General features: G+C 35.8%; 1 protein-coding gene across 2 annotated transcripts; it reads right to left on the bottom strand.

Annotated features, from left to right (window-relative positions):
* Positions 1-32,445: 32,445 nt before the first annotated feature.
* Positions 32,446-64,478, bottom strand: LOC117335936 (ATP-dependent RNA helicase DHX29-like). Of its 2 annotated transcripts, none has more exons than XM_033896219.1 (29): positions 64,308-64,478; positions 61,989-62,059; positions 61,679-61,792; positions 60,526-60,655; positions 60,074-60,240; positions 59,194-59,301; positions 58,216-58,342; positions 56,621-56,911; positions 56,066-56,222; positions 55,176-55,299; positions 54,156-54,257; positions 53,053-53,184; positions 52,449-52,763; positions 51,607-51,876; positions 51,137-51,313; positions 50,836-50,925; positions 48,955-49,050; positions 48,517-48,606; positions 48,108-48,247; positions 47,615-47,788; positions 47,184-47,312; positions 46,748-46,823; positions 46,198-46,419; positions 45,137-45,273; positions 44,284-44,374; positions 42,263-42,619; positions 41,769-41,900; positions 40,633-40,729; positions 32,446-32,550 (listed from the first exon to the last, which is right to left on the bottom strand). In XM_033896219.1, exons 1-29 carry the CDS (start codon positions 64,390-64,392, stop codon positions 32,492-32,494), a joined length of 4,260 nt encoding a protein of 1,419 aa, XP_033752110.1. In that variant the 5' UTR covers positions 64,393-64,478; the 3' UTR covers positions 32,446-32,491. The 2 variants fall into 2 exon arrangements, with proteins under 2 accessions (XP_033752110.1, XP_033752111.1); XM_033896220.1 differs by having other exon boundaries at positions 60,077-60,240.
* Positions 64,479-72,089: the final 7,611 nt, after the last annotated feature.

Genomic DNA, 72,089 nt, shown 5'->3' with positions numbered 1-72,089 from the left:
CCACTAACATCACTGACTACACACTCCAGTGTTTATCTACCACTAACATCACTGACTACACACTCCAGTGTTTATCTACCACTAACATCACTGACTACACACTCCAGTGTTTATCTACCACTAACATCACTGACTACACACTCCAGTGTATATCTACCACTAACATCACTGACTACACACTCCAGTGAATATCTACCACTAACATCACTGACTACACACTCCAGTGTTTATCTACCACTAACATCATTGACTACACACTCCAGTGTATATCTACCACTAACATCACTGACTACACACTCCAGTGTTTATCTACCACTAACATCACTGACTACACACTCCAGTGTATATCTACCACTAACATCACTGACTACACACTCCAGTGAATATATACCACTGACATCACTTACTACACACTCCAATGTTGATCTACTACTAACATCACTGACTACACACACTCCAGTGTATATCTACCACTAACATCACTGACTACACACTCCAGTGTATATCTACCACTAACATCACTGACTACACACTCCAGTGAATATCTACCACTAACATCACTGACTACACACTCCAGTGAATATCTACCACTAACATCACTGACTACACACTCCAGTGTTTATCTACCACTAACATCACTGACTACACACTCCAGTGTATATCTACCACTAACATCACTGACTACACACTCCAGTGTATATCTACCACTAACATCACTGACTACACACTCCAGTGTTTATCTACCACTAACATCACTGACTACACACTCCAGTGAATATCTACCACTAACATCACTGACTACACACTCTAGTGTATATCTACCACTGACATCACTGACTACACACTCCAGTGTATATCTACCACTAACATCACTGACTACACACTCCAGTGTTTATCTACCACTAACATCACTGACTACACACTCCAGTGTTTATCTACCACTAACATCACTGACTACACACTCCAGTGTTTATCTACCACTAACATCACTGACTACACACTCCAGTGAATATCTACCACTAACATCACTGACCACACACTCCAGTGTTTATCTACCACTAACATCACTGACTACACACACTCCAGTGTTTATCTACCACTAACATCACTGACTACACACTCCAGTGTATATCTACCACTAACATCATTGACTACACACTCTAGTGTATATCTACCACTAACATCACTGACTACACACTCCAGTGTTTATCTACCACTAACATCACTGACTACACACTCCTGTGTATATCTACCACTAACATCACTGACTTCACACTCCAGTGTTTATCTACCACTAACATCACTGACTACACACTCCAGTGTTTATCTACCACTAACATCACTGACTACACACTCCAATGTTTATCTACCACTAACATCACTGACTGCACACTCCAGTGTTTATCTACCACTAACATCACTGACTACACACTCCAGTGAATATCTACCACTAACATCACTGACTACACACTCCAGTGTTTATCTACCACTGACATCACTGACTACACACTCCAGTGAATATCTACCACTAACATCACTGACTACACACTCCAGTGTTTATCTACCACTAACATCACTGACTACACACTCCAGTGTATATCTACCACTAACATCACTGACTACACACTCCAGTGTATATCTACCACTAACATCACTGACTACACACTCCAGTGAATATCTACCTACAGTGATACATTTACCTCAGAACTACTAACATCACTGACTACACACTCCAGTGTATATCTACCACTAACATCACTGACTACACACTCCAGTGTATATCTACCACTAACATCACTGACTACACACTCCAGTGTTTATCTACCACTAACATCACTGACTACACACTCCAGTGTATATCTACCACTAACATCACTGACTACACACTCCAGTGTTTATCTACCACTAACATCACTGACTACACACTCCAGTGTATATCTACCACTAACATCACTGACTACACACTCCAGTGTTTATCTATCACTGACATCACTGACTACACACTCCAGTGTATATCTACCACTAACATCACTGACTACACACTCCAATGTTTATCTACCACTAACATCACTGACTACACACTGCAGTGTTTATCTACCACTAACATCACTGACTACACACTCCAGTGTTTATCTACCACTAACATCACTGACTACACACTCCAGTGTATATCTACCACTAACATCACTGACTACACACTCCAGTGTTTATCTACCACTAACATCACTGACTACACACTCCAGTGTTTATCTACCACTGACATCACTGACTACACACTCTAGTGTATATCTACCACTGACATCACTGACTACACACACTCCAGTGTTTATCTACCACTAACATCACTGACTACACACTCCAGTGTATATCTACCACTAACATCACTGACTACACACTCCAGTGTATATCTACCACTAACATCACTGACTACACACTCCAGTGTATATCTACCACTAACATCACTGACTACACACTCCAGTGTATATCTACCACTAACATCACTGACTACACACTCCAGTGAATATCTACCACTAACATCACTGACTACACACTCCAGTGTTTATCTACCACTAACATCACTGACTACACACTCCAGTGTATATCTACCACTAACATCACTGACTACATACTCCAGTGTATATTTACCACTAACATCACTGACTACACACTCCAGTGTTTATCTACCACTAACATCACTGACTACACACTCCAGTGTATATCTACCACTAACATCACTGACTACACACTCCAGTGTTTATCTACCACTAACATCACTGACTACACACTCCAGTGAATATCTACCTACAGTGATAAATTTACCTCAGAACTACTAACATCACTGACTACACACTCCAGTGTTTATCTACCACTAACATCACTGACTACACACTCCAGTGTATATATACCTACAGTGATACATTTACCTCAGAACTACTAACATCACTGACTACACACTCCAGTGAATATATACCACTAACATCACTGACTACACACTCCAGTGAATATATACCACTAACATCACTGACTACACACTCCAGTGAATATATACCACTAACATCACTGACTACACACACTCCAGTGAATATCTACCACTAACATCACTGACTACACACTCTAGTGTATATCTACCACTAACATCACCGACTACACACTCCAGTGAATATATACCACTAACATCACTGACTACACACTCCAGTGTTTATCTACCACTAACATCACTGACTACACACACTCCAGTGAATATATACCACTAACATCACTGACTACACACTCCAGTGTTTATCTACCACTAACATCACTGACTACACACACTCCAGTGAATATATACCACTAACATCACTGACTACACACTCCAGTGTTTATCTACCACTAACATCACTGACTACACACTCCAGTGAATATCTACCACTAACATCACTGACTACACACTCCAGTGTATATCTACCACTAACATCACTGACTACACACTCCAGTGTTTATCTACCACTAACATCACTGACTTCACACTCCAGTGTATATCTACCACTAACATCACTGACTACACACTCCAGTGTTTATCTACCACTAACATCACTGACTACACACTCTAGTGTATATCTACCTACAATGATACATTTACCTCGGAACCACTGACATCACTGACTACACACTCCAGTGTATATCTACCACTAACATCACTGACTACACACTCCAGTGTTTATCTACCACTAACATCACTGACTACACACTCCAGTGTTTATCTACCACTAACATCACTGACTACACACTCCAGTGTTTATCTACCACTAACATCACTGACTACACACTCCAGTGTATATCTACCACTAACATCACTGACTACACACTCCAGTGAATATCTACCACTAACATCACTGACTACACACTCCAGTGTTTATCTACCACTAACATCATTGACTACACACTCCAGTGTATATCTACCACTAACATCACTGACTACACACTCCAGTGTTTATCTACCACTAACATCACTGACTACACACTCCAGTGTATATCTACCACTAACATCACTGACTACACACTCCAGTGAATATATACCACTGACATCACTGACTACACACTCCAATGTTGATCTACTACTAACATCACTGACTACACACACTCCAGTGTATATCTACCACTAACATCACTGACTACACACTCCAGTGTATATCTACCACTAACATCACTGACCACACACTCCAGTGTTTATCTACCACTAACATCACTGACTACACACACTCCAGTGTTTATCTACCACTAACATCACTGACTACACACTCCAGTGTATATCTACCACTAACATCATTGACTACACACTCTAGTGTATATCTACCACTAACATCACTGACTACACACTCCAGTGTTTATCTACCACTAACATCACTGACTACACACTCCTGTGTATATCTACCACTAACATCACTGACTTCACACTCCAGTGTTTATCTACCACTAACATCACTGACCACACACTCTAGTGTTTATCTACCACTAACATCACTGACTACACACTCCAGTGTTTATCTACCACTAACATCACTGACTACACACTCCAATGTTTATCTACCACTAACATCACTGACTACACACTCCAGTGTTTATCTACCACTAACATCACTGACTACACACTCCAGTGAATATCTACCACTAACATCACTGACTACACACTCCAGTGTTTATCTACCACTGACATCACTGACTACACACTCCAGTGAATATCTACCACTAACATCACTGACTACACACTCCAGTGTTTATCTACCACTAACATCACTGACTACACACTCCAGTGTATATCTACCACTAACATCACTGACTACACACTCCAGTGTATATCTACCACTAACATCACTGACTACACACTCCAGTGAATATCTACCTACAGTGATACATTTACCTCAGAACTACTAACATCACTGACTACACACTCCAGTGTATATCTACCACTAACATCACTGACTACACACTCCAGTGTATATCTACCACTAACATCACTGACTACACACTCCAGTGTTTATCTACCACTAACATCACTGACTACACACTCCAGTGTATATCTACCACTAACATCACTGACTACACACTCCAGTGTTTATCTACCACTAACATCACTGACTACACACTCCAGTGTATATCTACCACTAACATCACTGACTACACACTCTAGTGTATATCTACCACTAACATCACTGACTACACACTCCAGTGTATATCTACCACTAACATTACTCACTACACACTCCAGTGTATATCTACCACTAACATCACTGACTACACACTCCAGTGTATATCTACCACTAACATTACTCACTACACACTCCAGTGTTTATCTACCACTAACATCACTGACTACACACTCCAGTGTTTATCTACCACTAACATCACTGACTACACACTCTAGTGTATATCTACCACTAACATCACTGACTACACACTCCAGTGTTTATCTACCACTAACATCACTGACTACACACTCCAGTGTATATCTACCACTAACATCACTGACTACACACTCCTGTGTATATCTACCACTAACATCACTGACTACACACTCCTGTGCATATCTACCTACCTCAGACCTACTTACAATATCCTTTTAAAAACCATTTGTTCATTTATACATAAACTACATACACAAACCAGCCGCTACAGTAAAGTGAGCTATAAACATCTGTTAAAAAATATTAAGTTCAATACTCACAGTGATCGTTTATCTTGCATATACAGTCTACATTCAAATGAAACTAAAAGTCATAATTGATCGCATATATCCAGTATCTACTCAAATAACTGGTGATGCTTGTCCTATATATACAGTGTATAATTAAATAACTGGTGATGTTAGCTTGTCCTATAGATACAGTGTATAATTAAATAACTGGTGATGTTAGCTTGTCCTATAGATACAGTGTATAATTAAATAACTGGTGATGTTATTTGGTCCAATAGATACAATATATATAATTAAATACCAGGTGATGTTAGTTGGTCATATAGATAAGACCTCACCTCTGATAATTAAACCAATGAAACACCTCTTCTTCGTTAATTAAACCAATGAAACACCTTCTTTCTGAAAATTAAGGGGAATGTGTACAATGAATCCTAGTAACTTTAATATTCGAGTAAGCAAGATTGATCATCTTTCTATTCAAATTTGCCCATAGTAAGCATAAAATTGAAAGGCGTATCGGACATATGTATATATCCATCACTTTGCCCATTTATCACAAATAAGAAACTAGTTAACGATTACTAGAATACTGGAGAGAATTACTGAAACGTGACTCTCTATACTGACTAAAGAGTAATATATCATAATTTATTTCGACCGCAGAAATAATTAATGTATTCATGTTATGTTACTGCAATACGTAAAGTTTCATCAAGTTGTTTAGAGCAGCCTAAAATAGCAACACACATATAGAACGGTACTATGGTGGGAACTACTGATGCGATAATGGATGTGTAATGTTCATTATACAGAGCCCCACTCGATTTGCACTCTTCTCCTTCCAGAATATATCTTCCGGTTACTCGATTTGTAGCTCTTCTGCTTCTGGAAGATCTTCTACTTCTTCCGTCTCGAAGCTAGAAGATTTATCTTCCAAGATGGCGGCAACCATGTTTTAAGTGTGCGAGTGATGAGTTTCACTAGAGAAGGATTTATGACACATACATCCACATGTTTGTGTCATAGTGTTTGAGAAAACTTAAAAACTTGTTTGTTTTGGGTTATATCTACCGGTTTACTCGATTTACATTTAACGGAATACGATCTTCTTAGAAGGCTTCTCTTCTGAGAAGAGTGCAAATCGAGTGGGGCTCAGCTTCCAAAAAGCGGAAGAGATCAATTTTAACGAATTTCATTTCTTAGAGCGTAATTTTCCATAAGCAAAGCGTTTATTGTTAGATAATAATTTGAACATACATGGAGTCTCAATGCTATGGTAATTTGACCTCTCTTTATGTAGAAATGTACCAGCATTAATGATCATCTGTAGAAAGAATGTTACTATGGTTATTCATCATGAAACATAGACACCTGTTATTGTATAGATCGCAGGAGCTTTCACTAGGTATGTTTGTTCTTTGTATTATTGATTATCATAGCTCCTGCTATTTTATTAACAAAGGCATTTAAGTATAATATAAGTTGATATTTTTAGTTAAGGTTTGTGTCACTAGCTTCCAGAATCATCAATGCGGTTTAATCATTTGCGTTGGCAGATATGCATAAGCTGCACACTGATTGGCTGAAAACATTCTTCTCAGTCCTAAGATGAAACGATTTTCGACTGCGTCATATTGACTTGGGTATTTCAGCGAATATGTATTCTCTTCATTCTAGAGCACATCCTACAAACTAACTTGAAATATATTATTTTTCAAAAAGCGACACTTTGCCGAACCTATATCTCATTCTTATTAATAGCGCTTTATTATTATTTTGTATTGCGTGTTAGTCCCCTACCGGGTGTAAACAGAGGGTAGGGAGACTATAATTTTCCTCGCCGTCCGTCCGTTCGTGCGGACACCAAAGTTTCTCCGCACTCTAGCGTCTGCGTTCGTTGAGGAATTTTGATAACACTTCACACAATTACAAAGGACCATGCCTTTCGGACACGTTTCAGTTTCACTGTTGTTAGGTCAAGGTCAAGGTCAAGGCAATGATTACTATTAAAAAAACTTTTCAGCGTTCACAGCAGCTCAATTCTTTAGGGGCTTTTCATTATTTTAGGATCATAATATGTATTAATGTCACAGTTGTTGGGGTCGAGGTTACTTTTACTATTTTCTAAATATCCAATATCAGCACTCTAGCGGCGTCTTTCCTTGAGGGATTTTATCAAAGTTTAGGCACTTTAAGACTATGATATCTTTAACCATTTGGAGCTTCAGGAGTGTACGATCAATTTTTTGCATAACTACATTAAAATAAGTCACATGCTAATTGCATACTTGTCATTTTCCCAAAGTAACATCAAAGGACAAAATTTAAAAAATCATTACAGTTTAATAACCAGCGGGGCTGTAGGAAACACATATTGTATTAGCAATACTAAGTATGTTGGTTTTTCATGGTTTTTATGACTATTGTTATAACAGTCAAGTTACGTTGGTAATTTAGATATTAGAAATGATATCTTTTCAGATATTTGTCATCAACGTTAACTTCTCACTAATTGACGATAGATACATCCCGTGGGAATAAACCGATAGCCTTCATATCATTGTCCGAGTATAACGGATCAATACCACTCAGTATAACGGAGATGAACAGTGTGCTAAGTTGAGTAACACTTCAAGTGTGCACGGCAAATAAGCAAATGAGTGATAGTTAATTTGTATTGATATTTTAGAAAGTTAATTGTTCAGCAAAGCAGATGTCGGCTGCATGTATATTCTTTTGAACAATTGAAAGCTGATATAAACGACATTTGTTTCATCATAACGCTTCAAACATCCTCTACCAATTAAATATATATTTTCTAAACATTGCCATCTAAAGACAGAATCAAAATACACTATATTCAAACTATACAAAAAAAAATGCATTTACAAATGGATTTCTCACACGAAGTGTGTATTTGGTAACGTGTCAGGCTTGTCCTTCCTGTATAATACATTGAGGTCAGCCGCTATATTAAATGCAAATAAGTCTTGTTTTTTCGGCGTTAAACGTCCTCTCGCAACAACAGCCCCTCTTGCGCAGACAATGATATATTTTTGCTAAGCTAGTGTGACACGTTGTTTTAATTTATGTTCGACGTCATAAGGTCATTGGAAAATATCTACATTTAGCGAAATTAAGTTAAATGTCTTCCAAACTATTTCCTATTGTGACGATGTGATTTAGACTTGATATGACCTGATGGCAGGTCTCGTCGATGACGCTTATCATTCGATTAGTTTCTATGTCCTCTTGTAAACAATAAACTGTCCTCGTTTTATTGATTTACAGTTAGTTGTGTTTACATGTTGGCATCCCCGTTTTTCATTATGATTTTCCTTTATACCTTTAGTTTAAATGAGATGGCCTTTCAAATTCTGTCTTACATTTATTTTAAATGTTCCTGCGATTTTCAATTTCGAAATTAATGCAATTTTGCAATTATATATAATTTAACTACACTCATAATAACACCGTAAATAAATGCCATGGAAACAGGAAATTCTCTCAACTTGACATGACTGTCTTTGACCTTATATGTCATGCTTACTGAAATACAGAAATACGTATACATATTTGATGTAAGGTACAAGTGTATTTGTTCAATGGCTGGGTCCGTTGTTTATAGACTAAGTTTATTGTTTATAAGGCGGGTTCCTTGTTTATAGGTCAAGTTTTTTGTTTATTTAGTGGGTTTTTTTTATATAGTGGGTCCGTTGTTTATTGACTAAGTTTATTGTATATATAGTGTGTTTATATAGTGGGTTCGTTGTTAATTGTTGTTTACGTAGTGGGTTGTGTATATAGTGGGTTGTTTATATATTTGGCTCGTTGTTTTTTTATTAAGTTTGTTTATATAGTAGGTTGTGTATATAGTGGGTTGTTTATATAGTGGGTTGTTTATATATTTGGATCGTTGTTTATTGATTACGTTTGTTTATATAGTAGGTTGTGTATATAGTGGGTTGTTTATATAGTGGGTTGTTTATATAGTGGGCTGTTTATATAGTAGGTTGTGTATATAGTGGGTTGTGTATATAGTGGGTTGTTTATATAGTGGGCTGTTTATATAGTGCCGGTCTGCATTATTATACGTCGGTGTTGCATATTTGCATATAGTTGGTTGTTTATATATTGGGTTGCTTATATAGTGGGCTGTTTATATAGTGGGTTGTTTGTATAGTAGCTTGTGTATATAGTGGGTTGTTTATATAGTAGGTTGTGTATATAGTGGGATATTTATATAGTAGGTTGTGTATATAGTGGGTTGTTTATATAGTGGGTTGTTTATATAGTGGGTTGTTTATATAGTAGGTTGTGTATATAGTGGGTTGTGTATATAGTGGTTGTTATAGGTGGGCTGTTTTATAGTGGGTTGTGTATATAGTAGGTTGTGTATATAGTGGGTTGTTTATATAGTAGGTTGTGTATATAGTGGGTTGTTTATATAGTGGGTTGTGTATATAGTGGGTTGTTTATATAGTGGGTTGTTTATATAGTAGGTTGTGTATATAGTAGGTTGTGTATATAGTGGGTTGTTTATATAGTAGGTTGTGTATATAGTGGGTTGTTTATATAGTAGGTTGCGTATATAGTGGGTTGTTTATATAGTGGGTTGTTTATTGTGTATATAGTGGGTTGTTTATATAGTAGGTTGTGTATATAGTGGGTTGTTTATATAGTGGGTTGTTTATATAGTAGGTTGTTTATATAGTGGGTTGTTTATATAGTGGGTTGTTTATATAGTGGGTTGTGTATATAGTGGGTTGTTTATATAGTGGGTTGTGTATATAGTGGGTTGTTTATATAGTGGGTTGTTTATATAGTGGGTTGTGTATATAGTGGGTTGTTTATATAGTGGGTTGTTTATATAGTGGGTTGTTTATATAGTGGGTTGTGTATATAGTGGGTTGTGTATATAGTGGGTTGTTTATATAGTGGGTTGTGTATATAGTAGGTTGTTTATATAGTGGGTTGTTTATATAGTGGGTTGTGTATATAGTGGGTTGTTTATATAGTAGGTTGTGTATATAGTGGGTTGTTTATATAGCAGGTTGTTTATATAGTGGGTTGTGTATATAGTAGGTTGTGTATATAGTGGGTTGTTTATAGTGGGGTTTTTATATAGTGGGTTGTTTATATAGTAGGTTGTTTATATAGTGGGTTGTTTATATTGGTTGTTATGGGTTTATTATAGGGTTTTGTGTGTTTTATAGTGGTGTTTTATATAGTGGGGTTGTGTATATAGTGGTTGTTATATAGTAGGTTGTTATATAGTGGGTGTGTTATATGGTGGTTGTGTTATATAGTGGGATGTGTTATAGTGGTGTTTTATATGTGTGTTGTTGTTTATATAGGGGTTGTTTATATAGTGGGTTGTTTATATAGTGGGTTGTTTATTGTGTATATAGTGGGTTGTGTATATAGTGGTTGTTATATAGTGGGTGTTATATAGTGGTTGTTTATATAGTGGGTTGTGTATATAGTGGGTTGTTTATATAGTGGGTTGTTTATATAGTGGTTGTGTATATAGTGGGTTGTTTATATAGTAGGTTGTTTATATAGTGGGTTGTTTATATAGTGGGTTGTTTATTGTGTATATAGTGGGTTGTTTATATAGTGGTTGTTTATATAGTGGGTTGTTATATAGTGGGTTGTTTATATAGTAGGTTGTGTATATAGTGGGTTGTGTATATAGTAGGTTGTGTATATAGTGGGTTGTTTATATAGTGGTTGTGTATATAGTGGGTTGTTTATATAGTGGGTTGTTTATATAGTGGGTTGTTTATATAGTGGGTTGTTTATATAGTGGGTTGTTTATATAGTGGGTTGTTTGTATAGTGGGTTGTTATATAGTGGGTTGTTTTATAAGTTTGTTGGTTATATAGTAGGGTGTGTATATAGTGGGTTTTGTTTTATATAGTAGGGTCGTTTATATAGTGGCGTTGTTTTTTATATAGTGGGTTGTTCTATAGTGAGGTGGGTATCATAGTAGGTTGTGTGTTATATAGTGGGTTGTTTTATATCGTAGGTTGTGTATATAGTGGGTTTGTTTATATAGTAGGTTGTGTATATAGTAGGGTGTTCTATAGTGGGTTGTGTATATAGTGGTGTTTGTTTATATATTGAGGTTGTTAATATAGTGGGTTGTTTATCTAGTGGGTTGTGTACTTATAGTAGGTTGTGTTATATATGTAGGTTGTTGTATATAGTAGGTTGTTTACTATCGTGGGTTGTGTATATAGGTAGGTTGGTTATATTAGATAGGGTTTGTTATATAGTGGGTTGTGTATTAGTAGTGGGTTGTAAATTAGGTTGTATATAGTGGGTTTGTTGATCTAGTGGTATGTGTTATCTAGTAGGTTGTTTCTATATGTAAGTTTGTTTTGTATATAGTGGGTTGTTTATATAGTGGGTTGTTTATATAGTAGGTTGTTTATATAGTGGGTTGTTTATATAGTGGGTTGTGTATATAGTGGGTTGTTTATATCGTGGGTTGTGTATATAGTGGGTTGTTTATATGTTAGTGGTTGTTATATAGTGGGTTGTGTATAGTAGTTGTTGTTATATGTGGGTTGTTTATATAGTGGGTTGTTTATATAGTGGGTTGTTTATATAGTGGGTTGTTTATATAGTGGGTTGTGTATATAGTGGGTTGTTTATATAGTGGTTGTTGTATATAGTGGGTTGTTTATATAGTGGGTTGTTATAAGTGTTGTATATAGTGGTTGTTTATATAGTGGTTGTTTTGTATATAGTGGTTGTTTATATAGTGGTTTTTATATGGGTTGTGTATATAGTGGGTTTTTATATAGTGGTGTTGTTTATTAGTGTTTTGTTATATATGAGGTTGTTATTATCGTGGTGTTGTTATAAGTGGTTTGTATATAGTTTGTTGTTATATAGTGGTTGTGTATATAGTAGTTGTTTATATATGGGTTTTTATATAGTGGTTGTTGTAATATATGTTTGATATAGTAGGTTGTTAATGTGGGTTGTTATATAGTGGTGTTGTGATATAGTGCGGTTATCATATGGTTGTGTATTTAACTGGGTTGTTATATAGTGGTTTAATAACGTTGTTATATAGTTTGTGTTTATACTAGTAGTTTTATAAATGATTATTATAAGTGGTTTTATATATTTGTTTTATAGTGTGTTAAGCTTTTTATAAGTGGATTATTAAAGTAGTGTTAACATTTTTTTTAATAGCATTGTTATCATAGTTGATACAAGTGTTAAGTTATGTGATGTTTTCATAAACAGTATTGATGTTTATAAGTCTGATGTTAGATTAATATGTTTAAATTGTATATGTAATTTTATAGATAGAAAGTGGTATTATTTTTTATGTTTAAATTGCATGTTGATAAGTTTTTATAATTATGACTGATAAAGATAGTTTGTTGTTTATATTGTTGGCTCGTTGTTTATAGGCCTAGTTGTTTATAAAGTGAGTGTATTATTTGATGAAATTATTGTTAGACTTGAGATCAGATTTATTCCTAACATCATTTGAGATAGCAGTTGCTCCTAACTCAGATTTCAGATATGTTTAGTTTTAGTTACAACGAGTGTCGTCCATGACCAAATTACTAACGAGTTAATAACACAACTATTTGTTCTCGGTATAAGTCTATTCGTAATCATGAAATGCAGAAATTCGGATTATTGTCAGCATAGGGGATCCCCAGAAAAACACTTTTTTCATAAACTGTTTTCTCGATGTGTTATCTAGACTTTTAACATCCCATGTTATATATAAAGATGCTTGTTATGATATTGATACATTTTTATCAGATAATGAAAAAGATGTGGTACAATGTCGAACTTCTTAATTAATACATTGTAATCTTCCATTTGACACCGAGTCAATGATAGGTTCACACATCTGTATTTTGGTCAACAATAGAGCATTGTTATGATGTCGGCAATGTAAATATATCAGGTATCACAGAGAGCCTCGGGACCAGCCTATCATGCAATGTACCATAAAAGCAAAAAAATTATATGATAATCAATGCAGATGGTCAATAATCTAATCATTTAATATTAGAAGAAAACATAATTTGAATAAAAAGATACAGGATGGAATAAATTGTCTGTTATAGGACGAAGGTTCTGCTGACTAAAAAAAAATGTTTAAGTGAGCATAAAATACACAGTTTACAAATTATTCCTGTACTTAGGTGATAATTGTCTCCTCAATACACGTTTCATATAAGGTATGACGTGTTTTATTTAATCTTTCTTTTTTAGTTTGTTTGGTAGGTTTATTAAAGGACCGACTTGTTTCACATTTGAGTGTACATTTTCCCTCGAGATCCTTCATCACTAGATGCATTATGAATGCTATGGACTATTGACTGCAATACATTATTCCAAAACATGTGAACACTAGGAAATAAAAACGAATACAAGCTTGTGATGTGAGGAGTTTAAAACTACTATATAATGGATGTCAGTAACTGGAGCTACGGTCGTAAGATATAATTAATAATGCAACACCCACTAATGCTATTTGTGTCTGGTGGGGCGATAAGTGGTATGTTATAAGTACCCTATGGCCGAGTTAGATAAAGAAAGAGCTACTAATTACCCTGAATGTACCTTAGAGGATGGGGAAAAACTACATCTAATCGTGTACATTCAAACGTAAAAAAAAATAAAATAAAAGTTGACAACCTCTATTCTATTTACTCGCACAGACAAAATAATAAACCATTTTGTCAGGATGGACGTAACACGGTAACGTTTTATACAAATCAAAATATATTACAATGAACAGATATAGCGGTACTACCAACGCGATATCTATAAATATATTTCGAATCATTTCCTAGTCTAGCAATATTTTGATAGCGCCAGATATGTTTACTTGAATACGTATGAAAAGAAATAGTAGACAATGGATGCTTGTATTATCAAGAGTGTTTGAATTTGTGATATGGAAAAACTGATGTAGAAAAAAGGAACGAATGAATTGTCAAAATGTGTCATGTGTATGTTTTTTGAAAGCTGAATAAAAATATAAGTTATAAAAAAAACATTGATAGCGCATTTTTTCAGCTCTATGTAACTTGGGTCTACAGAGCAAATTACTAGCGATATGATTTTTAAGTATATAGGTATTTTTCCTCAGAAATAGCTGTTGTAGTTAACTAAGAAATCATTACAACGGCACAGGGTATAAACAAGCATAAATCGATACACATTCGTATAGATAGAGACTAATACATCATGATTCATTCTCTACAATGAAAGTTTCCTTCTAGATAATAGGTATACAAATGTATATATAAATATATAACATTACATAATATAAATAATATTAGATAATATACCAAGACCTCCACATTGATAATACTGGAAAAACAGAAAAAAGGGTACAGCGAAGACACTGTAATCCTGGTTGAGAAAAGAAGATCTCGAATCCTTAGCCATTGTATAAGTAAAACAAAACCAAATAAAATAACTTACCGACGTGATGGCATACCAAACCATTCGTGAAAATATCACTTCCAACATAAATGTTTGTTATGAAACTCGCATGAAATGTATTTTTACTTCATATGTCGCTGTAGGTGTTTTAACCCTCTGCCTAATTATCAGTCGCACTGGGGTCTGTATTATACAGCAAAGAGGGTTACGAAGGGTTTCCCAACCAGTAGTTAATCAAAGAAGTCACTTATATGCCATACTAACTATCAATCGTAATTTATTTTCAATTATAATTTTATATTTCTTTCCAAAATTATATATTTTGTGAAAATCTACTTACGAAATTGTTTTCAATAAAACCTTTCAGTAGTCCCTTACTGCCCTCGCTATCCTGCAATGTGTTGTGTGTATATTTGTTAATCAGACCTGGATTGTTTCAACGGTGTGACAGGCTTATACTATAGAAATAGGTTCACCACGCCACAGGTCACTGGAATCATGCATTGTTTTACGCAAACAATACATGAATCAAACCCAGTCGACCCCTGGAGATTATCGAGTCGTCGTCATTGTATATATACGGGATAAAGACGGGATCCCTCCCTATATCTTACTACTTTTGGGGACACGAATGTATTACACAGGCACGGCACTCGACGCCACTGGAAATGTTCGTCTGGATTTTCTGTAATTCATTTTATTATGTAATATTCGTTAATATTTATGTTAAATTGATGTTAGATATGACACAAATATAATTAATCTTGAATCATGAAAAGTAGAGACAATTGACTTGTATTTCACGAAATAAATTTGTCTATTTCTGCTATTGTTTAGCATATCGTCAGCAGGCTTTTATACAATACAATTTTTTTTCATTTACCATTAATAAATTCCAATGAACCATTTTCCTCTTTCTTACAAATCCATAAATACACAACCTTGTGGATCGTCAAACCCTCCGTTTGTTGAAGAAATGATAAAAATGCAGAGGGTATTCTTGAAACAGTATTTGAATGCTTTTTTTTTTAAATAAATACATAGTAAGCTTTGATTTCACTAGGCGTATGTTTGTGCTATTAACATTCTGCCAGAAAAAAAACTTATACTTTGTCCGATCCGTTTTATTTTTCTGTTTTTTTTTTTCTCTTACAACATCAACGTGTAGGATTATATAGGGATGGCTACCTAACGATACATCAACATCTAGGACCCTATGAGGATGGCTGTCTAATGATACATCAACATCTAGGACCATATTAGGATGGCTGTCTAACGATACATCAACATCTAGGACTCTATGAGGATGGCTGTCTAACGATACATCAACATCTAGGACTCTATGAGGATGGCTGTCTAACGATACATCAACATCTAGGACTCCTATGAGGATGGCTGTCTAACGATACATCAACATCTAGGATCCTATGAGGATGGCTGTCTAACGATACATCAACATCTAGGATCCTATGAGGATGGCTGTCTAACGATACATCAACATCTAGGACTCTATGAGGATGGCTGTCTAACGATACATCAACATCTAGGACTCTATGAGGATGGCTGTCTAACGATACATCAACATCTAGGACCCTATGAGGATGGCTGTCTAACGATACATCAACATCTAGGACTCTATGAGGATGGCTGTCTAACGATACATCAACATCTAGGACTCCTATGAGGATGGCTGTCTAACGATACATCAACATCTAGGACTCCTATGAGGATGGCTGTCTAACGATACATCAACATCTAGGACCCTATGAGATGGCTGTACCTAACGATACATCAACATCTAGGACCCTCCTATGAGGATGGCTTGTCTAACGATACATCAACATCTAGGACCTCTATTAGGGATGGCTGTCTAACGATACCATCAACATTCAAGGACTCTATTGAGGATGGTCTTTGTCTAACGCTACACTAACATCTAGGACTCTATGAGGATGTCTGTCTAACGATACATCAACATCTAGGACCTCTATGAGGATGGATGTCTAACGATTACATCCACATCTAGGCTCCCTATGAGGATGGCTTGTCTAACGATACATCAACATCTAGGACCTCTATGAGGATGGCTGTTTCTAACGATACATCAACATCTAGGACCTCTATGAGGATGGCTTTTCTAACGATACATCCACATCTCGGAACCCTCTGAGGATGTCTGCCACGATACATAACATCTAGGACTCTATGAGATGGGCTGTTCTAACGATACACACCACATCTAGGATCCCTATGAGGATGGCTGTCTACGATTACCTCAACATCTAGGACCCTATGAGGATGGCTGTCTAACGATACATCAACATCTAGGACTCTATGAGGATGGCTGTCTAACGATACATCAACATCTAGGACCCTATGAGGATGGCTGTCTAACGATACATCAACATCTAGGACTCTATGAGGATGGCTGTCTAACGATACATCAACATCTAGGACTCCTATGAGGATGGCTGTCTAACGATACATCAACATCTAGGACTCTATGAGGATGGCTGTCTAACGATACATCAACATCTAGGACCTATGAGGATGGCTGTCTAACGATACATCAACATCTAGGACTCCTATGAGGATGGCTGTCTAACGATACATCAACATCTAGGATCCTATGAGGATGGCTGTCTAACGATACATCAACATCTAGGACCCTATGAGGATGGCTGTCTAACGATACATCAACATCTAGGACTCTATGAGGATGGCTGTCTAACGATACATCAACATCTAGGACTCTATGAGGATGGCTGTCTAACGATACATCAACATCTAGGACTCTATGAGGATGGCTGTCTAACGATACATCAACATCTAGGACTCTATGAGGATGGCTGTCTAACGATACATCAACATCTAGGACCCTATGAGGATGGCTGTCTAACGATACATCAACATCTAGGATCCTATGAGGATGGCTGTCTAACGATACATCAACATCTAGGACTCTATGAGGATGGCTGTCTAACGATACATCAACATCTAGGACTCTATGAGGATGGCTGTCTAACGATACACCAACATCTAGGACCCTATGAGGATGGCTGTCTAACGATACATCAACATCTAGGACCCTATGAGGATGTCTGTCTAACGATACATCAACATCTAGGACTCTATGAGGATGGCTGTCTAACGATACACCAACATCTAGGACCCTATGAGGATGGCTGTCTAACGATACATCAACATCTAGGACCCTATGAGGATGTCTGTCTAACGATACATCAACATCTAGGACTCTATGAGGATGGCTGTCTAACGATACACCAACATCTAGGATCCTATGAGGATGGCTGTCTAACGATACATCAACATCTAGGACCCTATGAGGATGGCTGTCTAATGATACATCAACATCTAGGACCATATTAGGATGGCTGCCTAATGATACATCAACATCTAGGACTCTATGAGGATGGCTGTCTAACGATACATCAACATCTAGGACTCTATGAGGATGGCTGTCTAACGATACATCAACATCTAGGACCCTATGAGGATGGCTGTCTAACGATACACCAACATCTAGGATCCTATGAGGATGGCTGTCTAACGATACATCAACATCTAGGACTCTATGAGGATGGCTGTCTAACGATACATCAACATCTAGGACTCTATGAGGATGGCTGTCTAACGATACACCAACATCTAGGACCCTATGAGGATGGCTGTCTAACGATACATCAACATCTAGGACCCTATGAGGATGTCTGTCTAACGATACATCAACATCTAGGACTCTATGAGGATGGCTGTCTAATGATACACCAACATCTAGGATCCTATGAGGATGGCTGTCTAACGATACATCAACATCTAGGACCATATGAGGATGGCTGTCTAATGATACATCAACATCTAGGACCATATTAGGATGGCTGCCTAATGATACATCAACATCTAGGACTCTATGAGGATGGCTGTCTAACGATACATCAACATCTAGGACTCTATGAGGATGGCTGTCTAACGATACATCAACATCTAGGACCCTATGAGGATGTCTGTCTAACGATACATCAACATCTAGGACTCTATGAGGATGGCTACCTAACGATACATCAACATCTAGGACTCTATGAGGATGGCTGTCTAACGATACATCAACATCTAGGACCCTATGAGGATGGCTGTCTAACGATACATCAACATCTAGGACCCTATGAGGATGGCTGTCTAACGATACATCAACATCTAGGACTCTATGAGGATGGCTACCTAACGATACATCAACATCTAGGACTCTATGAGGATGGCTGTCTAACGATACATCAACATCTAGGACCCTATGAGGATGGCTGTCTAACGATACATCAACATCTAGGACTATATGAGGATGGCTGTCTAACGATACATCAACATCTAGGATCCTATGAGGATGGCTGTCTAACGATACATCAACATCTAGGACTCTATGAGGATGGCTGTCTAACGATACATCAACATCTAGGACTCTATGAGGATGGCTGTCTAACGATACATCAACATCTAGGACCCTATGAGGATGGCTGTCTAACGATACATCAACATCTAGGACCCTATGAGGATGTCTGTCTAACGATACATCAACATCTAGGATCCTATGAGGATGTCTGTCTAACGATACATCAACATCTAGGACCCTATGAGGATGGCTGTCTAACGATACATCAACATCTAGGACCCTATGAGGATGGCTGTCTAACGATACATCAACATCTAGGATCCTATGAGGATGTCTGTCTAACGATACATCAACATCTAGGACCCTATGAGGATGGCTGTCTAACGATACATCAACATCTAGGACTCTATTAGGATGGCTGTCTAACGATACATCAACATCTAGGATCCTATGAGGATGGCTGTCTAACGATACATCAACATCTAGGACCCTATGAGGATGGCTGTCTAACGATACATCAACATCTAGGACCCTATGAGGATGGCTGTCTAACGATACATCAACATCTAGGACCCTATGTGGATGGCTGTCTAACGATACATCAACATCTAGGACCCTATGAGGATGGCTGTCTAACGATACATCAACATCTAGGATCCTATGAGGATGTCTGTCTAACGATACATCAACATCTAGGACCCTATGAGGATGGCTGTCTAACGATACATCAACATCTAGGACCCTATGAGGATGGCTGTCTAACGATACATCAACATCTAGGATCCTATGAGGATGTCTGTCTAACGATACATCAACATCTAGGACTCTATGAGGATGGCTGTCTAACGATACATCAACATCTAGGACCCTATGAGGATGGCTGTCTAACGATACAAGTATGTAGGAAACAGACAGTAGAGAAAGCTCCAATCAAATCATTAAAACACCACACAATACGGGACATCAATAAAGCTGAAATTAAAAAAAAACTAACAATATATAATTATATTATACAATGTACAAATATTGTAATCTTTGTATGCGCTTTAAACAATGATCTCGTGAAGATCTGTATCACCGTATTGTGTGGTCGGGCAGTGGCGTCTGTAAAGAACCAACTAAGTTGAACTGGTCAATGTAATGGTGTAACATGAAACCTCTATAACCAAACCACAACACCTACATATGTGTTGTGACTACCATATCCCGTGTTTTCTATGTTTAGTTAGGTGCATTTAAACCCAGTAAATTCCGGAAACAAGGCTGACCTCGTGTTTGTAAAGGACAGTTACATCTTTCGCCCTCATGTTGACATGATTTAAGTCATGTCGAATTCTGTGCAATTTAGACATTTCCATCTTAGATCAGATTAAAAGTACACCAGATAGGGCGGACGTCTATCATTGATTTTGAAGCACACTGCCTTTTTATTGTAGGCCACATCGTGTTTGTACTAGACGTTCTCACACCATGTCCGTTATTAAACGGAAAAAGTGTGATCTCATATTAATCTATAGATGTGTATTAATGGATTGATACAAGGTAATAAACAGTAAGTTGATTAATAAAATAGATATATTTTCAAGATAGAAAAATGAAATTCTTTATCTATAGAGAATTAAGCAAGGGCATTGGAAATGTTAAACTTCGTGGCCAATAACGCGAATGCGTGTATATTACCTCATTCCGGCTATAGCCGAACCCAGGACACATATCGGGCGTGTCGGTAAAGAATGGTTTTAAATAATCACACGTGAAACCTTAAGATCTGTTGCGTTACGGCACCAGTCTTGTCTGACAAGATGAAACCAGAAAAGTATTTACAAGAATAAAATCGTTACCACAATATCTAATTAAGTACAGAACTTTGTGATATAATGTTGATTGAATATGTGTTAAATTTTGTATATTTTGACAACGCTTCACAACTGCAGCTGCACAGGGAAACCATATTGCATTGTTTCAATTAATCTATCAATAGTAAGAGCGAATAAACTATTAATTTATTTTTAACTGTTCATTTTATATCTAAAAGAATGAGAAATATTCATTATGATCATTCCATCTCTATAGGCCAATCGATAGAAATGATCAACCAAATTAAAATGGACCAGCAATATCAGAATTTCTTCTTCAGGGATAGTACAAAGGACACAAAACGAATTGAGAGTTCGCTACAATACAGTCAGAATGAATTAGACCTTTGTCCTTCTAGGACTCGTCAGTGAAGGTATGGACATCATACAGCTGTTTTGTCCTTCTAGGACTCGTCAGTGAAGATATGGACATCATACAGCTGTTTTGTCATTCTAGGACTCGTCAGTGAAGATATGGACATCATAGAGCTGTTTTGTCATTCTAGGACTCGTCAGTGAAGATATAGAGGATATCTAACAGTGTCTTCAGTAATACCAAATATATTTCACGAGTGGGGCTAATATTTTGATATTTTTCACGAGTGCAAAATATTAGCCCCACTCGTGAAATATATTTGGTATTACTGAAGACACTGTTAGATATTCTGTTTATTACATTTTCTATCAACGAAAAACCTACCCCGTATGCTAACTAGGCCTACAGCGAAAGTTTGCATACGTTTACCCCTGTCCAGGTGCTGACATATATGTCGGGCTTTCTGATTGGTCAATTATTTTGGTATTTTCTAATCATTAATTTGATTGGTCAAATCAGCAAAAGTGATATTTTTCAATAGTGAAAAATATCACTTTTATAGAATGAATAATTTTTGATATTTCACTGGTAAAAATGTAATAAATGGACATCATACAGCTGTTTTGTCATTCTAGGACTCGTCAGTGAAGATATGGACATCATACAGCTGTTTTGTCATTCTAGGACTCGTCAGTGAAGATATGGACATCATACAGCTGTTTTGTCCTTCTAGGACTCGTCAGTGAAGATATGGACATCATACAGATGTTTTGTATTAGTAGGACTCGTCAGTGAAGATATGGACATCATACAGCTGTTTTGTATGAACATCATACAGCTGATTTGTCCTTCTAGGACTCGTCAGTGAAGATATGGACATCATACAGCTGTTTTGTATTTCTAGGACTCGTCAGTGCTGCTAGTGACATCATACAGCTGTTTTGTCTTTGTAGGACCCGTCAATGATGTAAGGAACATCATGTAGCTGTGCTGTCTTTGTAGGACCCGTCAGACATGCTAAGAGGCAAAATTGTTTATCATAGGAGGCGACCAACAAAACTCGAAATAGGTCAAACCTGGACAGAAAGGTACGAAATACCCAAAAGTCGTAAAGTTAAAATGAATCATCAAAGTGCAAAATGAAGAATAATTATCATTATCATGAGACATCCAAAACACCTCAACAATGATGATTCAATAAAACATTGCGTCTTAGGTCACACCACTGACGCATTGAATGTAGGTCAAAATCATCAGCAGAATAATCCTATAGTGTAACATTATTAGCTGACCGGACACTGATTAAACAAGTCTATCGATACCGTACGGTATATCAATCAGATCCGTCATAGACATAGCCAGTCTTATAGTCTTACATGCCAATAATATATTAAGCATCAGTGAATATATATATTATTCATCATGAGTACTATGTCTTCATTATTCATCATGAATACAATCTATTTGTTATTCCTCATGAATACTATGTCTTCATTATTCATCATGAATACAATCTATTTGTTATTCATCATGAGTACTATGTCTTCATTATTCATCATGAATACAATCTATTTGTTATTCATCATGAGTACTATTTCTTAATTATTCATCATGAATACAATCTATTCATTATTCAACATCAGTGAAATATATTCAGTATTCAGCAACAATTATAGAAACCTCAATTATCTACACTAGCTACACAGACGGACGGACGTCCGCCGGACGGGAAAACTTTGTATATCTCCACCTGACTTTGTTGAGAGGAGGATAACGAGTGTATAGATAAATATATTAAAGTATTACTTTATATATATACTTGTATGACACTGAGAACCAGAAATATTTATATCTAATTATATAATTCGTCATGTAGTAATAACGACAGTACAGACAAGTAAATTTTCGTATTTTCGAGGCAATCTGCCCTTTATCAGACACAAGTAAATTAAAAACGATCACATATAGACATAGAACATAGAACAGGTACACAACTTTAGTAGGAAAAATATCGTTATGTTTGTGTTAATGATCCCCACGGTCGATGATTAATTCGCGGAAGACCTATTGTAATTAATTAGAAAACATCTTAAGTGATTTACAACAGAAATAAATAAAATAAATAATAAATAAATAAATACATACATACATAAATAAAAGGTTAAACAAAATAACAGCGCAAGTTGAATCATGTAATGGCAGCGCGTGCTATGTAGTACGTTTTTCGTTTATCTTCGCAGTTGGTTCATTTCGTCCCACAAAACTCAGCCCACACTAGGTGGCAAATCTATCTTATATTACTGACTAATAAAGTTTGTTTTAACGTAAATTTAATAAATATCTAAATAATTCAAATGTATTTATATAGAAAAGCGCAATTTGAACATTAAAACCAATTGACAAATATATATTATCGCAGGCAAGGGGTAATTAAAATGTAATGGTAATTAATTGTAATGTATTATATTCTAATCTTATTGAATATAATTTTAAAGGCCAATGGGTCTTAAGGGCAACCGGTTCTGAAATACATACTGATAGTTGATGTTTTATTTGATTCGATTTGATTTTTTTGAACTCAGAATTATACACATTTAAACACAGTATGAAAGCAGGTCAAGGTGATTCATTGAACAAACTTTCAGTCTGTTATCAAAGCATGCCTCTGTCATAGCATCATAACTCTGAGCCCCTTGGTTATTGAGCAGTCGTTGAAAAGATTTTGAAACATTTGACCTTTGTGTCCTTGAGAATACATCAAGGTCATTCTGTGGAACAAATGTTGTAGCCCTTCCTCCCAGTATGCTATTGGCCCAATATCATGACCCTGAGCCTCTTAATTATTGAGAAGAAAAGTTGATTAATGATTTTTGTCAAAGTCATGGATTTAAACAAACTTGGCGGCCTTTCATCCCCGCATGATACTAGCCCAAAATCATGGTTCGGAGACCCTAAGTTAATGATAATTCATTAAAAGATTTAAACACGCTGACCCAAGTAACCTTGAAAGTAGGTCAAGGTCATTGATTTGAACATACTTTGTAGCCCGTCATCATATAACTGGTCGAAAATCATGACCATGTACATCTAGAATTTGGTCAAAGATTTTAACACTTTTTACCTCCGGGACCTTGAAAGCAGCTGGTCATGGTCATGACCTTGGTCATCTCGGTTATTGAAGAGAAGTCACAAATGTAAACTGTTTACAAACGGGGATCGTAATAGGTCACTTCAGACTTCATCTCAGGTCACCTAAAATACCTTAACATCCAATCAACGTCCATACACTTATCGACAGATATGTATAATCAACTTGACTTTGAAGACGATCATCATTATTCTAAAAACTTACAAATGCATGCAAAGACAAAAGGATAGTCTTAAAAGCTGTCAATTCTTTCATAATTAACTATTCAAAAATTTAATTCATTTAGATTTGTTATTTAACTGTAGTTTAACATTAAAATGCATATCTGTACATAATTTGCTTTAATATTTTGGAAAATGTAAAGAAAATTTTAGTTTTTGACTATATACTGCGATTCACTAACAATACATCACATTATAAAATGTCATGTAACTGGGCATTCTATAAATGATTAATACAGAGAAAAGTTTTCCTCTTACATGGTTATCGTGTATTTCTACACTATATCGATACATTAAATGTAATTTTAATGGTCGTTTATCAATAATTCACAGTAATGCGGCATGCACTACCAATGTCAATAATCCCGTGAACATGAAAAATATGTCGGGAATACAAAACGTTCATGCACGGATAGCCTTCGTAAATGTATAAAATATACCAAATTACCTAGTGATGGCTTTACCGACACATTTAGTCATCACAAATGACAAAGAAGGTAGAACAGTCCGGAATATGTTATTAGGTGGTGTTCATTAAACCATGAAACCCCATGATTACTGATAATTTGCAGAACACATACATAATTAAAACATCATGTTTACACAACAAACTATCATCTGGAAACGTTACATGACAATCTGTGTCTAGTATTTTTAAATACAATAACAGGAAGTATAGTTTCTCTATGTCTAATTAGAATGCTGTTTGTTTGTCGAGTTTTATCACCCCGTTTTATCACAACCGGGGTCATTTTGAGGCGGGTTCTCATTGTAGTAGTTGGTAACTACCTCACTGGCCAACATACGGGAGGCCCATCGCATGCCATCGAGAGCAATTAGGGTAAAGTGTCTTGCCGAAGGACACAACCACGACAGCACAGTAGTAGCACAATCAGTATGAAGCACAGGTGAAACGTACATAATACGAAAACAAATGAAACAAGGATGGATAGTATTGCAACAGCAATACAAAGTCCCCTGCCTGAACCAGGAGTGCAACTATTTATTTCCCATTTTTAAACTACGTGTTATACTGATCACGTATACCAAGTTTCGTTAAAATCGGAGTAGTACTTTAGGAGGAGTTGTCCGGACAAGTCTCAACCAATGAGAAGTCGGCGGCCATTTTGAAAATTGGTTTTTCGAAAAAATTAAAATGAGGGATGCACAACTACATGTTATACTGATCATGTATACCAAGTTTCATTAAAATCGGAGTAGTACTTTAGAAGGAGTTGTCCGGACAAGTCTCAACCAATGAGAAGTCGGCGGCCATTTTGAAAATTGGTTTTTCGAAAAAAACTTGTGGGATGCACAACTACATGTTATACTGATCATGTATACCAAGTTTCATTAAAATCGGAGTAGTACTTTAGGAGGAGTTGTCCGGACAAGTCTCAACCAATGAGAAGTCGGCGGCCATTTTGAAAATTGGTAGTTCGAAAAAAAAAAAGTGGGATGCACAACTACATGTTATACTGATCATGTATACCAAGTTTCATTAAAATCGGAGTAGTACTTTAGGAGGAGTTGCCCGGACAAGTCTCAACCAATGAGAAGTCGGCGGCCATTTTGAAAATTGGTTTTTCGAAAAAAAAAATGTGGGATGCACAACTAAATGTTATACTGATCATGTATACCAAGTTTCATTAAAATCGGAGTAGTACTTTAGGAGGAGTTGTCCGGACAAGTCTCAACCAATGAGAAGTCGGCGGCCATTTTGAAAATTGGTTTTTCGAAAAAAAAAATGTGGAATGCACAACTACATGTTATACTGATCATGTATACCAAGTTTCATTAAAATCGGAGTAGTACTTTAGAAGGAGTTGTCCGGACAACTATTGCGTGACAGACAGACAGACGGACGGACGGACGGAGGGACAGACAGACAGACGGACGGAGGGTAAACCTTTAGTCCCCCCGTTTTTCAAACGGCAGGGGACTAATAAGGAAACAAAAATAACATTAATATTTCCTACCTCACATTCCAGTAAATAGATGCTTTCTTGCTGACAAAGGTTGTCAACAGGCTAGGTTGAACTGGTGTCAGTATATATGTATATATACATGTATATATCGATTGACAGAGATCTGATGGTGATACGGAAGAAAACTATACCAAACGGAAGATGTCGCCACGATAAAAGTTTTTACTGTCAATAACACTGATAAATAGCATGGGAGAGGACAGCTGAAAAATGTATATCCTTTGAATGTTATATATTTTACATGTTTTAAAACAAATAGAAATCACCAATGGGACAAGTTCGTAATATATATAAACAAACAAGGACGAAATATAGTAAACACCAAACAAATACGATATCAACAACTCTGAAACAGATTCCACAGAAGATATTACCATTCCAAGCAAATAAGTTATGTAGAAAAAATCGCAAAACTCCAACATAATGAAATAAGCCAGGGGTCACGGGGTGCTCCTTGCGGCCACTATGGTACATTGTATCGTTTCAGTTGTTTTTATTTAAGATTGCTCATTTCTAAACTTTTTGTGACTACACTTCTTTCTTCTTTTTTTCCAACTTATATGCAAATGACATTTGGAAGAATGCATTGAGACATGGCTAGAACACATCTCAACTGACAAAATCCAAGATAGCTAACGTGATGGACAGACGGCGGATTACGGACGAAAGACGAATTGAAAATCCTAACATCTAATGGCGATGGACGAAAACTCTCATAGAAAAATATGGCCACGCCAACAAAGGGGTAATATAGTTGGTTACCTATGATTTTCTTTCAATATCTAAATGTGACGCCGATATAACATGGCCCTTGATCACTGGCGTCACTAGACTACCACAATGACACAATGATTTGGTAAACTAAAACATGGATAAAAAAACAAAAAGTTAAATAAAAAAAAAATCAAAATCAAAAATAGTATTTAAAAAAAATCAATTAAGAAATAATTGTAAAACTACAACAAAAATATTGCATGAACGATCACTTTTTAATTTCCATTGTCTAAGACATTGAGATACGTTCAAGGCAGATCGTTATCAGCTTAAATATAATTGCAAGCAATAACAGGTGCAGACTTACCCCTCTAACCGTCTCAAGTGTTCCCGGTTTCATATGAACACTAACATCCTTTGGTGATAGTCCCAATCTGACGTAATAAGGAAGATAATATACATTGTATTAGCTTACAAAAATCACAAAGAAACATATGTTAGATATGCTAGCGCACGCATAGCCTGCGAAGTTATCGTTTACACAGAAATATCCACTTCCCTATTGCCAAAAAATATTGAATATTTTAGATATATTTAAAACACGTGACGGAAATCGGCGTACTTGACATGCATATTTCGAATAACGATATCTCTTAAGATGAAACATACTCAGGTTGTGACATTCAATGCGGATGTATTCCCCTTATTATTGACATAACCCACCAGTGACGAGGGTTGTGTCTGTAGACAGTTTGTTATTTCGGTGTTTTACATTTATCAATCAAGTAGTTGAGATATCCTACCAGGTTATGTATGTAGATCGATAACGCCACCCTAATCATCCACCTTGACACGAATAGCTCCACTCTAACATACAAAAATACAGTATACATGTGTACTTATGGAGGAACATCCAAATGTTCGTGAACGTGTGGAATTATTACGAAGTATCAACCTCCCTTAAAAACCGAACAAAACAACAACACACACATCAACTACACATTCCAAAGTCTGATTCCGCGGAATCCTTCCAAGCCGGATTCATGCAGGTAAAAATTACAATCAGGCGGTAGCAAATTATTGTATAGATTGAAGAATAAACCATGAAAAACATTGTTTTCTCTTATTGTTTTGGGTTTTTTTATCATTATTATTTTTATCTGCGGTGTTGATATTTTCTCGATGTTACAATAAATCATATTTATTTATTTCGGTGCTGACATTTCCTCGATGTTGCATGAAATCATATTATTTATTTATTTATTTGTTTATTTCAGTGCTGACATTTCCTCGATGATGCATTATATTACTTAATAAAGTATTGATATTTGCAGCGTGGATATTAGTAGACTTCAACAAAGACAAGATTAATCCGATATGGGTACATATAATAACCCGCCAAATAGAAGAATGTCCCTTCCTCTTGGTACTTCAGTATATTTTGAAATAATTTTTTTGTCTACAGAATCAATCATAAGGAATCTTAAATAAAATAAAAAGATCTGCTTGAAAAAATACCACATAGAGAACGTCAAACGCGATAACTGTCAAAGTCGACACTCATTTTTAAAATACCTTTTATATTCAACAGAAACCAATAACCAACAGGCTCAGGGATGACTAAACAAGAGGTCCCTAGGGATCCTGGCGCCCATCATTGAATGATATTTATTGGCTCTAGGTAAGATTGATCTTTTTTCCCACTTTTCCTCTTTTAACAATGGGAAAAGACATGTAAACTCGAACAGAGATCGAACAACAACTTTCTGTGAACAAAATTGCTTTAAGTGGTTCAACAAATTTGACCCTGTGACCTTGAATATGGGACAATATGGGATTTCTCTTCACAGACTTTGTCGGGCTTTCCCCCAGGAGCCTACAAGTCAAGTTCTTGATTCTGGGACTTTTGATTAATAAGAAGTAACTTAAGTGTTTCAACAAATTTGACCTCTGACCTTCAAAATTGATTTGTGTTTCTGGAGAAGAAATTTGTTTAAAGGGAAAGGTTAACGCCGGACGATGGACTACGTTATGCTTGACCCTCGGGCCTGGTCAGCTAAATACCAAATATCACCAATTGTAAACTGCATTTTGTTCTACACTGTATGACGTAGATTTTGCAGTACGCTCTAAAACGGTTTTGCTGAGAACAGTTCAAATCAACAGGCAAAATGCAACATTTCTTCTAAGACATGTTTTTAAATTTTTACTAGAGTTACAAAAGGCTTTCCACTTTTGTTCATACTGCTTTTGTTATATATCTCTACCTGTTACAGGGTAAAGGGATGGAAACGAAATTTACGTCCCGACCATTAATTGGTGGGGATATGACAATGGGAGATTACGACAGAGTCTCTTCCCAAAACCTGAAGTTATACAATACATGGAAATGAAAATGAATATACAATTTCGTAATGCAACAAACGGCATACGTTTATAAATCAACAAAGGACTCCAACACAATATCAACTCTTATAAATCATTATCCCTGAATTCATTGAGTCAATGTCGCTGTTATGACTAGACTATTTAAATACTGTCGGTCAGTTAGAAAAATGGATTTTCCAGCAATTGTGAAGTCCAAACAATTGATATCTTGTGTTCGTTAGTATCATGACGTTTGTTCCGTAAACCATATTTACCTCCGGCTAAGTAAATATATCGCATTTCCGAAACAATACAAATGTAATAAATTATTGATAAAGCTCATTTTAATTTTTTGTTTATATTAGTTTGGGAAGAATAATAATTTGCCCCGACACTAGAAATACATCATATCATACCAAATACGTATCGCAGTTATGAATGCGTTGTTATACATGTACATGTGTGTATGTCAAAACGCGCTTTATTGTATAATTATTGTATAACATAAAACACTTGGTACACACAATCAATACATTCACTGAGGCTGTCCTTCAAATTATCAGTTGCAGTTAGTATGTTAGACCCAGGATGACAGACCTGGGTACCAGTATAGCCACCAATTTCTGTGTCCTCTGATAAAGGTCCCTCTCGACCGTTCGCTGTCGATGACACGACAGACTGTCCTAGGTATTCTCAGTGTTTCACAGTTCTTCGTGGGATATGGTGACGAGGATCTAGGTCAGGAATATGTCATTCTCTATGAACGTAAAGAGAATGAAATAAATCTGTTCTGTTAAACTGCTGAACGAACATCGAATATATGAAGCTTCACATCACAAGGAAATATGACGTTTTATATCAAACCATGGTGTAGACAGTAACTGTCCATGGTTTACCTCTGGACAACTTAACGACATTGCAATATATCTGTTACCCGTTCCGATGCGTTCTTCGATCAAGTCAGTCTTCCCCAAGGAAAGTCAATAGTCTGCTGGAAGATTTTGTCGTTAAAGTTTCATATCATTCATAACCTTAGCCGTGTGTGTTTTTTAATGTTAGCCCTCCTAACAAGAGAACGAAGGTGCTCCTTAGATTGGTATGTTAATGAACAGAATGGTAAATCTAATATACATTAATAGAAGAGGCGTGTTCATGACATGTTCAATATATATTCAAAGCTCTTTGGAGTTTCTCAAAGTCTACATTTCGTTAATTCAGCTGGAGTATACAGTATTTCAATATGACTGCCTCCTTGACATTTAAAATAGTCGCGGTAACGACCTTGCCCTTCACTTAGGCGGACCACACAAGGGCTTTCTTCGTCTGCCCATATATGTTCAGGTATGAAATTTAGACTTCAGAAACAATAGCAAGGCAGTAAAGTATATATACATGTACAATGATGAGACTCAACATCATATATGCTCGGCTAACCAAAATGAAAATACTGGTACATGTATGAAACTTATTTGCTTTTTTTTATTTGTTTTATTTCAATTTACCTTAAATACCTCCCAAACCAAGACTCATGGTGATAAAGATTGTGTTGTCCTTGACCTTTGGACTCAAATGACCTTGCCCTTTGTCCCCAGTCAGCTGTATCTTTGGTCTGTTGACTTCTTGTATAATCCAACCAACTTCCTTTCATATTGATATCATCAGTAAAAACTACACTATTTGATCTTGACCTTTGACCCAGTAATATTTACCTTTGGTCAGTTGACTCCTTTGTTAAACTCCCACAATTTTTACTTCAGTATGTCATAAAATGTTTATCTGTGAAAAGATAAAAAAAAAAAAAATGCCTTGACCTTGATCTCAGAATGTATTTTTTGAAAACTGGGCATTTTGACCAAGTTTCATGTAAATTGGTCAATAGATACTTCACTTATCAGCCAGGAACGAATTTGTGGATGTACAAACAGTCTTGTGTTGTATATGAAGTGCTGATTGCTTCTCTTATCTCTTGGCGGAGATTGTATCTCTTGGCTGAGATTGTATACCATGTCCTTATATTCTGATGTCACTAGATTTAAACTACTCATTTTCAGATCAAATGTTTTTGTCATATACAGTTAAACCTCGTTATCTGGAAGTCAATGGGGCCATGAACAAAAAAATTGTATTCAAGTATTCAAGGTAGCCAAGTATATTTTACATAGACTTTTTTATTATCTAAACTGACCTGCTTTTCTTTTGAGATAAACAGGATTTTCCAGTTTTCAGAGTTTGAGATATTACACTGTTACACACAGTAGCATTTGGTTTCATTTTGTGCATTCGTTGAATTTTATTATGTACAATAATAACATACATTGATATCTTGGTTAACATTTTTATTAAATATATATCACTTCTCGGTCATCTACTTGTCCTCTCCGACCACAGCAGCTCACATATCAGGACAATAACCTTGTCTCCTGTAACAATAAACATCAAGTATTAGTCGGAGCTTTAACAAGTTACCATGCATTAACTCTATCATGATTGTAAACACAAATAATAGGGCCACTTCTATGGCGGTATGAAGTTGTTGTAAACACAAATAATGGGCTCACTTCCACAGAGACAGAGAAATAAGCCCAAAGGGAACATGGACTATTGTAAACACAAATGATGGGCCATAGAGACAGGGGATGAGGTCCAAGGGGAACATGGACTATTGTAAACACAAATGATGGGCCATAGAGACAGGGGATGAGGTCCAAGGGGAACATGGACTATTGTAAGCACAAATGATGGGCCATAGAGACAGGGGGATGAGGTCCAAGGGGAACATGGACTATTGTAAACACAAATGATGGGCCATAGAGACAGGGGGATGAGGTCCAAGGGGAACATGGACTATTGTAAACAAAAATGATGGGCCATAGAGACAGGGGGATGAGGTCCAAGGGGAACATGGGCCATTGTTAACACAAATGATGGGCCATAGAGACAGGGGGATGAGGTCCAAGGGGAACATGGACTATTGTTAACACAAATGATGGGCCATAGAGACAGGGGATGAGGTTAAAGAGGAACATGGACTATTGTTAACACAAATGATGGGCCATAGAGACAGGGGGATGAGGTCCAAGGGGAACATGGGCCATTGTTAACACAAATGATGGGCCATAGAGACAGGGGGATGAGGTCCAAGGGGAACATGGACTATTGTAAACACAAATGATGGGCCATAGAGACAGGGGATGAGGTTAAAGAGGAACATGGACTATTGTAAACACAAATGATGGGCCATAGAGACGGGGGGATGAGGTCCAAGGGGAACATGGACTATTGTAAACACAAATGATGGGCCATAGAGACAGGGGGATGAGGTTAAAGAGGAACATGGACTATTGTAAACACAAATGATGGGCCATAGAGACAGGGGATGAGGTCCAAGGGGAACATGGTCTATTGTAAACACAAATGATGGGCCATAGAGACAGGGGATGAGGTCCAAGGGGAACATGGACTATTGTAAACACAAATGATGGGCCATAGAGACAGGGGATGAGGTCCAAGGGGAACACAGACTATTTTGAACACAAATGATGGGTCATAGAGACAGGGGGATGAGGTCCAAGGGGAACATGGACTATTGTAAACACAAATGATGGGTCATAGAGACAGGGGGATGAGGTCCAAGGGGAACATGGACTATTGTAAACAAAAATGATGGGCCATAGAGACAGGGGATGAGGTCCAAGGGGAACATGGACTATTGTAAACACAAATGATGGGCCATAGAGACAGGGGATGAGGTCCAAGGGGAACATGGACTATTGTAAACACAAATGATGGGCCATAGAGACAGGGGGATGAGGTCCAAGAGGAACATGGACTATTGTAAACACAAATGATGGGCCATAGAGACAGGGGATGAGGTCCAAGGGGAACATGGACTATTGTAAACACAAATGATGGGCCATAGAGACAGGGGATGAGGTCCAAGAGGAACATGGACTATTGTAAACACAAATGATGGGCCATAGAGACAGAGGGATGAGGTCCAAGGGGAACATGGGCCATTGTTAACACAAATGATGGGCCATAGAGACAGGGGGATGAGGTCCAAGGGGAACATGGGCCATTGTTAACACAAATGATGGGCCTTAGAGACAGGGGGATGAGGTCCAAGGGGAACATGGGCCATAGAGACAGGGGATGAGGTCCAAGGGGAACATGGACTATTGTAAACACAAATGATGGGCCATAGAGATAGGGGTTGAGGTCCAAGGGGAACATGGACTATTGTAAACACAAATGATGGGCCATAGAGATAGGGGATGAGGTCCAAGGGGAACATGGACTATTGTAAACACAAATGATTGGCCCACTTTCATGGAGACTGAGATATCAAATCCAAAGGCAATGTGGCTATTCAATATTAACCATCACTTAATTATTTATTGGAATGAGGGAATTTTATCAGATTTAAAGGTGTTCTTTTCTTCTTCTGTGTGTTTTGTACGCCCATTTTACCTGATCTGGTGTAGAGTATCCACATACTGATTCACTGTAAATGGGGCTTTCCTTCAGACCAAAAAAAAAGTCTACTTTTGAAGAAATCAAAAAGAAATAGTTTGAAGAAATCAAACAGAAATGTTTCTACTTCTGAAGAAATCAAACCAAAAAAATTCTACTTCAGAAGAAATCAAGCCAAAAAATTTCTAATTCTGAAGAAATAATAACGGTTTATTTCTACTTGACTATAGAAATAAATAAAAAAAATCTTCACAATATGGTAATTGTTAATGATTGGTTTAAAGACTTTTTACTACTTATCTCAAAATTTCCTCTTACAAAAAAGCATGACCTTGAACAGGGTTGTGTTTTTTTCTTCATAAATTGCCATTTGGCTGGCAGACAGTGTTAAGTAAATACAGATAAGTATATCATGATCCTTACAAGTTTTGTCGTTTCAATTTGTTTGATAAAGTGTTTTATTTCGATGAATAACAGAGTTGACACTAACTTAAATGCCATGACAGACTGCTGGGCTGCCAGGTTCTGACATGAGGCAGCCCAAGCTGCCAAAGTTGAAGCCCCTCCTGGGGGATATGGGGCCTGTTCCTACAGCCCCTAACCCAAACACTTCGGGTCGAATTAGGAATTTTCAGGACTTAATACTCAATGAACTTTGGTTTATCTTGAAAGTAAAACTGCCTTATTAATGTAAAGATAACAACTTTTACTATTTGGAAAAAAAAATAAATATTTTCCAGCAAAATTAATTTCGACGACCAAACTTTATTCAAACAAAGAAATGTCCCTTTAATGAAAATATATTGATTTAGAGATATCTTACCATGGATTTATGAGCAAAGAGCTCAGTAAACTGAACTTACAACATTTCTCATCAAAGATTAACACATTGAATTTGTGCAAACACTTGTCAAAAATAGCACCTTGTGTTTACATTACTATGTGATAAATGTAACCTTTTTTCTTTTCTATTGCAAATTTTGCCAAACAACAGACAGATGTCCCTATTGTCACTAGGACAGTATCTCCTGATAGGGCATAGTCACACAGCAAACATCCAGTCATAAAGTCCTCAAAACCATGGCTGAACAATGTTTACAGGATGTACAGGATCACCCCAGTAAACAGACATTAGTGAATACCAATAGTTGTTAGTGATGATAATAGTTATATCTGTGAGTACCAGATGGTATTCTATATGTTAGGTTTGTAATTCTTTTGAATATATTAGTTTCATTATTGATTTTTTATTTTATTTTAATTGAATTTAATGAAATACAAATGTACCATGATGTATTTCAAGCATTTCAATAAACAAGAGGCCCCATGGGCCTGCATCACTCAACTGGCATTCATTTGTTTGACGATTCATTGCCCTTCACTTAGTCAAAAGAACTTCATTCAAGATTGTTTAAGTAATCAGAAGAAGTCCTTCATATGTTTAAGCAATTTGACATGACAGACCTTGAATATATGGTTCAAGGTCATTTCTTTTTGCAAATTTTGTGGGCTTCATCAAAGGAACATGATTCTTGGCCTTTTTGTTAACTAGAAGAAGTTGTGTGAAGGTTTTAAGGAATTTGACCCCTAAAACCTTGAATATGGATCAAGGTACAGTGGAACTTCGTTAACTCGAAGTCGACGGGACCACGAAAAAACTTCGAGTTATCCGAGTGTTCGAATTAAGCGAGTTATCGTTTTTGGTGAAAAGTTTGGTCAATATTTGTCAACATTATATAATCATTATAACTTCGCTCTGTCGCTCATCAGTTTAGTGTGAAGACTGGTCAATACATGTAAATATATATGTAATGTTTCGTTATGTCACTTGTAATTTGGTGTAGTTTTGCCGATATACAGTCACGATAAAGTTTCTTTCACTTAGTCACTTCAATAACGATCTGATGTGCAAGTCATGTTTGCAAAAGGTAAACGATAAAACGGAATTCTACAAAATAACAAATTATTAATGTCAAAACAAATAACCGTTTAAGTTTAACACAGATTGCATACAAAACGTAACAGAACCATTACCTTTTATTGGACATATATGAAATACTGTTTGATCGGCCTACTTACTTTTTATTGATAACCACGCCATTTCCATGTGTATTAGCACCGGAAGTTGGGCTGCGCATGTGCGTATAAAATGTTACTGTAACTGAGTTGGCGTTTTACCCGATTTAATAGACAGCACTGACCGTTACAGTTGTACTCTGAACACCTCGGCAGTAATTACGCTATTGTTTCAGCAGTTTAAAGATTTAATAGGCGCCGGTGACTGTGTCATTTCTACACCTGTAAAAACATCAGCCGGGTAGATCTACCGGTGTGTCAGAGATTAGTTCCGCTTGAGCGAACGGGTAGATGAGTTGTTGACTATCGTGTGTACTGATATCGGCGACCGCCTTGGGAAATTACCTGATGTAAGTAAAGCAGTACTTTTTATCACCAAGACTTGTTGTTATAAGATTCAACCGACAATTTCTTTTATGAATTTATGAAACACTTATAATAGCATGTAGGTTAGTAGTGCCGATATGTTCAGTATTACAATCGGAATTTAGCTCTTAAAAAATGTCGGCGTTTGCCACCGATCGACGAAAATTATACTTCGAGTTATTCGAACATTTCAAGTAGGATTTTTATTGTTGGGACCAAATTTTTACTTCGTATTATCCGAGTTTTTCGAGTTATCCGAATTCGAATTATCCGAGTTTTTCGAGTTATCCGAATTCGAATTATCCGAGTTTTTTTTTACTAAGATAAAGAGAGAATTCGGCCGGGACCGGCGAGGTACTTCGAGTTAAGCGCGGTATTCGAGTTATCCGAGTTCGAGTTAACGAAGTTCCACTGTAATTTCTTTTCGCAAACTTTGGTGGGTCTCATCCATTAAACTTATCAGCCAAATATCATGACTCTGGGACTGTTGGTTAGATATAACAAGTTGATAAAATGAAATGCTAGTTGATGCAGGACAAACGCTGCCCCAGGGCATAAATTGAACAGCTCATGACATGAGCAATATCAGGTTGACCTGAGTAATCAGGTGAGTTAAAGTGTATATGGGTTTAGGGTTTTACTCTGAAAATATCTCCTTATTTGAGGATGTTATATTGAATATCATATTATCATTTTACATGTATTTGATTTTATAAATTCAAATGTATATTTAACCCTAGCTCCATCAGTTCTAAATGGTCACTAGACAGACTGCCTATTGTACAGGTAACATTTACAACAAGAGGCCCATGGGCCTTTGTGATCATCTGACTATGTAATCACTAGCAGCATATGGTAATTTGGATTCCATGTAGGAATTTGGACAGTTTGAAAACTAACAACCCTGATCAGGATCATCTCATATTTCTGAAAGTTTAAACTAGGTCCTGGTACCGCTGGTGGAACTGGAAAAGTTTTTGTAATCTTATTTTCAAAATGACAACTAGAAAACTGAAAACACTTAAATCAAACTTAAGAATCATTTAAATTTTAACTCTAGTAGGAAAGTATCTTAACTATTATAGTGTATTATTTTGCTCTCTATCCAAATCACCTGTGTTTTGCCTATATTTAATTTCAAACCAGAGCTTTTTGCAAAGGTATTCAATTCAACAATGGAATCCTTTGAAGAATTTTCTAAACCATCTGATATAATTAATCTGATTTGATATTGAGAAACAATGACAAATTGCCCCCTTGATATATACCTAGTATTGATTACATTATTCTGCAGTTTTATATATCAGGACCAAAACTGAGAGCCTCATCAACAAGGGCTCTTGTAGAACAGCACAGCTCATCTCGCAAATGTTTGTCACTAAATAATCAAGATATATAAATTTGTATTGTTTTGCATATTGGATAACTCAGAGTAAGAGTTACATTGTGTACTTGACAGAATTAATTTGTGATACTCAACCCTAATTGACATAATTCATAAATAGCTAAAAAAAATTATATATTAAATTCATAAATAGCTGAAAAATGTCTATCTTCAACAAGAGGCCCAAGGGCCTTTTAAAACGGTCATCTGACTCTAAATTAAAGACCCTTATACTATTGTAGTATGCATGCTCTGTAGCAGGTTAAGTGGCACTGTTGGCCATGGTGGCCATCTTGGAATTCTGACCGACCCAATAAATAACAACACTTAGCCAGGACCATCTAAGGATCATTTCTGGCAAGTTAGAGCTGAATCCCACTGGTGGAATTTGAGAAGAAGTTTGAAATAAGTGTTGTTCAGAAAAACCATGATTGCGTAATCATGTTACAAAATGGCCACCGTGGCTGCCATGTCAAAGTTTTTATGAAGCCAAAAAAGAACAACACTTTGTTGGCTCTCCTTTATACATGTAATTACTTGCCGTAAATTTCGCATATTGGTTTATTTTTTATTATGTGTTACAAAAATATCCATTAGATACCACGATAGGAATGATTTTAATTAATATTAAAACGCTGAAATTGTGTACTTATCCTCTGGTCTTTAATTCACTTAAAAATGACATGTCAGAAATGACTCTAATCTCAGGGATACGCCTACTTGATTTTAAAACGATAAAACAGAATTGCATAAAATATGATATCAGGTGCGTAGCAGCCTGTACGCAGGCACGCAGGTGAATCCACTTAATTTTTCTTTAAAAAAAATTTAAAAAATGAAAATTAAAGTTCACTGGGGGAAAAGCCGGACCATCGACTTTGTTTGATCTCGATTTTAATATTTTCAAAAACACAAAACTTTTCAAAACTTTCGGACTCGCGCCTACAGTGCTCGTGAATCCACTTAATCAAGTGCCCAGCTACACCCCTGGATATATATACACATCAAAAAATTGTTTTTAGCATAAATAATTCCATAATACAATTTTGTTATATTCTATTATTTGAAATCAAAAAGGCACGTTTCTGTTAAGGGATTTTTTAAGATATGCATACCAAAACATCCACTTTGAAAGTCAGCTAACACAAAGTTTTATCATGATTCCGACAACTTCAAGTTAACAAGATTTAAGTGTATATCATCAGAAAGAAAAACCTGTTTGATCATCACTAATCAATTTATCTAAAATATTTTAAATTTTATTTCCTTTAGGTCCAGATGCAATCTTATAGACTACCCGGTATATTCAATAATGTTATAGGATGTCATTTGGGAATATAAGTAATTACGGGTACCTGTAAAGTGCGAAACGAAAGCAAAATCAAACGAAACGAAACGAAATCAAACGAAACAAAACAAAATCAAACGAAACAAAACGAAATCAAACGAAACAAAACGAAATAAAATCACCTTTCCCAAATTTTGTATTTTTCTCATTGGTTTAAAGTCAATGAGCAAAACAAGGGATAAAATGACACTTAAAGATGAAATTTGAGAAAGATCCGATAAATGAGAACAAATATGATGGCCTCATTTTTGACATTATGTTTTCATCAATAACATCAAATTGAACCTGCACAAATACAGGCCAAGTATGGAGAATGCAGATATGAGTTCAAAACGATCTTTGTAGCGTTGCCTGAGAATCATTGTTAAAAGTTTTCAATACCATTTAGTTTTTCCAATCAGTCACAAAAATTGCAATATTCAGAAACCTGGGACTGAGGGGAACCCTCATATGAAATTTGAGAAATATCGCTCCAGTACGTTTTAAGAAATAGCAATTACAATCTTCAGTTGTCAAAATCCAAAATGGCCACCTGTCAGTCAGTTTGTTATTCCAATCAGATACAAAAGTGAATTGACACAATTAGGGATAAAGGAAAACCAAGATGTGATGAATATTCTTCCAGCATTTTCAAGAGATAGTCATAACAAACTTCAACTGTCAAAATTAAAGATGGCTGCCTGTCCAATTACACGTTCTGACCTTTGGTGGTAGTTTATCCAACAAACTAAGACAAGTATAAGAAAAATTCATATTGTCCTAAAATTATAAAAAATATAAAAACAAAAGGTATATTCAAGTGACAATAACTAAATGATGCTGACATAGACAATGTATTCTCATATGTACACTCACCCAGCAGGTCTAGTGAAGGCTTCGCTAATTTCTTTTCCAAAAGTTTATCCAACAAGTTCCTCAATTCACGGAACATAACCCCAGTTTTAGCAAATGTCTGGACAAAAAGACAAAATACATTTCATTCTTCTTCGTATACACAGCTATAATGAATATACAGTCAAACCTGTGATATGGGACCTTCAAATGGCGGCAATAAAACAGGTCACATGACAAGTAGTCTCTGAATCCAGATTCAGGTAACTATTGTAAATAATATCGAGAGGGAAAAATACGGTCACATATGAGAGGGAGTTACTTAATCCAGATTCAGCTAACTATAATTGTAAACAAGGATGGATAGTATTGCAACAGCAATACAAAGTCCCCTGCCTGAGCTAGAAGTGCACCTATTCATTTCCCTTTTTTTTTTGAAAAATGGTTGTTCGAAAAAAACAAATGTGGGATGCACAACTACATGTTATACTGATCATGTATACCAAGTTTCGTTAAGATCAGAGTAGTACTTTAGGAGGAGTTGTCTGGACAACTATTGCATGACTGACAGACGGACGGACAGACGGACGGAGGGAAAACATATAGTCCCCCCGTTTTTCAAACAGCTGGGGACTAATAACATTGTGAGGGAAAAATACATATGACAGGTTGTCTCTTAAGCCAAGTGGTCAATACGGCAGGTTTGACAGTACATGTATATATAAAAATTATGGCAAATATTACGAAGTAGTCTAATGGTCAAATTCAAAGACTTCTTTAGCACACATCAAATTTTGCTTCATCCATGACTTTCTTCATAAGTAGAAATCTAATCTGGATTCCAATTGACAAATAATTCACAATCCTTTTTCGGAGTGAAAAACTCAATCTTTAGAAATGAATTATCTCTTAAACATTTTAATTGAAAAACCCATTTTTAAGACATGAATTATCTCTTAAACTACATAATCATTCATAACATAAAAAATCAAATTAGTCTCATCTCACGTACGAGACCTGTAGCTACAAAATGTTATCATTTTTCAAATGAAGTGTTTTGGCATTTGTAAATGTGTGTAGCTTTCTTTGTGGATATCCAATAAAAAATGGCATGGATGGAACTTAAACAAAGGAATGTCAATACAAAAATGTATATTTACCGTAAAGGAGATTCTGTCATCAACAGTGACTAGTTGATCTGTATGCTGAACATGTATGTCACCACCAAACAACAACAGGGAAAATGGGGAAACCAGAGTAACCTCCCTTAGGTACACCTTGGACGTTGTCACCTAAAATTGAAGTAATTTTGGTATATGCATTTTTATTTACTGTATGTATGTAATAGATAATCTGATATGTCAGTTTTAAGATTTTCCCTGATATACAAACCAATGCCAGCCATCCCAGAAATACCATGCCTAGACTTTCCGTTTTGAATTTCTACAAAAACTTGATTATAATTTGCCAATTTTAACTTCAACTTTTAATCCTTGTCCACCCCAGCCCCAGCCCCAGCCCCCGCCCACGCCCCCCCCCCCCCCCCCCCCCCCCCCCTTAAAAATAAAACAGAGTACACATATTTTGACCTTTTCCATGTATCAAATGACTTGAGCTACAATTACATGTAATATTTGATATATACTGTACTGACCTTCTCTTGAAATGCTATCCACCCGTTGGCTGCTAGTGTTCGGTTAACAGACGATGGATGTACACCCGCAGGGCCCTGGCCAGTTTCACCGACACACACATGGTTCCTGCGCGGATGGGCAGCAGCATCAACAGGGGCGTTGTATGTTACCTTAGCAACATTTGGATACAGTCCAGCAGCAATGGCTGCCTTCACCATGGCAACTGTTTTTAAATCAATGTCTGTACTTGTGCCTACCGTTGATTTACTGATCTGAAGAACAGATCCAGGTTCAATGGTGCTTTTCTTTTTGTGTGAAAGTCTAGATTCTCCAAATCCTATAGATTTTACAAGCCGAATCAAATCATTGGATAGATTCTGAAAAGGTAAACAGAAAGCTTATATTATTTACAGGTAACACCAATTTTGTAAATTTGGAAATATTGGTTTTCATATAAAATAGAACAAAAAAATGTGCACATCATCAATACACAAAGTAAAAAAGAACTGAGGAGACAGCAAAACAAAAAGGAATAACAATAGGAGGAACTGAGGGAAGAGACACATAAAACAAAGGAAGGAACAACAAAACAAAAGGACAATAATAGATCTAAGGAGATATCAAAACCAATTAGACATGAGGTCATCTTATTATAGTCATTCTCACATATTACTACAGAAAACTGGTCATGTGTTCATGAAAGATAATCTCACATTTTAGAAACCCATCATGATGGAAAAACACATGGTTTTAACTAGAAGTACTGTAAAAAATGTAAAGATTTAAGCTAACCCCAAAATTCACTGAAAATTTCAGTATTTATACCAAAAACAACCCAAAACACGCAACTTGATAGAACAAAATTACACTGTATACATTATAGACATGTGTAATTAATACTGATGCATTGCAAGACAAATACTCTCAAAATTCACCTAAATATGTCATTTTTACCACTGTGACAAAACTCACTCTTTTTGAAACGTGAGAAGAAATACATCTATTAAGATAATTATATAGTTATATAATTAATTCCAATTTGACTATAAACTAATTTGTAAGTCAATATAGGAGAAGCAATTCATATTTTACATCAACTTTTCAGAAGACTAAGGTTTTTAACCTAAATTACTGCAAAAAGTTAAAATTCATTTAAACTGTAAGGTGTGTTGAGATAACTATATTCCAGGTTTATTTGGAATACACATTATTTGGTACTGTTTTCAGAAACTGAGCTATAAACACAAAACTTTAGATGTCCAGATTCTAAGCATTCCTATTGTCCAGATTCACTGGACCATTAATTCTGAATGATATCCAATAAATGAAGGGTGTGACGAGATGTACAATACCTTATCTGACTATATATCAACTTCGACCTTCAAATTTTTTAAGCAACAGATCTAAACACTATAAAATTTCAAAAGGTGAAATGTTGACGAGTTCGCTGCCTTAAAAGTAAAACCATTTTGGTCACAGAAACGTGCCATGTCCCACTGTCAAACATAAGTGTAAAGGTAACACTCTTGGACTAATTTTTCACTCTGGGCCATAGGAATGTGTCAAGTGCCTGTGTAACAGGAATTTTTCACTCTGGGCCATAGGAATGTGTCAAGCACCTGTTTAACAGGAATTTTTCACTCTGGGCCATAGGAATGTGTCAAGCACCTGTTTAACAGGAATTTTTCACTCTGGGTCATAGGATTGTGTCAAGTGCCTGTGTAACAGGAATTTTTCACTCTGGGTCATAGGAATGTGTCAAGCTCCTGTGTAACAGGATATCTCATTAAACCAGGGTACATGGAGAAAACTAACATGGTCAGTCCAACCAGGAAATCAAGACCTGGCCATCTTTTTGTAAGTTAAATGCACTTTCACTGCACAGATCAGTGATGAAACATCAACTTTGTAGAGATGCATTCAATGGAAATAATTTTAATCCATGCTAATCGCTACCCAGATATTGACAACACAAATGTCTTAACCAATACAGACTGATGCCAGAATGGATGGAACTTGATTCTGTGTCGGGGAAGTATACCTCTATCTCCAGGAGGGTATTCCTTCGGAGAAAGTACTTCTGACAATACTGCTGCTCCACATGGCCGCCTTCTCTCTTAGCCTGCTGCCAACTGTACACCAAACAAAGGTTATAGTTCACATATAAGTGGACAGAATTTCTCATTATTATACCTTATAGCAGATTAATTATTATTAATTAGCAAGTGTAAAATTTATAGTTTTAACTAAACTAAACTTAATTCAAGGATTAAATTTTAGCATGTTTAGTTCTAGTGATTTTCAACTTACAATTTATACTAGTGTTAGGTAGGTACAGACATTATTCTTGACTCCCTGCAATGCTTGGACAATTAAAAAATCAGAACAATATATCCGTCCTACACATTCTTCAATAACCATTGGTCACATAACAAATACACATCTGTATAAGGTTTCATCAACCTTATTGAGCCATCATGGGTATAATGAAAATCAACAAAGGGACATAACTGTGAACAGATTGGGATTCCCCTTACTCATCAGTACTGTACGAACCCAGACACAAGAGACAAATGTAAACAAGATGTCAGTACTCATATCTAACAGATAAAGTAGTTGTGGAAATTGTCATTATCAATCATGAAGCTGTTTTCATTTTTAGAATTCTATATTTTTAAGAAGATTTTTTGTTAAAAAGGTTGAAATTATGGCCACTACAGATTTGACATAATTTAGATGGGGATTGACCAATAATTGGTCACAAAATCAAATTTAATAACAGCAAGAATTCCAAAATTGCTTCATTAGACTCTAATAATGACTTGAAAATAAATGATCTACATACTGATGTGTACTCCTTTAATGAAGCCAACAGGATATGAAAAACTACTTACCCAAGATAGGCCTTATACACTGTTAGGTGGTCTGAAGCAGCCGTTGCCAAGGACACTTTTGCAGCCTGGGCAAGGTCAAGTTTCTGTATAGGAGCTACAAATGGAGACTTTGTTGTCATGGCAGCAGCGATCACAGCCTGAAACAGGAAACCATTACATTTATAATTAATAACAAGTGCAATCAATGATTGCGAAAGCTCACAGGCGGCAGCAATCACACTATGCATTCATTCTTTATGTATGTATAAGCATGTCATTTTGAAACTTTACGTCACATAATATCGCTCCTAGACCTCTAATGGATGTATAAACCAAATAAGAAGGGTGTGGACTTAAAAGCTTTCCAAAACTTACCCCCAAAATCTTTAAAGAGGGTTTTTGTGCCAAACAAATTAAGTCCATTAAATGGTAAAATGCCAAAAAATCACAATTTGTTTCGGCATGATTTTGCCATAACATCACTGCTGGACATCTAATGAATGCATAAACCAAATTAGAAGGGTGTTGGGTGCATACTTAGAAGCTTTCCAAAAACTGATCCCAAAAACTTTAAAGTGGATTTTGATGCAAAAAAAGTTAAGTCCACAAAATGGTAAAATGCGAAAAAATCACAAATTTTTTCTGCATGATTTTGCCATAACATCACTCCTAGACCTCTAATGAATGTATAAACCAAATTAGAAGGGTGTGAGGTGTATACTTTTGGACTTAGAAGCTTTCCAAAAACTGATCCCAAAAACTTTAAAGTAGGGGTGGGATGCCGACGCGGATGCCAGGGTGACAGCATTAGCTCTCGGTTACTCGTAACCGGTGAGCTAAAAATATAGTTATTTTCTTCATTCAGTACTAAACCTTAAGTCAAATATTTAAAACCTGATTTTGAGAGATTCACTTTTAATGCCCACATCTAATTAATTGCAGTAATATAATGTCATGTATTATCAAAACTTTTATAAGCTATTCCATAAAATAAAAAATATATACAAGTATCTGATTTTAAGAAAACATTAAAAAGTCACGTTGATTAATAAAAAAGGATGAATTAAGATTGATAAACTTACCACAGGTTCCAGGTACCCAAATATAGCTCCAATCAGAAGAACCTTGCCAATGCGTACATGAACAGGGAGTGCTGCCAAGTGGTGACCTAACGGGGTCAGCTTGGATCCCTCCCTACATGCTCCTACCTCGTGCAGCATGCCCATAGCCCTGGCTATCACATTAGGTCTAGGAGGGTCCAGGGCCTCAGATAAAAAGTCTTCTGGTTCTCCCAGCTCACATTTCTGTCAAAAAGTATCACTGATTGGTTTACAGAGTTTAGACTACCCTGGTACTAATGTCTAAATATCTTGATCTACATTAGGTCTATGCCAAATATCACGTCAGCTTCCACTTATAGCAGAACACATAATACAACATTATTCTTGTATTCCTCTCACAAATATAATAGATATTAGATATAAGAGATATTACAGGAAAAAATCCACAATTTGTGACATGTAATTGTAACAGTTGTATATATAACACAAGAATTCTTGGTTAAAATATGGTTCTGAACAGTTAACTTGTACGATTTGATTTCCCAAATTAATGTGGTTGTCCTACACTAACCATGATGTGTAAACAGAGCTCCTCCAGGGGAACACGCTGTATCTCTGGTACAGTATAGGGAGCCATGTCCTGGTATCTACACACAAACCAAACAGTTGTACAGCTATTGATAGTCAGGTTCTACATATATATTCTATATATTATTATATATATGTATCAATATGTTTACCTAAAATTTATGATTGTATCATGTAATGGCAGACAAGAACTTGGTTTGGTTGCCAGGGACTACTACAATGTAACTATGACTATAGAGTGTGTACTCTTTCGTTTCTTTTGATGAAGGGAGATAACTGCAATTTTACAGAAAAATATCAAGATTAGGTAGGGACAAACCTTTCTTTTTATAAAATGGAAATAAATGAAACTTCATTGATTTTTTCAGGAATGAATAAATAACTTTTTCACAATTACTGCTGATCAAGGGAGACCTTACCTCTCTTTGGTGTACATCCTAAAACAGAACCCTTCTCTGACGCGGCCAGCTCGTCCTTGTCTCTGTTTGGCATTAGCCTTACTGATGTACACCTCTCTCAAAGCACTCATCTGACTCGACTCCATGTACCTGATCATCAACATACACCTTTATCTGTACACATACTTCAGAGTTACTTGATAAATAATCTTTACAGAAAATTAAAATAACATACAATGTAGTAGCATTTATTAACATACAGGTAGTACTTAACTCATCATTCTCAGAAAGCGGGGTATAAATAAAGTGTTCCATGACTAAACGTTTAGCAAAAAACAATTTTGATTCATGGCAAATTAAGAAAAAAAAAAAAAACTGTATAAAGTATATAGAGGTACAAACATTCCTGTCACATGATAATAATGAAAGTTCAAACAACTATAGAAGCTTACCTATTTTCTTTCACTTTCCCTGTGTCAATAACGAAGACCACGTCAGGTATTGTAATACCAGTTTCTGCTATATTGGTTGCTATGACAACCTTCCTGATCCCCGGGGGTGGAACTCGGAAAGCTTCATTCTGATCTGATGATGACAGAATGGAATGCAAGGCAATCACTTGGTACCTGGTGTGAAAGAAACAACATATGTCTTACAGACTGAATATATGTACAGCTTGTCATACAAGTACATCACACCCTGTCTATAATCAGGTGTTGACAGGGGCCATGACAGCTATCGTGTTAGAGCAGGAAGCTGAGAAACAGGCCAGGCTTTGATGTCATTGTTGTGTCTTTTGGCAAGACACTTTACCCTTATTGCTATGGATGGAATAGGCCTTTCAAATATAATTGCTGTGGAAGGCATGCAACATATATTGCTATATGAAGAAGACACCAACTTGAGGTTACCTTCAAAATATTGGTAGTCAACATTCAAACTTACCTTTGAGATTTTGTGAAGTTCCGATCAGCCATTAGAAGTTCGTACAGTTCTTGGATATCTGCCAAACCAGGCATAAATATGAGTACAGCTCCTTCCACCTGGGAAAAGTCTGGACTCTTCTCCAAGTAACACAGCAGTTCCTGTGACGATAGATATGCATGTTTACTTCTGTTACAACATATTGATACTGTATAAAACATATTTACTTTACACACTAAAATTCTAGTGCACATTAACTGCATTTTAAAAGATGCATGGCAGAAATGATGAATTTGTTCATCCACTGTACTAACTAGTAACGAAAACTGCTTTTGATGCTAAGAGTGCTAAATTAAATTAAAAATGGGATCAAAGATAAAATATATAGATTTACAGTAAGTAACACAATTTAAAAGTCTGACACACAGACCACTATAAGCTCCATGTTGATACGGTCCGTGTTACTTCTCGTCACAGTGTTACGGGTGCGTAAACTGTAGGTATCTGGACAGAGGTCAGTCTGTAATTAAAACCAATCAAACCATTATTTAAGAAGGTCATCATAAGTGCATCTATAACATTTTGATTCAGGATGAAAATCAATAAAAACTCACCATCTAGCCATCATCCATTTAAATTTTTGACGAAATTGGTTAACAGATTCCTCCCACAGTACGACCCCTCAGGTATTTGTATCCGAGCCATCATACATGATAAATATGATCTGACATTATAATAACAGTTACTTGTTTCATGATCACTCTTAAGATAAATAATGGCCATCTCTTCTCCAGATCGGACTTGCCTTCCATTTTCTTGATTAAAATATGTAAATCATTCTCATATCATGATAAAGACAGTCAGTTACCCTGTCAATTTTGGACACATTTTCCTTTGTCCAGTAGACATCCACTCGAGTCTGCTCCCCTCCTTTACCAGTAACTGCTAGATTAGCCTGTTCTTCCTAAAACATTGAACAAAAATCCACAATCAATTAATCACAGCCCTTTTAACTACAGTCATTCCTGGCCATAAGGTTGATACTATCATAAATACCTCCTTCTCATCAGTATATTATGTGTACTGCTGCTGTGCCGAGAAGAACAAGGTAAGTAACTACACCATTATAATGAGGAGCAGCCCTACCAGTTTTAAACTGTTGATGGACTAGTCATCTAAACACAACTGATGGCCAAGCTGGTATTTATTCTGTACATTATAATACAAAACACATTTAACAAGGAGCCGCAAAGCTTGGCATTATCCCCCGCGCCCCGCAGTTGGTATGAAAACCCAAATACATGTATATATCAAGCTCAAAGTAAGAGTTATTAAGGAAACAGACATGGTGACAGAAAAAATACCGAAAATGGAAGGTCCGCAATAGCAAAAGGCACAACTAGTCTGATATATTCAGAAAGTTTCAAGGAGCTGCGTTGAACAGTTTTGGAGGTATAGCCCGGAAACAAAAGGAAACAGTAATTTGGTATTTTTTATTAAGTTTCCATGGTGACAGGAAAAATACTGAAAATGGAAGGTCCGCAATAGCAAAAGGCACAACTAGGGCACTAGTCTGATATATACAGAAATTTTCAAGGAGCTGCATCCAACGGTTTTTGAGTTATAGCCCGGAAACAAAAGGAAACAGTAATTTGGTATTTTTGATAAAGTTTCCATGGTGACAGAAAAAATACCGAAAATGGAAGGTCTGCAATAGCAAAAGGCACAACTAGGGCACTAGTCTGATATATACAGAAAGTTTCAAGGAGCTGCGTTGAACGGTTATGGAGTTACAGCCCGGAAAAGAATCTCGGACAGACACACGGACGTACTGACGCACGGACAGAGCCCAATTTAATATCCCCCGCAAACGCGTTTCGCGGGGGATAACAAGCAACGTACTATGTGTCGAAAAAATGTTTAACTTACTGAAATATACAGAGTACTTCAAAGACTTACATTCAGATTCATGTCAGCAATATTTTGTTTTTGAGATATAAATTTATGGTTCAATTTTAAAATCTGATGACATAATGGAAAGCAATACATGTATGTATATATAATATTAAAGTATATGTAGAGCTGCATATATATGCATAATGAATTTGACATAGATAATCTGACATATTCATATTGACCTTGACATAGACACACACTGACCTTGACATAGATACACATTGACCTTGACATAGATACACATTGACCTTGACATAGATACACTTGTACACATTAACCTTGACATAACCCCATCAGAAACGATTTTTCTCAAATCTCTTGACTTGCCAGATACATACTGGCCTAGACATTTATACTATAACCTTAACATAGATATATACACACTGACATAGCTACATATTGACAATGGCATTTATACATATGACATGAATACACATTGACCTTGACATAGACACAATTGACCTTGACATTATATAGATACACATCAGCCTTGACATTTATACGTTGCCCACAGCTGACACTTTTACATGAAGTCCTTGACATAGACATTAATTGATCTTGTCATCATATAGATATATTTTGGCTTTGACATTTATACACAATGATCTTGACATTAATACACACTGACCTTGACATAGGCACACATTGACCTTGACATAGGCACACATTAACCTTGACATAGACAAATAATGTATAACCTTGATATCTGATCAGTCAAAAGGCTAGACATTTTCATCTCTGTGATACTTGACCACAGATACAGTGATCTGGATAGTTATAGATAAACACTTACCTTGACTAACTGTTCAGGTCTCAGAGCGTAGGGTGAATCGTCATCAAGCACATACAAAGTGCGTTCAATCACATCTTCTACATGGTATACCTGATAAAACAATAATGTATAGCATTATCAGACTTTAGTGAAACAACCATGAGGACCACGGAACATCACAATATTATTGTCCATATCTACAGTCATGTTCAGGACAGGATGGGACACTCAGCTCCATCTCATAACATAGACAAAATCTAGGTGATATAAAAATTATGCAAACTATATGAGGTTCCACGATGATAATATCTCAATATGTTACCTCAACAGGAAACGTTCGGCCCGGGATGTTGATGACACTACAATGGTGGAAATATGCTGAGAATTTTTCACTGTCTAACGTAGCACTCATCAGGATGATTTTGAGATCTGTCCGAACCAACAAGAGGCGCCGCAGGATGATTAGGAGAAAGTCTGACTGAACACTTCGCTCGTGGACCTAGCAGTAGTAAAAGATAATATACGATCAAACCAACCCTAATATCAATGTACATGTACCTTGTCAATTCTTGATTTTTTTTTTTTAAAAATTTAAAACTTAAATCTGCAAATATTTTCATAAACTGTTAAAATTTAAATTGTATTACTAGCTCAGATATCAACATGTATTTATTTGATTGTAAAAGGTCTTATTATATGCTGATGCAGCTAATTCAAACACATCATTCTGTAAAATCTAAAAAATGACGTTCATTTAATCGGTTTCGAAATTAGTTCCGATCTGGTACTGACCTCATCCACAACAATGTGGGTCACGTCTTGTATTGTTGGATCTGTCTGCAGCCTCCGAAGCAGAACGCCAGTCGTACAATACACCAGATGAGAGTTTGGGCTACACTTAGACTCAAAGCGAATCTGATACCCGACCAGTGAGTCATGACTCCCAAGTGTGCCTTCGCCCATTTCCTGGGAGACACGATGGCTGAGACTTGTAGCTGAAATTCTTCGAGGCTCTGTACACACAATGTTACATTTCTGTCCCTGTCCCTGGCTCACAAAGTGCTGTAAACAATAAATTTGTCTGTCGTTTATTAGACAATTAATATCAATAAAGATTTAGTAAATTAAATGTGTGCACTAATAACAATGAATGGCATACATTTATTGTCATAACTAACAATTGAACTATAGAATTATAAGTTACCCCGGTATGATATAACAAATTAAAATGAAAATTTATAATTTTTGAATAAAATGTTCAAATATTTGTCTAATGACAGGTAAATGTAAAGAAATATTCTCTAGAGAAGAGGCCCAGAGGGCCTGTATCACTCATCTGGATATTTCAAAGATCATGGAAAAACATTTCAAAAGTTATCAAATATATTTCTAATTTTGGGATCTGCCTCTCGGAACCATACATTGAAGCCAACTCTTTCCTTTGTCAAAATCTCTGTGTCATTCATGACAAGTAGCGCTTTTTTAGTAAAAATTGACAGACAGTAAACAGATGAATCAGAATGCTGCACCATGGCATACAATGTCACTAGTTCTTCATTCCAGGTTAGTTAAAACCTGAACACGATGACAATTCAAAAGACTATATTACAAAGATGTAACTTCTGCAGTCTCACCTCCAGTATAAACTGTGGTATCTGTGTACTCTTTCCACTGCCAGTTTCCCCAGCGATCACCACTACACTCTGTCCAGTTATAATATCCAATATAGCAGTACGATGTTTATACACCGGAAGTTCCTGCCTCGTCTGTAACAGGGACCGGAATCCTCCTGACTGTCTCCGGCGTTCATACAGACCCTTCATTTCTATACCTGATAATGTTCCAGTCCTTCGCCGCGATTTTGTTGGATGAGACCTAATATCATTCACAGGAGGTTCTGATATTATGTCTGTTTTCTCATCTTTTTCGTCAGCAGAGTCCTCAAACTCCTGAGAGCACATAAAATGAATCATATACTATTTATCACATGATAGAGAAATTCACAAAATTAGTTTGCAAGAAAGTAACTTCTTTAAGTAAAATCAAAGTGATATGTTGTAAGAAAACCAATTTTAAATAAGGAACTTGACACTACTGATATGTAAATGTAAGGTTTTCAAAATATGGATGTACAAATAAAAGGAAAAAGTGATTACTGTATTAAAAATTAGACACAGTAGTGACCTTATAGCTTCTTATTATATGTAAACTATGATATTCAAATACTTATTTTTATACCGAACTCTCCATATCGTCCAGGTCTTCCCAGGACTCGACAACAGTATCACCTTCTTCATCAGGGTCTGTTTCCATAACATTGACTGATATTTTGAGTTTTTTCATCAATTTACTAATGAATTGGTCCCGGGGCTGAAAAAAGGAAAGGAGAACATTTTGATACAAATACCCAGTCCTGCTAGAGAACAAGAATGAAACTGATTTTACACAGTTGACAGATGATATTGAATGTTCTTAAGGGAAATTAAGCTGTTCGGAATGAGCAATGGACAAAAAGTGTAATACTGGACTCGAACGTTTCACATTCTAACTTCACTGAAGCAGATCTAGAGAGTAGACCTGTTACACATATTATAATTATTGTTAACATACAATGTAGCTCAGCTGGCCTAATTAACCAGACCATACAGTTTTACATTTATATACATATTACAGTCATACGTAATGGTACCATTCTAAGAATTAAGGTCTCTCTTTCTTGGTGGATAAAATTTTGGTGCCATTTCAAATAAAATCAGACAATCTAATTTTGCACACCAGCAAAGTTCCATGATTTCTCTCTCTATATATGTTATATACATATAAATGCCATTTAATGGGAAGGATATACATATAAATGCCATTTAATGGGAAGGATATACATATAAATGCCATTTACTGGGAAAGATATACATATAAATGCCATTTAATGGGAAGGATATATATATATAAATGTCATTTACTGGGAAGGATATACATATTAATGCTATTTACTGGCAAGTATATACATAAAAATGCCATTTAATGGGAAAGATAGACATATAAATGCCATTTAATGGGAAGGATATATATATATAAATGTCATTTACTGGAAGGATATACATATTAATGCTATTTACTGGCATGTATATACATAAAAATGCCATTTAATGGGAAGGATATACATATAAATGCCATTTAATGGGAAGGATATACATATAAATGCCATTTAATGGCAAGTATATACATATAAATGCCATTTAATGGGAAGGATATACATATAAATGCCATTTAATGGGAAGGATATACATATAAATGCCATTTACTGGGAAGGATATACATATAAATGCAAATCCTGTTACTACCTTGTTCTCAGTCTGTTTGACTAAAGCAGCTTCTTCTTTCTCCCGGTCGAGCCATTCCAACCATACTGCCCTGTATGGCGGGGGTAACAGCTGGTGGACAGACTGTCAATAACAATATTTATCACATAACTGGCATGTTATGTCATGTCATACAACCATATGTCATATACATATGCACAACACATGTGTACATGTAAATATCATTATGACATCAGATATATATGACATCACTGGACTGTTTTGGAGGTGGTAAAATAACCAATTAAGTCAGTAGAAATAGTCAGTCTTTTTGAGAGTTTTTGTTTATTATATTTTTCTCATATATATGAGTTATGTGATAAACAGAATCTAACACCTGTGGCTAAGTAATATGAAATTTATTAAACTTTGCCAAAAGATTTATGACAAACCAAATTTTTGAACTTGTTTAATAAATTCATTATACATGTACATTCATTTGACACCATGTTAAATGTAGATTCTCTACTGCAACATAATGTATTTGAAGCTTACTAAACATCTTAAGAGGTCAAGAGAAGCAATCATGAATACAAGACTTTGGTTTTTGTTCATTTTTATGTATGTATATCTCTTAATCTATAATTAGATTTGATTGAACAAACGATACACTTCACTGACAATTAAAATCAACCTATTTTCTACATTACAGATATCTTAGCTACCTTTTGTATGTTTCTGTAATAGTATGAGTGATTAGAAAAGACATAAATGCCCTCGCTGCAACTTGACACCCAGAAACATAGTTTGGTGAGGATCGCATCAGCAGTTCCTGAGAATAGTTAGTTACGTTACATCAGGGCGGACAAGACAAGAAGGGACACACATGGGTAACACTATATGCCCCTCATTTCATGGCGGGGGGCATAAAAAGTCAATCAAGTTCCACATAATATACTGAACTTTAATTTGTCAGGCCAAACAAAATATCTTGCAATGATATTTGAAATTAAATTGTTGTTAGACGTTGAGAAACAGTAACGATTCCCAGAGAGGACTTACCTGACCCTTGCACAACTCGTACAAAGCAAGTGTTGATGCCAGGTGTTCAGCTTCCTTGATATTTTCACATAGAATTTCAGGCACTACTTCCAGCTTACCATCCTTTTTACGATCAACCATACACCTGGAATTAAAATATACAACTCAACACACACATCTTAATTATACTGTATAACATGAAATGTTTGTTGTATATAAACTGTTTTCGTGGTTGCTATCATGGAACCACAAAATTATAAATACAACCAATATTGTATGGAAATCTGTACCTGTGAAATAATTTAAAAGCCCGAACTATGAAAGAAAGTGCACAAGAACATATCCGGTTATACAGCAACTAGTCTGGTACAAAATTTCAAGTTTTCCTAATTCACCTGATGACCACGCCTGTAAGAATAATTGACCTTAATTCTGACCCAAATAATAATTATGACCCCAATCGCCATTGTCTGACTTGGTGACCCTGTTTATTTGACCTGGTGACCTTACGCCTCTTTGTTTGACCTAGTAGTGGTCCTGCATGTCTGACCTGATGACCTTGTTTGTTGACTTGGTGACCCCGAATGTTAGACCTACGTGTAGTGACCCTTTTTGTTTGACCTTGTGACCCTGACTGTCTAGTGTCTAACCTGGTGACACTGAATGTTTGAATGAAGACCCTCAATGCTAGTCTGGAAAACCCTGTTTGTTTGACCTAGTGATCCAGAATTTCGGAATGAATGGCTGTGAATGTCTAATCTGGTGACCCTGAATATTTGAATGAATGAACCTGTTTGTCTGACCTGATGACCTTGAATTTCTGAATGAATGACCCTGACTATGACCCGGTGACCCTGAATATCTGAATGAATGTCCCTGATAACAGGACCTGATGATCTGGGAGTCCATACCTGCTAGCCCACTTGCTGCCACGATGCTGGACCTTATAGTATTTTGGAGCCTCACACTTGTGTTTGCGACACCAATCAATGAGGAACTGTTTCGGAGACTTGCCTGTCCATTGTTGACGAGTGTACTCAAAGTCACGCACATCCTGTGCTACCTTTACTAAAATAAACAGCAAGCAAGATGAATGAAAAAAAATTTTTTAATTAAAAACAGTTTTTTTATGTTTTGATATACAGTATACCCTGATATATATACAATGTAATATATTTTGATGAACCTGTGACTACAGTAGTTTCACTAATTGAACATCTTATTTTTGTAGATTGATGTCATTGATCATTTCTATGAAGAGATGTCAAATTTCCCACTTATGGTACTGAAAGTAATAAGAGAATATATGTGACCCCTTGTTTGACAAAAGTGGATACCAGTTAAACATTTAAAACAATTAGAAAATTACGAGTATGTACAAAAATGTCAACTACACAGACTGAGCTACAAGGAGGCAATTATTTTGAAATGAGAAATTAAATGAAAGCATATTCAATATCTAATACCTGAGGAGATTTTCTTTGGTTCCTCCTTGGCAGCCATTTCTTCAAATAATGCAAATCCTGTACATTCTTCATCTTCATTATCTTTGACCTTGGTTTGACCTTTACATGTACCACTAGCCTCTGCCAGTTTTTCCTCTGTCTGATTCCCAGTCTGACCTTGACATCCACCTGCTAACATGTCTGGTTGACCTGCACTAGAAGTAGGTGTTTCCCCATCAGATTTTTCCTTATCCAAATCTTTGATTTTCACAGCTGGGTCAAATTTAGGGTCACTTTCCAAAACATTCATATCTGGAAAAAAAAATGCAATTATAATATATTTTTTTCAGGAAATGGACAGGTCAAAGTTCACCTTGGTACTCCACTTAGGTACACAGAGGGTACCGTGATAGCTCAGTCGGTTAGAGCACCGGCCCCATAATCTCAGGTGAAGATTCGAGGCACGTGGTTGGACACTTCCTACCGATGTTGGTTTGTGTTTTTTGGGAAGCTGAGAAACAGGAAGGTCTGTGCTGTCATGGTTGTGTACTTGAGCAAAACACTTTACCCTAATTGCTCTCGATGGCATGTAACTGGCTTTCTGTATTTTGTTCAGTGAAGTAGTCACTAACTACTACAAGGAGACTCTGCCTCAAAATGACCCTGACTGTTCATGGTTGATAAACTTAGCACCAGAAAACGAAAGTACATGGAGACTGATAACATTTTCAAGCTAGACTGGGTCCAGATACCCATTGGCAGAAAGGGATAAATCTTTTGATAAAATTAATTCTTCATGCTGAGAAGGTTATCAAACAGCTAGTTCTGTGAATTAAAAAGATCAATACAATCACCATACAATTACCATGATAATGTATACATGTGTGCTATTGATAAGATATATAACTTTACTTATTACTCATGTACATCATACTAAAAATCAAATTGAAATGTTCCTTTGGGGGAAATTTCTCACTGATTGAACATTTTACTGTACTAAATGAACATTTTAGTGTACTAATTGAACATTTTGTGTACTAATTGAACATTTTAGTATACAAACTGAACATTTTAGTGTACAAATTGAACAATTTAGTATACAAACTGAACATTTTAGTGTACTAATTGAACATTTTAGTATACAAACTGAACATTTTAGTGTACTAATTGAACATTTTAGTATACAAACTGAACATTTTAGTGTACTAATTGAACATTTTAGTATACAAACTGAACAGTTTAGTGTACCAATTGAACATTTTTGTGTACTAATTGGCCTATCTGTGATAAACATTGCTCCCAGCTATTCTAAAACCAGTGGTAACTATATATATATAGACACATACAATGTATTATTGTGTACACCTAGTGATATAGATACCTTTTTACCTACTCAAACCTGTCAGATATACAAATATCAAACAAGTACAAACATTTATTATAAATAAGTACTATACCACCAAACAGAATGCCCAGTTTATGTTTCGTTTATAAATATTGAAAATTGTCACTATTATATGCTAAAATCTACTGCTTTAGCTGAATTTACACCCCTGAATATTCAGACAAACATGACAGCCATGTAATCATTTACTGATGGAGCAGAAGGAACCAACCTGTTAATAACTTCCTGATTTTCTGTCCAAGCTCCCTCTGTCGGACTTTGTCACCTTCCTTTTTTACCTGTGCAGCCTCTTCTTTCGCATCTAGTAACTTGGCAGTCAGCTCCAAATATCGCTCATTCTGATAAAAACATAAACGGGCAAGGTTAGGGAATTTTTCTTTACTATATACTGGTAGCAGGCATTGCCTATTGGCAAAATTACTGTGATATGGAACAACATTCTGATTCAATATACGATACATGTTATTCTTCATCTCAGAAGGCAAGCCGATTTTTAGAAACAGTATACTTCCATGAATGCGAGCTCGAGTAGTAAGAATTAGAAGAATATAAATTTTGGACACAGTTTACTTCCATGAATTTGGATAGTAAGAATTAGAAATATAGAAGTTTTGGGCACATACTTTCATGAATTTGAATAGCATGAAGTAGAATATAATTTTTGGGCACCTACGTCCATGAATTTGAGTAGTAAGAACAATAACAAAATTATCATTAATGTAACCCTGGTAAATACTAGCCGCAATATACCGCTCGGCTAGAGAGATCTTCTCTTTAGCTCGATCGGTTGAGCGTAAGACTAGTAATCCAGAGGTCCCGGGTTCGATCCCTAGCGGAGGCAGTGATTTAAATTTAATTAATCCTGCACTCTGTTACATTGGCGCCCATGTAGGGACTCGGGAATGATACTCATCGCTGCTTGCGAAAGCATCGCTGTTACCCCTGGAAACTCGAGGACGAGTTCTTCCCTGGAGGGGGAGTATGTAACCCTGGTAAATACTAGCCGCAATATACCGCTCGGCTAGAGAGATCTTCTCTTTAGCTCGATCAGTTGAGCGTAAGACTAGTAATCCAGAGGTCCCGGGTTCGATCCCTAGCGGAGGCAGTGATTTAAATTTAATTAATCCTGCACTCTGTTACATTAATATTTAAGAAATCTGATTTAAATGTACCGTAGACAAAATCTTACAGGATCTATATTATGTATATCTTCTATATCCTCCTCCTCATCACCCTCCTCATCAGATGATTGCTCCGTGTACTGAAGGATCCAGTCCTTCATCTGGGCTTCCTTTGGCTGACAAACAAAAAGTAAAAATATTATGTACTAACAACATAAAAATATAAAAAAAAAAAAAAAAAAAAAAATACTGCGTATTGTAACATACTAGCTATACTGTTCATTGGGGCTTCCTTTGACTGACAAACAAAAAGTAAAGATAATATCCATAAACAATATAAAAATATATATAAAAAACAAATGGGTATTGTAACGTACTAGATATACTGCCATCTCCAAACTTCATAAAAATGTTCATATGATTTACAGTTATTGTACTTGTTAGTTACCTGAAGTTTTTATGAACACAAACAAAAAGTGGGAAGATTTCTTTTAATCATTGACATTGAGAGATCATCGGACTCCTCAGTTCTGAAGATTTTGATAATATTTTTCTTTATTTAAACTATGGCTGAAAGCTGAGTTTTAGTTAGGTCTTTCAGGTAACCTCTTCATAATGACCAGTTTTCTCAATATAACATTTCAAATCAAATTGATTGATAAGTGTCTAATATGTATCACTGTTCCTTTCAGTGATGCTCTGATCCATATCCATCAACTAAATGCCCTTAGGCTGTCAATTAGCTTCCATGAAAATAACTCTTTTACTCCAATATGATTAATATCTAAATTGATTAACAACAGTAAATGTTTCAATTGTCAGCTTGAAGCATACCGCTAGAAACCACAGGGGCTTGACACGTTCCTTTGGGCCAGAATGAAAAACTAACTCGGGGGTCAACATACATAGTAGAACTAAATGATCAGTCAGGGAATGATATATACATACAACCTGTGTCTTTGTGTTTTCTGGAGCCATGCTCGTGTCTACAACTGAGGATGCTGTTGGGGGCAGCGGTGACATGGTGATATCTTCAAACTTTTTTCTTTCAAACTTTGGTCGAGTTTTTATTTCTTCTTTTTCCAACGTTTCAGAAAATCCTTTTGGAAGTTTATCTAACCAAAAACATGTTTTCAATGATACAATAATGCTGAAGCACATGTAGAGTAACATTACACCTAGGTACAAATATATCAAACACAGAAATAAAATGTACAATGTATTGTTACAGTTTTGATATCATTATTAACGACAGATTTGTCAAATCCCTAATATTAGATTTTATTCTAATTAGATTATAGAGATTTACAACACAGTATATAACAATAATATTTTCTGGGATATACTGTTCATTTTACATGCTTCAATACACATTAAACATCCAACAGTATCTGAGTTACCATTAGCCAGGTTGAGACAGAGCCAATCCAGGCTGTCTATTAGATCCCCTCCGTAGGTAACAGTGTTACTCATGGCCTGCTCAATCTGATTGTGACTGAACCCAGCTCCCTGTAGACTGCTGTACATATCCTACACAAGGGTATCAAAACAAAATCACCTGTAAACTTATTTATTTCACCATTGTGAAACAAGTTATATCAACTAATATTAATCACGCAGTTGGCCCGGGTTAAAGCCCAGGAGGGGTCTTACTGAGGGAGGTAACTAGAGAACCCAAGGAAAACCCACCTGGTCGGGCAGGTGACCCCATATCTTTTCACGTCCAAAAGGGGGATCAAACACTGGCCACCTAGGTGAAAGGCGAGTGTGTTACCACTGTGCCACCCGACCACCCATCACTTAATACTCTACCAAAGGAAGTTATGTACATGTACAGCATATAGCATTAATGTCAAGTTTCAGTTTTGCTTCAGCAATTTTTTTACATTCTGATTTAATATCAAACATTGTTAGGGTACATCCACAAGTATTTATTGGTGATTATATGTATACATGTAATGTAAGTTTTTTATTGGCAAGATATGTACATACCATAAGTATTGGTGAGAATGGGGGTACATATCAGGAATTTTTTATTAGTTACGTGGCTATATACATGTATCAGGAGTTTTTTATTAGTTACGTGGGTACATACTATGAGTTTTTTATTAGTTACGTGGCTATATATCAGGAGTTTTTTATTAGTTAGGTGGGCACATACCATGAGTTTTTTATTAGTTACGTGGCTAGATATCAGGAGTTTTTTATTAGTTAGGTGGCTATATATCAGGAGTTTTTTATTAGTTACGTGGCTATATATCAGGAGTTTTTTATTAGTTAGGTGGCTATATATATCAGGAGTTTTTTATTAGTGACGTGGCTATATATCAGAAGTTTTTTATTAGTTACGTGGGTAACTATGAGTTTTTTATTAGTTACGTGGCTATATATCAGGAGTTTTTTATTAGTTAGGTGGCTATATATCAGGAGTTTTTTATTAGTGACGTGGCTATATATCAGAAGTTTTTTATTAGTTACGTGGGTAACTATGAGTTTTTTATTAGTTACGTGGCTATATATCAGGAGTTTTTTATTAGTTACATGGCTACATACCATGAGTTTTTTATTGGTGATACGCTTGCTAAGTTCTTTGGTCCTCGTAGTCTGTGCGTGTTCATCATTTATCAGCTGGATGATGTCCTGTTCCAGATCGCGTGGTACCTTGATCTAGTATAAAAGAAATATTGATTTTTGAATTCTAATTTGATAAACACAAGGCTTGCCACTTGCCACATACATATCGATTTTCTGAATCCTTGTTTGATCTCAGCTTTTACAACTTAAGAACAATATTTAATAACCACTTTTCACTGCTGTGAAGTATAAATGTACACTTATATAATATTTGTAAATTAGTAATTACCTTTTCACTGCTCTCTTTTTCATCTTGACCAGCTTTATCTCCAGACTTTGGTAGAGAGTAAGTCTTCTTTCCTGAAGTAATTTTTTCTTAATATGTAAGTTAACTATATACAAATTCAATACTACTTAGTAAATAATGCAAACCAGTTCGTAGTGGAATACAGTGGATAATACATCACCGTTAGCTGAAATGGTAATGACTTAAAGGTAACATAAAATACTAAAAAGAATAAATGTGCTGTTTCATATTTTCACTATATGTAAACACTGTATTGTTGTCTTTCATGGGTGATGATCATCCTCTCATATGAATTGTTGTACACAGGGGCTTGACACGTTCATATGGCTCACATTTTTCATGTTGGGTCATAGGAACATGTCAAGCCCCTGTGTGGATGTATTTAAACTCAGAGGGAAAATTTCTCTCAACAAAGAAACATTTTTGTACAGGAATGTTTGAAAAAAAAATTCTTTTAAACAAGAGGCCCAATGGGCCTGAATCAATCACCTGTGCCAACTTAATAATGTACGGGGTAATTTGTTTTTGGGAGAGTTAATTTAAAGCGAGTTTTCAAGTAGAATTAGTCTGTTTGTGTGGACCCTAATAATATGTAATACCATAACATTTTTTCCAGATTTTAGCCATTACATTACCCTTACAGCACATATATGACCAAGTAATTAGGCAAATAGTAGCAGAATCGAGTCATTTCGGTCCGTTTTGTTTATTTGATTTATTTTGTTTAACATCCTATTAACAGCTAAGGTCATTTAAGGACGTGCCAGGTTTTTGCAGGTGGAGGAGAGCTGAGTACCTGGAGAAAAAATACTGGCCTAAGGTCAGTCCCAGGCAACTGCCCCACATGGGTTTTGAACTTGTGACCCAGAGGTGGAAGGCTAGCTATATATATATAAAGTGGTGGGACACTTTAACCACTGAAATTCTTCAAATTTCAACCTTTACATGTTTAACAGTCCGGTACCTTTGTGCCCGGGTCATTTGTCTGATGAAGGTGGCAGTGTATATATAACACACTAGTTGTCATTGAAACGGCACGCATAAACTTTTATTGATTTTGTAACAAAACCTTTTAAATATGATCCATACTTTCCAGCCCGAAGAAAATGTTTAGAAAAAAAAGGAAACTCATGAGATACATTGTGTATAATGATTTTAAGTGTCCTTTAAATATAAACAAAAATTTTTCAATTGCTATTGATAATATTAAAATGTTTCGTCAGAAAAAAAGTAGGTAAAATCATTAAAAAGGAAAAAAATATTCATGCTTACCTGTGCATGCTTTTACTCTGGTTGTCCATTGGATTACACAGTGTGGTGTATACACATGTAGTTTGTAGAATTGCTGTTTATGATTAACCTGTGTCAAGAGTTCAGACGATTTCTATCCAAAACTGAATCATGGATCAATTGATCATATAGTTTATGTACACACTCTATTGATCCCTGATACTGGACTCAAAATTATTTTTACTCATCAATAAACAAGTTTGTGAAAACTGCCAATTTGCGTATAATATGCATACTCTCATATAACAACATGCCGGTTGGAGTATGGATTTGCTACTAAAGATAGCCAAAATCTTTTAAACAGTAAATTTTGCTATATATTATTAAATGGTGCATTAATTTACGACATGGTAAATGTTTTAAGTTCCAAGATATTTTGTTTAACACGATCAGATAAATACACTTGTATGTTTTATTAGTTTTTATTTATTTTGAATCTGTGCATGTCTATTACTGTTTGAGTCGGTTCTAATAACTCATTAGAGCTAATGTTGACTTATTATAATATGTACCGACTATGAATAAAGTTGGAATTGAATTGAATTTACACTTAACTAAAAGATGTTTATTGTGCATGAAAGCATTGTTTTAATGTTTACTTAGAAACTTGATGTTACTCTACCATAAGTATTGCATGAATTTTAGGTACTTTACAATGTGCAAATACTTTATTATTTTTCTATTTGTATGATGTTTCATAACACCTTAAATAAATGCGACTTTGACGAAACATTTTGTAAAGTTAAGTTTCAAGTAATTTCGGCTATTTTTAGTAACAAAGATACGATAGTTGGTGGTTTTCCCCCAACCTGATAAATTACTAACCGCAGAGCTCCTGTAAATAGCCCGAGTTTTCTCTGGTCCTGACACCAACCATGTCTGGTGTAGGCCATGTCTGGTCCTACACCAGACATGGTGCAGAGAAAAACTTGGTCTATCTCAGGCAGCTGTCACAGTGTCAGGCTCAGTACCTGTGTCAGGCTGTGAAGTGAATGCTTTTGATGGACATACCCTTTTCTTCTCTATTTTTCTTGATTTTCGCGCTGTCGTCTGCAGGTTGAATTTTCTCTTGCTTGGCTTGTTTCTTTTTACCCATGTTTAATTGTTTGTTTTATCGAAAAGAACATAAATCATTATCACATCACGACACGACGGATAGTTCTCATGGGCGCAGCCATCTTTAAAAATTCTAAAACTAAACCGGACACGACTGGTGTTCCGGAAGCTCGTAACATGTGCCTAAGGGATCTGATAAAGTGTATTACACATCTTCAGAATTTTGGGGTCTATATTAAAATTCGGTGAAAAAAAAAAACAAAAAAAAATATTAGTGTTCATTAGCCCTACATCTACTAGAGTCTTTAAATCATCTTATCTTTTCTCTTCTTTCTAGAAAGTCTTCTTAGGGTTTCATTGAACCTACATGTCTCTGTTCTAACTGAGGAGGAAAACAGGCCAACGTATATTAGACGTTTAATATTTTTCTTTTTTTTTTATATACGTATTTTTTTTTTTTTTTTATCTAAGACAAGTTATTACAAATTGCGTCGAGTTGCAAGGTCGTGTTACAATTGTATATACTCAAGGTATTACATAAGAACTTTGGTATTCAATATTCGAATTTATTATTACAAATTACGTTGAAATGGCCAAACAGTTCGACGCAATTTGTTATAAGTTTTCAAATGTCATTTTAAGTAATAAATATGTATTTGAAAAATGTACAAAGGAAAGATAATCTTTCCATCTGGTGACGATTTTTTTCGGAAAAAAATACTTTGAAACTTTTATTACAAATTGCGTGGTGACAATTAATATCCGAGTACTACACCCATTTTCGGTCATGAAACATGTAATTGGGGTATTTGCACATCCTTACAAAATGCATTTTTTAATCAATAACAAAAAATGGCCAACTCTCATTTTGAGAATTGCAACCGTTTTACACATGTACTTCATATTTTTGTAAATGCAATATTTAAAGTTATAAAAATTATTGAATTATGGGACCTTTACAACTCCCTATTTAGATTAAGCATTTTTTTCTAGTGATTAGTTGTATATTGCCTCCTGGGCATCAGATTATTATAAGGCTTAGCATCACTAAGACTTTTGCTGTTCTAGAAGGAAGAAACCTCTATAGGATGTAGTGTAATTAATTCACTTTAGCTCCAATTAAAGTGTCTAACTCCGAATTTGTTTAGAAATGTGTTAATATCTTGTGTGTCTTTGCTACAATCCTTCCAGACAATGGCGGTGGAGAGTTGATATCGTGACCTGCTTGTCACGTTTTAATTCGTTCGAATCGTAACACGGTACAGAATATTACACATGTACTTCATGCTCTTTTGAAATGGGTCTTATGTACAATTCTTACGTAATTTAAGCGAAATTAATGATAGGACTAATGTGTCATTTTACTAAGAAGACAAAATTGACACGTTGGCAAGATTTTGAGGAAAACATCACTTTCGACCACCTGTCAAACCATATCGTTCAACTACTGAGATGAATAAAGCATGCACATGTATTTTTATAGTAACACTTGCTTCTGACAGGCATCGAATATATTGCTAATGTGTCATCTTTTAGCAGCCGTTCTTATGCATATACATATATATCGTTTTTGGAAGTGTATTGCCTTAGGAATAGTAAGTATTCTTCTCTAGTTATCTTATTTGTAGCTAAGAGATATACGTATGTTTTTTTCAGTTTTAAGGTTATTGAAATGTTATAAATATTTCTATCAACATAATTATACATAAACTCTCGATCGTTTCTGTACACAGACGTTTTAAAATGTTGATATCGATTAATTGCTGTAATTTAAAAGTAAATAAAGTGAAGTTAAAGATACAAAGTTAATATTGTAAAATAGCCCGCAGTTTGTTTATTACTATGTAAAAAAGTTCAAGAGTAAATAAACCTTGGAGCAGTATGTAATGTTTAAATGACCCGAGGACAATATCCAAGAAATGCAGATATATACTGAGTTGAGAAATAACAAAACAAAAGAAAGAATTACGAACATGAATCCAAATCTTTTATGCACATTTAACTGTAGAGACATTTGTCAGGGACACGTGTACGCTAGCAGCTGCATACTTACAATAATACCATGCGTGCTTTTCGAAGGTACTCTCCGAAACGGAATTATACTTTTGGGGTTAAAGTTCTTTTGTGCCTTGTGCTAATGTTTGTAATAGTATATTGTACACATCATCGTAATGTATACGATATCCCGCAATATCTTAACTCAATGCAATATAGAGATTCCAGGCGCGGATCCAGGATTTTCGAAAGGGGGTGGGGGTCCAATGATTTAGTGATAATGCGAGCGCCGACTTTTTTTTTTGGCGAGGGGTCTGGGGCCGGGTCCAGGGCAACGCCCTAGTATAGGGGGTCCCGGGGGGGGGGGGGGGGGGGGGGGGGACGCTGCCCCCAGGCGGAAAATGAATATAGCAAATTTGCAATCATTCGGGATCGTTTTCTAGAGAGTTAGTTGCACGAATTCATCGATGCATTTAAAGTTATATCTGACGTGACTTTCGTGTGCGAGAATTATATCGAAAGTTTGTAACTTGCTCGTGTAGAGAAAGTTATTGTCTTTTCGTTAATACACCATATCTTTAAAGTCAACATGGACTTAAACAAAAATAAAAGACGTTTAAAACTTTTTTTTTTCGCTAACGGATCAGAAATCGGAGATCGCAGTGTGTTACGCGTGCGTGACCGTTTATATATTAAGCTTCAACTTTCGGCCATATTATTTTTCGATTTGTTTAAAACATGTTTTATTTGCATCAAAATATACAAAAGGATTGGACAAAGGCTTTCAAACTTATATGAAGCCATTTCTCAATTATATATCTGTTTTTAGATCTACCCACAAATGACAATCACAACATGGGATCATCGCGAGCATACATTAGAGAAAATTAATTTCATTACTTTCTGTGAAATTAAGATATGAACAGCACCATTTTCAATTTGTTTTCTTGTTCAGGCAGCCGTAGAGATATCCTCAAGAAATATGACAAAACCATCTTTCCCAGGCGCGGATCAAGTAATGCGCGAGCCGAATTTTTTTGAGGGGTCTGCGAGGGGTCTGGGGGCCGCCAAAGCATTTTTAAGGCTATAAAATGAGAGTAAAATTTTACAAAAACTGAAGTCCACACAAAATTATTATAAGCGCTGTTCTTGATCTATACGAAATTATCAAATTGTCAATGTCGTCACACTCACAGGGGTTCGTTTCCAAATTTTCAGAAATGCTAGACACGACAACATTAATCAAAAGTCCAGCATTTATATTTAAAAAATCTTAAATCTTTTAACGGGCGACATTGTATTTATGTCACCCAAATTGTATTCTTATCGACTGTATACTACCATTTGGTAACAATTCAATGCTTAAATGCATAATGATTTACAGTTATGTGATCGCACAACGTTCCACGATGTGCGATGTGCGCACGATGTGCGATACGGATCGTGCAGGAAAATGTGCGCACGATGGGCGATTGGAACGGTACATGTGCGCTCAATCGGAACACCTCGCCTCCGTCTGCGAACGTAGGCTCGGAGGTAAGTGTATGAATACACATGAAAATGATGGGTCCAGGTGATTCGCCGGACGATGACCAAATTACCGCGAACTATAGCTGTCGACAGGGTAAACAACATGGCTGCGCCCAGTCTATTCCATGCGTTTTTTTTAAGTATTTCACTGTATATGTGAAGAGTAAGCGTTATATCAATGTTATTGACATGTTTTTCATTTTAGTTTTGTGTTATATTTATGATCCAACCGTATTTGTAAAGATCTACTATGTGTGTACCGGTACATGTAACATCTACAGCCAGGTTATTCCCTTATTGTTTTTATTAAATCCTTTTTTTTTATCGACAGCGATGCGTTCCTTATATCAACAAAAGTATCCCTAAAAAGTCCTATTGTCTGCCAAATGTCATGAATGTTAGTTAACTCACCGAGAATACACATTAATAATAGCTAGACTGATTTAATTCTGGTAGATGCTTGAGTAAAAAAATAAGTGTCATGAGTATGATGATCATAAGAATAAAATACACTCTTAAACATTAGACATTACATCATTGAGTCATCAAATACCGTATTTGAAATACATTTTATATATGATTTTAAATTTTACATTAATTCACAGGTAGCAACCTTGATTCTGAAACCTATATATATAACTTTATAAAAAAATACTGTACCTCTTGACCACCTTGATAGATTTCAAGTCATCAATACGTTTTGTTGCGCCTTGTCCTTGATTAAAAGTTTTTCATCAATATATCATTGTTGTGGTTCCTTGGATTTCTTTATGATTATATACAATTTCACCACCTCTTAAAGTTTATGTACAGTTTCCCAAAAAAAAGATCACTTTAAATTTGTAAAAATTGTCTCACAGTCCTCTTTTTCCTTTTATATACTGGCTTGTAGATATTTAAACACAAGTTGGGTGAAATTTTATCAGCAGGTCTTTCCAATGCTTGTTGAGTCTATTTTTGAATTGGTTAATTGTCTCACTTTCTACCACTTCCTCTGACAAGTTATTCCAGTCATTGATTACTCTTATACTAAAGGAGTTTGTTCTGATGTTCAGTCTGGTTTGGGGCTTCATACTTTTGTATTTGTGTCCTCTAGTCCTCCTGTTTGTCTCTATTTCGAAGAAATCTTCTTTTTCGAGGTTGTCTATTCCCTTGATTATTCTGAATGTTTAAATCATATCCGTTCTTTTTCTTCTGTATCATGTAATGGTATATTCTATCTGAGTTAGTTACAATTTCTATGGTGTATTGTCAAGTCTCAGTTTTTTCCTGGCAGTTTTTATGTTTGATTTGTTCATGGCACTTGTATGTTTCTGTAGAGCTTGACATGTAAATCTGTTGGCAATTAATAACTGTTGTGAGTGGTCAGTTGAACCATTTACTTTGAAGATTGTGAGGTTATCTAAGAGATTCAACAATAATAGCTTGGATCTAATTTGTACTTTTCACTCATTTGTCAATATGCTTGGGTATGTGTAGTGAGGGCCGATAACTCTGTTGGAGCACGAAAGACGGATACAAATAAATTCCTTTCCTTTAACATTAATACCTTGCACTTAATTTCCTCACTTTCACTTAATACCACACATGCACTTCATTCACTGGTGCGACATTTAAACCCTCAATTATGTTTAAAAATTAACACTGGCACGAGGAAATTGAAAGTTTTGGGGTTACCAGTGTAATAATTCTCACAATTCTACAGTTTTCTGGAATATGACACTTTAATTGATTATGAGACATCAATTGGCATCTATCCAAGTATAAGTTCAGGGCCTCTTGTGCGTTGTTCAATGATGTAGTTACTAACAACTACAAGGAGACCCAGCCTCAAAATGATCCTGCATGACTGAATCATATGTGTGGTGATAAAACTAGCAAACAAACCAACCTAAGTAAAATCAGCTTAGGAACAAACGCACTTGCAGTACATGTATTCTAATGGATGAATAGTGACATGCCATCAAAGTTTAAAAAATGTCATGCATCTTTTGACATCAAAATCAATGTGTTGAGCATTTTGTTAAAAATACTATGAATCTAATTTATTGAGCAAAGTTTTTAATTGAATAAGACATCAGCTGACCAGAGATTTATTACTTGTACATGTATATAATTTATTCTTTATTTTCATTTTTACAATCTCATCATCATCATCTTCATGTGAATGTACTATCTTGACATATACTGTTAAGATACCCTATTGTAACATCCTCACCCTTATCATCAGCCTTATTAACACTTTTTTTCATTACAAACTGAATATTGACATAAAAACAACATGTCATTGCATATTCATCAAAATACACATCAGCATTTTTTTTACCATGTATATATGGCATACATATATTGAACTTCCAATCCAAAACAAAAAAGATGGAGGGGGGGGGGGGGGGGGGGGGGGGGGGGGGGGCAGATCTTACAGCCTCATTCCTCCACATCACATAATATGACCCACAACCTTTCATAGCAAGATATCATTCACATATGAACTAATGAATTGCCTATTGTATATCAAAATGGTATTCCTAATGTATTAATTATGATAAATATTTCACTTAATTGTCAAGATGGACAGGAAAGTGTGAAAAAAAAGAAGAAGTTAGGAAAGGTAGTGGAAAAAAAGACAAATAAATACTAGTATGTTTGGCTTTGTCAAGGGCTGGGAGTAAGTACAAAAAGGGTGCTTCTTGTGAAGTGTAAAAATGATATCAATAATAGTTGTAATAGTAATAGTTTAATCATACTTGGCAATTCAAACCAAATACCCAACTTATGAATTAACTACTGTAACTTTTTTTTACCATTTACTCCATTGTACTTCAAACTTTTCCTTAACAGTCACTCCTACCAGAAGCAATAGATTGCTGAACTTTATAATAAATGTCCTTTTTTGTGTTGATTAAAGAGTTTATATGTATTGAGTTGTGAAAACACCTCATTCGGTATAGATACTGCTCAATAATAATGATAATTTCATTATCAATCCTATTTATAGGTGAATACTTAACAGAAATCTTTAAGTACAGTAAGTGTAGTTTGGAACAATCTTCTAATTCAATTTAATTTTAATTAAAAAGTAAATAAGACTAGAATTCAACTTCTTCAGAATATATTTCACTTGGATTGTGGAGTGAAATAAAAAGGTGATTGAACTGCGATATCATCAGTGATTTAATTACATATGATATCTGTCAACAACAGTTAATGACCTTCTACTCCAGGTTTTAATGAATGATTTAAGTTTATTTTTTTAACAAAATTCAGTCTTGGTTCAGCTGACCAGAGATAATTATCACTGTGTCAACAGTCAATGTCACTGTTAAAATGTCAAGTCACTTTTAGCTGGTGTTTTTTTACACTGGTACACATTTTGTTTTAGCTGTAGCATGAAGCAACAAAAGTTGACTTGTCAATGTTCAGGTTTTCATAAAGGGCTATTCCAAGCTTTCCTTCACCGGCCTAGGAGGCAATTTTCCATCACATCAATATTTTTTCTGGTATGTACAGTGCATTTAGATGTAATCATATAGAAAAATCAAATCCCTGAACTTTAAACAAAAAGAACACAACAAGATAAGAAAAAACACATTTCTGGAGACATACATGATAGAAGAAAAGTTGGAGAACCGGATAATGATTTTACCATTAGTAAACTTTATCCTCTATCATAATATATTAATAGAATCATACCAAATTGATATGCTTCAGGGTTAACTATGTATTTTTATACCTAATAAACATAAAAATATTTTATTTCACCATTCTTTAACGGGTTTTGTATTATTTGAAATAATGTTCTAATAGGAATTTTATTTGCTTTTTGGAAAAAAAACTCTCCATGTTAACCACTTTCCTAAAGAAAACATCCTGGTTCATTTGCCTTTGTGGATGACACATGGTTGTGTTCTGTATAATGCTGATGAAAATAATATAATAGTATATACATATATATATAATATTGGCAAAGATTTGTTAATATTGAACAAAAATAGACTTTATCAAAGTGCAGGTATGATCATTACCCTGTATATAATGTATGAGTGCATAATCCAGCTGTGGAGGAACAGTACAGATATTCTGGGTCTGGTATAATATAAATCAGACTATAATCCAGCTGTGGAGGAACAGTACAGATATTCTGGGTCTGGTATAATATAAATCAGACTATAATCCAGCTGTGGAGGAACAGTACAGATATTCTGGGTCTGG

Source organism: Pecten maximus, chromosome 10 (assembly GCF_902652985.1).
Source record: "Pecten maximus chromosome 10, xPecMax1.1, whole genome shotgun sequence".
In the NCBI taxonomy this organism is placed as follows: Eukaryota; Metazoa; Mollusca; class Bivalvia; order Pectinida; family Pectinidae; genus Pecten; species Pecten maximus.
The sequence above is the reverse complement of the archived record's forward strand: the minus strand, read 5'-3'. Positions and strand labels throughout refer to the sequence as shown.

Bases quoted from the DNA above. Each gene is read 5' to 3' on its own strand.
- LOC117335936 (XM_033896219.1), bottom strand. From the start codon at position 64,392: ATGGGTAAAAAGAAACAAGCCAAGCAAGAGAAAATTCAACCTGCAGAC. The intron at 48,607-48,954 runs GTAACTGACTGT...TTTTAATTACAG, and splicing joins ATGTGTCCAAAATTGACAGG to ACTGACCTCTGTCCAGATAC. The intron at 46,420-46,747 runs GTTAGTGTAGGA...ACTTTTTGACAG, and splicing joins AGCTCTGTTTACACATCATG to AAATGTGAGCTGGGAGAACC.